This window comes from Aegilops tauschii, chromosome 7 (genome assembly GCF_002575655.3).
Source record: "Aegilops tauschii subsp. strangulata cultivar AL8/78 chromosome 7, Aet v6.0, whole genome shotgun sequence".
NCBI classification, from domain to species: domain Eukaryota; kingdom Viridiplantae; phylum Streptophyta; class Magnoliopsida; order Poales; family Poaceae; genus Aegilops; species Aegilops tauschii.
The window spans coordinates 620,475,280-620,547,368 of NC_053041.3; the positions used below are offsets into that span (position 1 = coordinate 620,475,280).

The 72,089-nt window shown below is 43.9% G+C and overlaps 1 protein-coding gene and 3 pseudogenes across 1 annotated transcript; 3 read left to right on the forward strand and 1 right to left on the reverse strand.

Annotated features, from left to right (window-relative positions):
* The first annotated feature begins 11,428 nt into the window (after positions 1–11,428).
* Positions 11,429–18,726, forward strand: LOC109736892 (P-loop NTPase domain-containing protein LPA1-like; annotated as a pseudogene).
* A 6,062-nt stretch (positions 18,727–24,788) lies between these two features.
* On the forward strand, positions 24,789–28,014 carry LOC109736891 (AAA-ATPase At3g28580-like; annotated as a pseudogene).
* A 4,690-nt stretch (positions 28,015–32,704) lies between these two features.
* On the reverse strand, positions 32,705–47,702 carry LOC109736890 (uncharacterized; annotated as a pseudogene).
* Positions 47,703–65,744: 18,042 nt separating this feature from the next.
* LOC109736889 (uncharacterized) lies at positions 65,745–66,923 on the forward strand. The gene is made up of 3 exons (XM_020296105.1): positions 65,745–65,828; positions 65,933–66,070; positions 66,627–66,923. Exons 1-3 carry the CDS (start codon positions 65,745–65,747, stop codon positions 66,921–66,923), a joined length of 519 nt encoding a protein of 172 aa, XP_020151694.1.
* The last annotated feature ends 5,166 nt before the right edge of the window (positions 66,924–72,089 follow it).

Genomic DNA, 72,089 nt, shown 5'->3' on the forward strand with positions numbered 1-72,089 from the left:
CCTTTCTAGAGAAGGAGTTTCTCTTGAAAGAAGTGAGTGGGAGGAAAGTAGAACTTGATGAGGTAACTGTACCTGCTCCCTTATTGGAAAGTAGTTCATCACAGAAATCTGTTCCTGTGACTCCTACACCAATTAGTGAGGAAGTTAATGATGATGATCATGTAACTTCAGATCAAGTTACTACCAAACCTCGTAGGTAAACCAGAGTAAGATCCGCACCAGAGTGGTACGGTAATCCTGTTCTGGATGTTATGTTACTAGACCATGACGAACCTACGAACTATGAAGAAGCGATGGTGAGCCCAGATTCCGCAAAATGGCTTGAAGCCATGAAATCTGAGATGAGATCCATGTATGAAGAACAAAGTATGGAATTTGGTTGACTTGCCCGATGATCGGCGAGCCATTGAGATTAAATGGATCTTCAAGAGGAAGACGGACGCTGATAGTAGTGTTACTATCTACAAAGCTAGAATTGTCGCAAAAGGTTTTTGACAAGTTTAAGGTGTTGACTACGATGAGAGTTTCTCACTCGTATCTATGCTTAAATCTGTCTGAATCATGTTAGAAATTGCCGCATTTTATGAAATCTGGCAAATGGATAAACAAAACTGCATTCCTTAATGGATTCATTAAAGAAGAGTTGTATATGATGCAACCAGAAGGTATTGTCAATCCTAAAGGTGCTAACAAAATATGCAAACTCCAGCGATCCATCTATGGACTGGTGCAAGCATCTCGGAGTTGGAATATACGCTTTGATAAGTTGATCAAAGCATATAGTTTTATACAGACTTGCGGTGAAGCCTGTATTTACAAGAAAGTGAGTGGGAGCACTACAACATTTCTGATAAGTATATGTGAATGACATATTGTTGATCGGAAATAATGTAGAATTATTCTGCAAAGCATAAAGGAGTGTTTGAAAGGAGTTTTTCAAAGAAAGACCTCGATGAAGCTGCTTACATATTGAGCATCAAGATCTATAGAGATAGATCAAGACGCTTGATAAGTTTTTTCAATGAGTACATACCTTAACAAGATTTTGAAGTGGTTCAAAATGGAACAGTCAAAGAAAGAGTTTCTTGCCTATGTTACAAGGTGTGAAATTGAGTAAGACTCAAAGCCCGACCACGGCAGAAGATAGAAAAAGAATGAAAGTCATTCCCTATGCCTCGGCCATAGGATTCTATAAAGTATGCCATGCTGTGTACCAGATCTATTGTATACCCTACACTGATTTTGGCAAGGGAGTACAATAGTGATCTAGGAGTAGATCACTGGACAGCGGTCAAAATTATCCTTACTGGAATAAGGATGTTTCTCGATTATGGAAGTGACAAAAGGTTCGTCGTAAAAGGTTACGTCGATACAAGTTTTTGACACTAATCTAGATGACTCTAACTCTCGGTCTAGATACATATTGAAAGTGGGAGCAATTAGCTAGAGTAGCTCCGTGCAGAGCATTGTAGACATAGAAATTTGCAAAAATACTTACGGATCTGAATGTGACAGACCCGTTGACTAAAATTATCTCACAATCAAAACATGATCACACCTTAGTACTCTTTGGGTGTTAATCACATAGCGATGTGAACTAGATTATTGACTCTAGTAAACCCTTTGAGTGTTGGTCACATAGAGATGTGAACTATGGGTCTTAATCACATGGTGATGTGAATTATTGATGTTAAATCACATGGCGATGTGAACTAGATTATTGACTCTAGTGCAAGTGGGAGACTGAAGGAAATATGCCCTAGAGGCAATAATAAAAGTATTATATATTTCCTTATATCATGATAAATGTTTATTATTCATGCTAGAATTGTATTAACCGGAAACATAATACATGTGTGAATACATAGACAAACAGAGTGTCACTAGTATGCCTCTACTTGACTAGCTCGTTAATCAAAGATAGTTATGTTTCCTAGCCATAGACATGAGTTGTCATTTGATTAATGGGATCACCTCATTAGGAGAATGACGTGATTGACTTGACCCATTCCGTTAGCTTAGCACCCGATCGTTTAGTATGTTGCTATTGCTTTCTTCATGACTTATACATGTTCCTATGACTATGAGATTATGCAACTCCCGTTTACCGGAGGAACACTTTGTGTGCTACCAAACGTCACAACGTAAATGGGTGATTATAAAGGTGCTCTACAGGTGTCTCCAAAGGTACTTGTTGGGTTGGCGTATTCCGAGATTAGGATTTGTTACTCCGATTGTCGGAGAGGTATCTCTGGGCCCACTCGGTAATGCACAACACTATAAGCCTTGCAAGCATTGTGACTAATGAGTTAGTTGCGGGATGATGTATTACGGAACGAGTAAAGAGACTTGCCGGTAACGAGATTGAACTAGGTATCGAGATACCGACGATCAAATCTCGGGCAAGTAACATACCGGTGACAAAGGGAACAACGTATGTTGTTATGCGGTCTGACCGATAAAGATCTTCGTAGAATATGTGGGAGCCAATATGGGCATCCAGGTCCCGCTATTGGTTATTGACCGGAGACGTGTCTCGGTCATGTCTACATAGTTCTCGAACCCATAGGGTCCGCACGCTTAACGTTACGATGACAGTTTTATTGAGTTTTGATGTACCGAAGGAGTTCGGAGTCCCGGATGAGATCGGGGATATGACGAGGAGTCTCGAAATGGTCGAGACGTAAAGATCGATATATTGGACGACTATATTCGGACTTCGGAAAGGTTCCGAGTGATTCGGGTATTTTTCGGAGTACCGGAGAGTTACGGGAATTCGTATTGGGCCTTAATGGGCCACACGGGAAAGGAGAGAAAGGCCTCAAAAGGTGGCCGCACCCCTCCCCATGGTCTGGTCCGAATTGGACTAGGGAAGGGGGGCGCACCCTTCCTTCTTTCTCCTTCCCCCTTCCCTTCTCCAACTCCCACAAGGAAAGGAGGAGTCCTACTCCCGGTGGGAGTAGGACTCCCCCCTTTGGCGCGCCTATACCCTTGGCCGGCTGCCTCCCCCTTGCTCCTTTATATACGGGGGCAGGGGGCACCCCAGAGACACAACAATTGATCCTTGAGATCTCTTAGCCGTGTGCGGTGCCCTGCGTCGGTGGAACATCATCATCGTCACCACGCCGTCGTGCTGACGAAACTCTCCCTCAACACTCGGCTGGATCGGAGTTCGAGGGACGTCATCGAGCTGAACGTGTGTAGAACTCGGAGGTGCCGTGCGTTCGGTACTTGATCGGTCGGATCGTGAAGACGTTCGACTACATCAACCGTGTTGTGATAACGCTTCCGCTGTCGGTCTACGAGGGTACGTGGACAACACTCTCCCCTCTCGTTTCTATGCATCACCATGATCTTGCGTGTGCGTAGGAAATTTTTGGAATTACTACGTTCCCCAACAGGCCCCACTTCGGAACCTTCTAGAACCTTCCCGGTACAATACCGAAAAATCCCGAACATTTTCCGGTGGCCAAAATAGGACTTCCCATATATAAATCTTTACCTCCGGACCATTCCGGAACTCCTCGTGACGTCCGGGATCTCATCCGGGACTCCGAACAACTTTCGGTTAACCGCATACTAATATCTCTACAACCCTAGCGTCACCAAACCTTAAGTGTGTAGACCCTACGGGTTCGGGAGACATGCAGACATGACCGAGACGACTCTCCGGTCAATAACCAACAGCGGGATCTGGATACCCATGTTGGCTCCCACATGTTCCACGATGATCTCATCGGATGAACCACGATGTCGAGGATTCAATCAATCCTGTATACAATTCCCTTTGTCAATCGGTACGTTACTTGCCCGAGATTCGATCGTCGGTATCCCAATACCTTGTTCAATCTCGTTACCGGCAAGTCACTTTACTCGTACCGTAATGCATGATCCCGTGACCAAACACTTGGTCACATTGAGCTCATTATGATGATGCATTACCGAGTGGGCCCAGAGATACCTCTCCGTCATACGGAGTGACAAATCCCAGTCTCGATTCGTGCCAACCCAACAGACACTTTCGGAGATACCCGTAGTGCACCTTTATAGCCACCCAGTTACGTTGTGACGTTTGGCACACCCAAAGCACTCCTATGGCATCCGGGAGTTGCACAGTCTCATGGTCTAAGGAAATGATACTTGACATTTGGAAAAGCTCTAGCAAACGAACTACACGATCTTGTGCTATGCTTAGGATTGGGTCTTGTCCATCACATCATTCTCCTAATGATGTGATCCCGTTATCAATGACATCCAATGTCCATAGTCAGGAAACCATGACTATCTGTTGATCAACGAGCTAGTCAACTAGAGGCTCACTAGGGACATGTTGTGGTCTATGTATTCACACATGTATTACGATTTCCGGATAACACAATTATAGCATGAACAATAGACAATTATCATGAACAAGGAAATATAATAATAACCATTTTATTATTGCCTCTAGGGCATATTTCCAACAAATTATTCCTACCAACAAAATTCACATCCATGGATTCATTATTATTCTCAATCAAGGTAGACAAAGGCATATCATTGGGATCAGAAGAAACACTCTTATTAGCAAACAATTTCATAAGTTCATCCATCTTTCCACTCAAAACATTAATCTCTTCAATTGCATGCACCTTTTTACTAGTAGATCTTTCAGTGTGCCATTGAGAATAATTGACCATAATATTATCTAAGAGTTTAGTAGCTTCTCCTAAAGTGATTTCCATAAAAGTGCCTCCCGCGGCAGAATCTAAAAGATTTCTAGAAGCAAAATTTAATCTGGCATAATTTTTTTTATAATCATCCACAAATTCAAACCATGAGTAGGGCAATTACGTATCATTAATTTCATCCTCTCCCAAGCTTGCGCAACATGTTCATGATCAAGTTGCTTAAAATTCATGATATCGTTTCTAAGAGAGATGATCTTAGCGGGAGGAAAATACTTAGAGATAAAAGTATCTTTGCACTTATTCCATGAATCAATACTATTTTTAGGCAAAGGCGAAAACCAAGCTTTAGCACGATCTCTAAGCGAAAAAGGAAATAGCTTCAATTTAACAATATCATTGTCCACATCTTTCTTCTTTTGCATATCACACAAATCAGTGAAGCTATTTAGATGGGTAGCAGCATCTTCACTAGGAAGGCCAGCGAATTGATCTTTCATGACAAGATTCAACAAAGTAGCATTAATTTCACAAGATTCAGCATCGGTAAGAGGAGCAGTCGGAGTGCTAAGAAATCATTGTTGTTGGTATTGGTAAAGTCACACAATTTAGCATTGTCTTGAGCCATCGTGACAAGCAAGCAATCCAACACACGAGCAAACAAGAAGCAGCGAAAAAGAGGCGAACGGAAAAAGAGAGGGCGAATAAAACGGCAATGTTGAAGTGGGGGAGAGGAAAACGAGAGGCCAATGGCAAATAATGTAGTGCGAGGGATAAGAGTTTGTGACGGATACTTGGTATGTCTTGACTTGTGCGTAGGCTCCCTTGCAACGGTGCCAGAAATCCTTCTTGTTACCTCTTGAGCACTGCGTTGGTTTTCCCTTGAAGAGGAAAGGGTGATGCAGTAAAGTAGCGTAAGTATTTCCCTCAGTTTTTGAGAACCAAGGTATCAATCCAGTAGGAGACCACGCTCGAGTCCCACGCACCTACACAAACAAATAAGAACCTCGCAACCAATGCGATAAAGGGATTGTCAATCCCTTCACGGTCAATTACGAGAGTGAGATCTAATAGATATGATAAGATAATATTTTTGGTATTTTTATGATAAAGAGTAAATAAAGATGTAAAGTAAAATAAACGGCGCCAGAAATAGCTTGTTGTCGGGAGATTAATATGATAGAAAATAGACCCGGGGGCCATAGGTTTCACTAGTGGCTTCTCCCAAGATAGCATAAGTATTACGGTGGGTAAACGAATTACTGTCGAGCAATTGATAGAACTGAGCATAATTATGAGAATATCTAGGTATGATCATGTATATAGGCATCACATCCGTGACAAGTAGACCGAAATGATTCTGCATCTACTACTATTATTCCACACATCGACCGCTATCCAGCATGCATCTAGAGTATTAAGTTCATAAGAACAGAGTAATGATTTAAGTAAGATGACATCATGTAGAGGGATAAACTCATGCAATATGATATAACCCCCATCTTTTTATCCTCGATGGCAACAATACAATACGTGCTTTGCTGCCCCTGCTGTCAGTGGGAAAGGACACCGCAAGATTGAACCCAAAGCTAAGCACTTCTCCCATTGCAAGAAAGATCAATCTAGTAGGTCAAACCAAAGTGATAATTCGAAGAGACTTGCAAAGATAACCAATCATACATAAAAAAATTCAGAGGAGATTCAAATATTGTTCATAGATAATCTTGATCATAAACCCACAATTCATCGGATCTCGACAAACACACCGCAAAAGAAAACTTACATCATAATCTCCAATGGCAATGATCATATTTTGTTGCATCACTGAGGTACACTATCACTGTAAATCCTGTGAAATCATGAACAAATTTTTCAACTCCTGAACATATTTGAAATCATGAGCATTTTTGCAATTCATGAACACTTCTACAATTTTTCGAATTCTAAATTCAAAAATACTTTTTGAATTCATGAACATTTTATAATATTTGCAAACATTTTTTAAATATTGAACATTTTTTAACAATTTTCTTGAATTGGAGAACATTTCTAGAATGGACGAACCTTGTTTTGAAAATTGATGGAACAATTCTTTGAAATTCACGAACATTTATTTTTATTTAACGAATATTTGTCGAAATGCATGATCATTTTTCGAATCTGCGAACATTTATGAATGAAACTATTTTGTAAGTCAAACAATGTTTGAATTTTAAGATATTTTTCCATTCATGAACATTTTTTGAATTGGTATTTTTTTAATTTCATTAACATTTTTTAATACATGAAATTTTTATAAAATAATGAACATTTTTTAATTTCACGAACATTTGTTTCTAAAATTTTGAACATTTTTTGAATAAGCAACCATTTTTATAGAACTACGAACATTTTATGAATCCAACAACTTTTTATTTTTTATTAAATATTTTATTTTAGAATCCTATTTTTAAAAATTCGGCATTTTTTTGAAGTCTCAAATTATTTAAAAGAAAAAAAGTAAATAAAATCAAAATCAAAGTTTAAAAAACAGGCCGCCCGGGCATGGGCCTGCCCTAACAGGCACGCTGAGTCTTCTCCCAACGTGCAAAGCACATTATAGGAGATCGCTACTACATGGGCCGGCTCAGATGGGGGAGTCCCTGTGTGAATTTTTTTTTATCTTTTGTAGGTAGCATTGGTGGGTAATATTTTTGCAACTTTAGGGTACTTCCCGTGACGCACCACCAGAAACTTATGTCCTATATGGCTATATGAACACCAATGAAAAAAACAAATCTAACCCATAAAAAGGGAGCCCGGTGGCTCGAACATGTGGCCTTGTCGTCACCCTTAACTAAGCTAACCACCAGGTAATGCTAAAAAAGGCAACCGCCAGGCCACGTCAACATAACATATCATGAAGGGATAAGCATTTTTTATCTTGCTATTTCGTCTTGTTCTATATAATAAAACAATATGTATTCTGGTTTTGATAACATTTAAAAAAAATCATGCGTAACAAAAACGAGATAAAAATGTTGAAACATTTTAAAAGAAAATTTGTGTTGGGAAAAAACATAAGTTGCATTTTTAAAATGTGCACATACAAAACTGTTCATGGAAAAAACATACGTTGCATTTTTAAAATGTTCATGCAAAAAAATGTCCATGACATATTTAAAAATGTTTATGCAATTTACCAAAATGTTCATGTAGTTTAAAAATGTTCCGTCACATCTTAAAAAATTAACACGTATTTAAATAGATGTCAAAAACTTGTATTTTAAAAAATGTTAATCATATGTTTAAAAATTATTAAGCTTGTATAATTTTTTTACATGTATACCTAAAACGGATTATGTGTATGAAAAAATAGACATCAAAAATTCATATTTTTAAAAAATTTAATCATGTATTTAGAAAATCTTAAACGTAATGCTAAACATGTAATATTTTTTCAAAGAATATTAATCATGCTAAAAATGCTTCTGATGTGGAAAAAATATTAATCATGTATTTCAAAAATTATAATAATATAATATTACATGTGAAGCTACATCTTGAGGGAAGTTTCACTATCTCAAAGAAAAACCCATAGAAAATAAATCCATTAATATTGTGTTGGGTAGACATGAAGAATTGACAAGATAAAATGTTGTTTATCATTTAATATCATCATTTATCTTTCTGATCAAGATGGTTAAACCACGTGGACAGGGGAGCGACCATGAGGTCGAACCGTGCCCTATGTTTTTTCATTAAACTTTCCACCTTAATTTTTATGGTCCGCCCTAATTAATATGATATAAATATTAGTTGTGCATATCAAACGTCAACTAGCATTTGATCTCGTGGCTATCCTTATGTTGCACCTAGAAGCAGGTCGTGGGTTCCAACCTTGCCACCATTCATTTTTCATTTTATTTGAGCGGCTTGTTACACAAATAAATAGAATGGAAAGGTGTTTGTGACAAAAATCCTAGCATTTTTTATTTGGCGTCTATGCAAATAAAAAAATGCAACAGACGTTTCTGCAAAAAAAATCAAAAGCGCGCGCAGCACACAACCCCTACTAGCCATTGATAGTGGCCCCCACCATGTTGGCATGCCACGTGTGCATAGCCATTGATAGTGGCCCCCGCCATGTTCACATGTCACGTGTGCATTGGATAAGGTGGATACAATAGAATGTGACCGTATTTGCACACCCATGTAAATTTGATGACTAGAAACACGTATTTTACAAGTTTGTGCATCAAACTAACCATCGTGTGCAAGTTTTATGACTCCCAGTGTATTTACTTCTTTATTATGAGACTAGCAAAAGGGAATGTGCATTGTAACGGGAGAAAAAAAATCATAATCTCAAATGATCATGACCACATTTTGCTGCATCACCGAGATACACTATCACTCTCAATTTCATGAAATCATGAACATTTTTTTAACTTGTGAACATATTTAAAATCGAGAACATTTTTCCAATTGGCAAACACTCGTGGCTAGAGGACTACGTTGCATGGCATCTCATAATAAGCAAGGTTTTCTCGGTACGTTCGGCCTACTATAAATAATGGGAGGATACATACAAGGATAATACTAGCCTGAGTCGCCATGGTGGCTCCCGGCCACATCCGATATGGAAAAAGATTTGAAGTCTAAAATTGTCGGGAAAAATAAAGATATTCCTATGGAGATGTCTACATAATGCTATTCTCTGTTTTTGTGTGCTTGCAAACCGTCATATTGGCAATATTTCTCAATGCCCAATTTGCAAAAGTGGGAGCAGAAGATATCAAGCATGCTTTGTTTAACTGCACCAAAGCAAATGCGGTCTGGGTTGCGCTTGGGGTTGAGAAAATTATACATGATGCATTGCTTGTTATCGCTCGGGGTCTGGTGTGCTAGAATTTCTCCTATGTGACGCTTCTACGAAGCACAATTATCCGGACTCGATTGAGCTTCGAGAGCTGATAGCTACGGCGAGCTGGTTCGTTTGGTGGCAGCGTAGACAGTATGTTCGAGGGGTAGAGACGCCGCTGCATTCGGCGCTAGCCATCCATACATTGCCTCTAAACTTCACACAAACGGCGGGGAAAACAAACTACTGAACTTAGACGGAACACATGGCCTATCATTTTGGCAGCGCAACAAGTTCTAAACGTTGATGCTTCTTTCTTTGAGGATCTGAATTCAGGGTCGTGTGGGGCGATAGTTTGAGACCATAGAGTTAATTTTATTGCTGCGTCAACTTCTCAACTTGAGCAAGTGGCAGATGTTGTCTCTGCGGAAGCAACATCATTACTTAAAGGTTTAAATTTACTTCGAAGCATGGGGTGTCACAATGTCTTGGTGAGGATGGACAACTCTACTGTGATTGATGCTATACATCTAAATGAGACTTGGTGAGGATGGACAATTCTACTGTGGTTGATGCTATACATCTAAATGAGAGACATTCTATGGTGACGGCTCTAGTTTTGGATGATTACCGTGAGAGTTCGGAAAGGTTACTATTAAGCATTGTAATAGAAAATCAAATGTAGTTGCTTATGAGCTAGCTGAACGGGGGCATGCAAATTTTTAGCCGTGGATGTAAGCATTATTTGAGTTTAATAAAGCTAGCTGTTAAGGCCTTTCCATCAAAGAAAACCAAACATAAAGAGAAAAAAGAATTCCGTTAAAAAATAAATAAAGAGAAAACAAAACAAAACAACACGACGACCCGGGTGTGGTGGGCGGTGGTGGGGACATGTGGAGGGCATGGCCGGCCGCTGCGTGTCCGCCGAGACATCGGCCGCCGCACCGCCCTCCTCGTCGCATCCCCACGCGGCGACAATGCCCGCCCGGGTTCGAAATCCCTCCCCCTCCTCACGAGGTCCTCCTCGATCCGCGGCTATCTTGATGTTTCTTCTCTCGCTCGCTGCTTGGTCGTGGAGAAGTCCGGGCGGGGGACATGGCCGCCGCCTCCAGATCCAAGCTGCCCCTCTACATTGCCGTCGTCGACAACCACGGTACCTTCCGCTACGCGCGCCCCGTCATAGATAGATAGATAAATAGATAGATAGATAGGTTGGACTCCACATCATATGATTCAGTTTCAGGAATGGAATATCCAGTATATGTGCCCACGCCACGCTTTACAATTTTTATATGCCAATGACTGGATATGCCCTTTTTGCCTTCCAACCGCAGATGATGAAAGCCTAGCTGCATACAACATTTATTTCTTTAAATCTGCATCAAGTTGGTTAATTTGTGTGATCCTTGATATAATAATATCTGCCTTGTCTGTGGATTCCAATCTTAGCACACACTCTGTTTTCTTACATAATACAGTCACTTTTAAGCTTCTAGACTAGATGCTGTATGCTGACAACTCAACTGGGTTTCTAGTCTACATCACAATCATATATAAGTATCTCTGTCCTTGTCACCATGATTCTTAGTTGAGGAATATCCAGTATGCCCAAGCTGCACTTTACATTTTTTTTAGTGCATCTACTTGTATTCGTTGAGGGTGCATACAACATTGATTCTTCATAATCTGCATCAATTTGGTTAAGTTGTGTTCCCTGATATAATGCAATATGCCTTGCCTAATGACTCCAATTTTCTTACACTCTTTCGTTTCATATTATCATACATACAATCACTGTCACCATTCTAGATGCAGTATGCTGAAAACTCAGCTAGGTTCTCGAGACAACGAAAACTGAGTTAAAGACAATGACATCTCATTCACCGCCTGTTTGTTCCTGTCGCCAGATTAGCAAGAGAGTGTTCGACGTGGCCAGGAGCGACTTCGTTGGCCCGTCGAAGCTGGGTGGATCCACACAGGTGAATGGCATGAAAACTGCCGAGCTCCTCGACGCAGACAACATGACCAACATACCGTTTGAGCTGTACAAGACCCAGACAACTGTTGCAGTTTCCAGGGAGGAGTTCCTGGATGTCGTGTGTGATGCACTCACCCTGTACAAGTATGTCGGGCCCAATCAGAGGGCCGGCTTGCTTCTTGCCTGCAGGTAATTGTGTGGCATCATTTCTCCAATCTTATCTGTTCTTGAGTTCATATAATCATAGCTATGCAACTACATTCTGTAATCGATCTTGAAGAATCTGAATGGTTTTAAAGTGAAAGTGCTATGGCAAACAAAACAAATGTATTGCCTACCATAATAGCCATCTGTGAAGTATATAAACTCTATTTAAGACCCTGGGTGAAGAATAAATAATTCCTCACCCCGGTCGAACGACCCAGCCAGCCGGCAGGCGACTCGGCTCTGTCGCACCCGCTCGCACCGCTCCCCGGCTGAGGTAATTTATTCCCTTTGAACTGTGTTTTTACGATGGGAGCAGACCCCACTCCCCGCAATTTCTGAAGCTATTGGGAACGGAAGCAGCGAGCGGTTTGGAGGTGAGCGACTAGGTTTCCGCGGCGAGCCGACGGCGGATTCCGGTCTGCGCGGCGCTGGGAGTGTCCGTGTTGGCTGGTGCAGCGTCGAGGCGAGCAGAGGCTTCTCGACGGGTGGCAGCCTCGTCGGCCGGCGGCCGTGCCTCGACTCGCCTCCACCTTCCGCTCCCTTCGCCGCACTGGCGATGGCCCGGCCTGCCTTGCTATTCCCCGCCCCCGAGCCCTGCCATATCCTGTCGTCATCCCATCGGCGCCGGAATCCATCCCACTTCCTTTTTGTTGCGCATAATAACAGGGAGTCTCTGTATGTAGCGACGGTCGCGGCCCCCTTCCTACGACCTTTGAAAGCAGATCCCGCGTAAGATGCCCCTACTTCTTCAACCAGCTAGATGAGGATCCATGGCCTTCTTGTCCTAGCCGCTACCCTCTGGATAGGTTTCTCTCTTTTCCTCTTACCTTCTCTCCCTCTGTATGTGTGTGCATGAGTCTGTCTGTATTCTTCTGATTAGTCACTACTGATGTTTACATTAATTGGCATGTTATGCAGGACGAGTATTGTGCAGGAAGCCCCCATTAGTAGGTTTATATTATGGTTTGGCTTTGGCCTTTGTATATGTTTATTCCCAATTAGGAATCAGCTACTGTACCATAGTAGCATGTCTCTCATTCTGAATTTCAAACGTATTTTAGAAATCTCAGATTAATCATTTAATTTATGACATAATTGGAGAATCCTCAAACAAAATTTGTTGATTTGATGGTTGCAAACCTTGATGTTTCCATTTTTCAAATGCCATGTAATGTTTCTCATAGGCTAGACATATATATGTTGGCTTAAATTTAGATTTGTGCTTGGCTCTCTATCTAAATTCAATTTCTTCCTTTATTTTTGTTGGTTTGATGATGCATTTCTCTCAGAGCTTAGTTGTACTGTTGTTAGCTGAATTTAATCTTGGACTGATCTGATTTCCATGCCATGAGCATGTATTGATTTATTCTCCCATGGGAAGTATCTGCTCCATGCTCTAGTTTGGTCACATTTAGTAAGAAATTCAGTTATCTGAATTTAAATAGATTGCCCATATGCAGAGGTTAAGCATTGTATTTTTTATTTTCATTTCAGCCCCATATTTACTTGTTTAGGGCATAGTTGTCCTACAAGCTAAATACTCGTTTCGAGCCAAGATTATGTGTGGCCGGCTTCCCCTCTCCATACACGATCGCCAGTGACACATGCATCAACGAATGCTTGGTTCTCTCCTGTAAGTATTCCTTGATCCTCCTCCTATTTCTCTTCCTTTTCCTCGTCCGAAAATCTAGGTTTTTCAGATCTCCATCTCTCCCAGGCTCCCCTTTTCCTGATTCTCTTGTTTTGTTATGTTAGATGATTGTAAAATTAACAAGAGTTTCTTGAAAAAAATATTGTTGTTTAGGCACCATGCCACTGCATGCTAAGATTATTGTCGTGTAGTAACTTCAATATTTCCCCCTCCTTTTTCTACAAAATGTGTAAATGTAGTTAGATTTAGGGGAAACATTAGATTTTGTTTGAAAAACCTTCAGATATCTTTGTCGTTTGGATATCAAAGTTCAGTATTATTGCTGCTCTGAAATAGTCTTAATCATATAAGAAGTGTCAACTACTTGTACACTCTAGTATTTTTATGAAGAATCGAGGAAAAAGGCCATCAAATCGCCTTGAGGTTGGGAGCAGCGGCAACATCGATAAAGTCATAACCAGATAGGTATCATATATATCTAGTCTTGCATGAAGTGATTTTTGTTTTCCATACAAGGTCAATTGCACTGCTTCGCCTTTAGTTCCCCAAACTAAGCTTCGATCTCCTTAAATACTGCTCCCTCCGTTCCAAAATAGATGACTCAACTTTATACTAACTTTAGTACAAAGTTGGGTCATCTATTTTGGAACGGAGGGAGTAGCTACTAGACAATAACATTTGTTTACCCTCCTTGTTTTAAGTCAACAGAGTAATTTTTCATAATAAAATTAGCTGTGCATGTAGCAACTTACCATGCCTTCAAGTGAAATTAATTTAGTCAACTTACTAAATTTGAACCGGTATCGCAAATTGTGCCTACAAGCTCAATTATTGGGGCTTATACTTTCCTTCATGATATTATGTCTAGTAGCCTCCACTGCAAACCATATTTAGGAGTTACTTGTTCAATTCATTCTATATCAAATATATAAAGCATGGTCCAGGAAATATCCTTGCAAATCAGTTCAAGTGCCATACTCTTGTTTTGTGTCCCAATCGCACGTATACATAGTCCATTATACGATAGTAGAAGAATGACTTTGTTCTAGTGAGAGTTTGACACTTAAACTGATTTGCAGGAATTTTTTTAGATATCTTCCCACTGATTTGTACAAATGAGTCCTTTTCTCGTGTTTATCTGCCGCCATGTTAAGGACAGCTAGCAAGGATCTACCTACTTGTGTGCTTTTTCTCGCATGCTTTTGCTGGACTATGTATTATCCTTCTGGTCACACCACCAAAATGGTTGGGTATTGCTTGGTTTGCATGATAAGAGATATGTCTGTACATGGTTTTCTTTGTAAAATGCTCTCTCTGGTTGCCATGTCTCTCGATTTGGAAAATGCTTTGTGCTAGAAGCCGAAACAGTAGTGTGAAAAGAAACAGTAGTGTCTTTTTATAGTGATGATGATATCTTCTGTTCTTTCATCAGCGAGAAGACAAGTGTGCAAAAATCTTCCTACGAAATCTTGGTGTGGTTAAGCTGGCAATTTCCTTCACAATCTAGGCAAAAGACATTCTGGCAGCCATTCTACTTGCTGCACTGCATTTTTTATGTCTTTTCATTCCACATGAGCACGATCATGTGTTTTCACAAATGTTGAAGCTATGGCTATTCATATCTTATTCTGCTGAAATGGTGAATGTAAATACTGTTTACTATAATTTTGTGCCAAAATTATTTGAATTTTCTGGTTGTCACCAAACCTGTGTGAACAATCGCTGTTGATGTTCCCTTTTCTCCTCCCTGCTCTATGTACACTGTTTACATCACCATGGCTATATCTATATAGGAATTCAGCTACATATGTTAGATACTAGAGTTGAGAAAGAACATAAATATATGCATCTTGCGTTGGGAACTGATGACGGCACTAACGTGGAGATGTACATAGCTGGATGATGCGACAATGAGTTATTGCTGGCCATTGCAACAATTGGGGAGTCGACAGGCGTCAAGAAATATGTTTGAGGAGGAAGACCGCACAAAGATATTTGGAAAAGCTTCATTGTCCAAAGATTGGAAAATACATGACCACAACTACATGATGCCAATCCCCTCCTTGGTCACATAAAAAAAGTTACATAAAATTATACTCCATAAAATGGCCAGGCATACAAATAAAATTGGAACACATCATCAGCTACTCACTTCGTAAAATTACGGAGAGATAATTTGATTTCTTTACCGCCACTTTTATGCGCTATATAGGTTGCACACATGCACGATTTAAATTACTAGCATGCAGTAGGTAATATTACGGTGCTCTCCTTTGCTTCACGGAAGAGAGCAGTTCCTTTTCCAGGCTGTAACTTTACCACACATGCTTTTGTTTCTTACGTTTAGAGTTCTGTCCGTGAGAGATAGGCTGGGGTGAGGAATAAGAATTCCTCACCCAGGGTGACGAATAGCGCGACCCCTGTGAAGTATTTTGATATAGGAATTTGTTTCGTCAATGACCTTTCCTTTTGTGCGCTCCCCGTGCTTTACATCAGGATAAAGGAGAGGAAAGAATCAGTAACAGTACTGTTGTGTGGCACAAGTGGATGCGGCAAGTCCGCTCTATCATCTTTGTTGGTAAGTGCTTATCTGTAGTTAGGGAAACCCTTCAATGGTGGATACAAGTTGATGAACCCCTTCTGCTCACATTAGCATACAGTTATATTCTATATATGCATACCAAAACCGAATTGCTTGCTAGAAGTGAATTACATTGATACTTCTGTAGTTCCTTACTCCTGCCTTTTTTTTTACCCAGGGTAACAGGTTGGGTATCACCACCATAGTTTCTACTGACTCTATACGGCACATGATGAGGAGTTTCGTTGAAGAAAAAGAAAACCCTCTGCTCTACGCATCAACCTACCACGCAGGAGATTATCTAGACCCTGTTCCGGTTGCGCAAGCAAAGGCAAGACACAAGGCAAAGAAACTCTGTTATTTCTCATTCAGATGCTGACAGAGGCAAAGATGGCGGTACTTCAGATCAGAAGTGTAACGGTATATCCGAAGTTCCCAGTAAAAAGCAGATGGCCATAGAAGGGTACAAAGCGTAGAGTGAGATGATCATTGGCAGCCTCGACAGATTTATTAGGACCTGGGAGGAGCGGAAAGAATCTTTGATTGTAGAAGGGGTTCATTTAAGCCTGAATTTTGTCGTACGTATGGTCAAAAAAGAACCATGCCGTTTGTTTTTCTCTCACACACAAAAACAAAAGAGCCATGCTTTTTTTTTTGCGGGGAAACAAAAGAGCCATGCTGTTTGCTTGTATTGTTTACGTTTCCTTAGTAATTACATATTTACATTACTGTCTTTTGCCAAGAGTCTGCTGTTTGTGAAATTATTTCTTATTTCTGTTGTCTAATAATAATAGATGGGGCTGATGAAGAAACATCCCTCAGTGATACCATTTATGGTATACATCATGAACAAGGAGAAGCACATGGAACGGTTTGCGGTCCACGCAAAGTACATGACGCTTGACCCGGCGAAGAACAGATACGTTAAATACATCCAGAACATCAGAGTGATCCAGGAGTACCTGTGCAACCGGGCCGACAAGCATCAAGTGCCAAAAATCAACAAAACCGATGTAGACTGGAACATGGCGGCCATACACGCCAGGTTTTCATCTGCCTTCGCCGGCGTGAGGCCGGGGAGCAGTTTTATGACTCGCATACAAACACTGCAGTTATGGTGGATGAGGAGTATAGGAGCCAGTGCGCCGCAAACTCGTTGAGTTCCAAGGGCATGTTTCAGTTGATTCAGAGGCAAGGGTCCTCTAGAAATCTGATGGCTCTGCTTAACACTGATGGTTCAGTTGCTAAGGCATGGCCCATGCATGCCGGCGACAGCAGTGGAAACATGAATGATGGCACAGGCAGTGAGAAATCTGTTGGAAATCCTATGTATGGCCCTTTGCAAATAGGGAAGGCAGAGCCTGTCAATCTTCAGTTTGGCCCGTTTGGGATTGGTGCGTGGCCAAGTGATACCGGATGCGCCAGTCATGCTGGGAGTGTCGATGACTCCAAGGCTGATGGCACAGATACAGGGAGCGGGTATTTATCCTCGTGTTGCAGCTCACCGAAGATGTCAGATGACAATTCCAATGAGGTTTGCCTCTTCTAATCCTTTCTGTGACTACTATATTTCACAGATGCATGTTAATGTTTGTCATGGCTCGAAAGTCACGACAGTTATGTGTATATATAGATATGAAAGCTTTATATTTGATATGAAAAACTTTATATTGCTCATATACGACATGTATCTGTGGCCTAGTATGTAGTTGAAGTAAAATGCTAATGATGTGCTTGGGCTTACACGGCTTTATCTCATACAGATACAGCCTGTGGACGAGTATTCAGTGCTTGTGATTATGATATTTCACAGATGCATCTTAATGTTTGTCGCAATTCACAAGTCATGACAGTCATGTGTATATATAGATATGAAAGCTTCAGATTTCTCACATACGTCATTCATATGTAGCCTAGTGTGTAGTTAAAGTAAAATGATGATGCTGTGCTTGGGCTGACACGGCTTCATTTCATACAGCTTGTGGATGAGTATTCAGTGTTTGACAGTGAAGAAGAAGAGTGTGATGGTGATGCTGATGCAGAGACTAATGAGGATCTAACTGACGAAGAAAAGGACATCCAAGAGGTAGTGTAAAAAGAGCATCTATTATCCTTCATCATATCCTCCTTTTCCCTACACAGTGATGTCATGCCAAAAATTCTGACATGCTGAAAATAATATGACTTGCTTCTTGGAAATTCTTACAAATGCTGCTGCTACAATAATAAAAATTTAAAATGAGATGTATCCACCCGTAAAGAAATATAAGAGCGTTTAGATCACTACAGTAGTGATCTAAGCACTCTTATAATTTTTTACAGAGGGAGTAGTTTGCAGCTGTCTTTCCATGTGCCTCAGCGCTATTTGTGCAAAAAAAGTAGTGTGCAGATCAGTAGTGTGCCTGTGGAGTGTGTCCTGTCCAGTAGGTGCTGGATCTCAGCATCCTCACCTGAGTTACAGAGTTAGCTAGATAGCTGTGTCGTCGTCGTTGTTGTTGTTGTAAGATGATTTTAGTTTCTGAAGTATATCAGGGGGGGTTCTGTTTGTTTGTTACGTAGTTAACTTGTGTGTACTGTACTGAACGTCTGAATATGGATGGATGGATATATGCAGCAGTAGTAGCAATGAGTATGAATAATCCCTGAGTATATGCTGATGGTATGAAGAAGGCTGACCACAGCCTGGACCTGTTGCAGGAGCTGGGAAACGAAGGCGACGTGGAGATGCCGTGCACCTATCATCTGGCGATGAACAGCAGGAACCATGGCGGCGATGCCAAGGCAAGGAGACAGGTGTAAACATGTAGTGTGGATGTGGAGTTGAGTTGAAGTTTCATCCAGTAGGTGTTTCTAGATCCCATCTTGATTTGGGCCTGTTGTTGTTGTTGTTGTTGTTGTTGTTGTTGTTGTTGTTGTTGTTGTTGTTGTTGTTGTTGTAAGATGATAGCATCCCATCATATCCTCCTACTGTCTGTCTGTCCGTCCGCCCGTCTGGTTGCTCCCCACTGTCGCACGCACACACGCTATCTCTGCTTTCATTACGGCGGCTGCTACGGATCACCCCCCGAGAAATGGTCCTGGGCCGTGAGATCCGTCGCGTCGCACGCCATCCCTTCGATTCGGTCAACGTCATCGCGCGGGTCGTCCCCTCTCAACACGCCGCAACGGGAGCAAACCCAAGCACCTCCTCGCGAGGGTCGCCGTGGGCCCCCCGGCTCATAGCAGGAGCCACACCTCCTCGCCGACAACACAACGATGCTCCACCACCGGCCGCTGGCGATGCTTCGCTGCAGTGCACACGCCGGCGCGGCGGTGCTCCATCGCAGCCCCCAACGGACGCCGGTGATGCTTCACTGCACTAACTGCCGCCGCCGGCGCGGCCAGGGCCGGTCCTGAGATTTTGGGGGCCCGGGACGAGACTAGAATTCAGGGCCCTTAATATTGATTTCATAACAATAAAAATGAATATACATGTATAGAAAATATTATCAATAACACTTAAATGCATGCCAAAAAAATGCATATCAAATAATTTATACGTATTACCTTAAATTTTTCTTCTAACATTTCATGATGCAAAGTCAATTATGATGGGGTCAATGTCAATATCATACACTACTTTCTTCTCGACGAGTGTTACCAAATTATTTAACCTCTATGATTCGTTGTTTATCTCAGATAGTTCTTCAGTCATTTCAACTTTGAAAACCCTGGCGCGGTAAATAAAATGCGATAAGCAATGGAGATATTAGGATAAAAATCAACTCATTGACATGCTCGAAGATCTCCATAGCAGATGGTTACACCATCTCACAAAGTGAATATTATAATCTTTAATTAAAAAATGAGATCATATACCTCTACATCTTATGAACCATCACGAGAAAAAGTTTCTGCAGATTTTGTGCAATAGTCTTGAGGTTCAATTCATTTAATAACTTCAGGGTGCCCAAGCCCAATAATAATCCGAACATATCTTTATACAGCATGCGTTTTTTAAATCTACCTTTCAAAGAAGTGAGCGTCATATCAACCAAAGCAAAATAAATACTCCAAGGGTGCCTTCTTAGCTTCTAGGATTTCTTCTTGACAAGCACTTTTGCCATGCCCCCGTAAAAAAAAGCACTTTTGCCATTGTTATGACCGGCATATTAGGGGCTTAGCCCAGTGGGCTGTGGCCCAAGTTATCTTATTATTATGGGCTTAGCCCAATTATCTTATCGTTATTAGGGTCGTTTGCTTAGGAGTTAAGTAAACCTCTCTGTATAAGGAGAGGAGATGTATCAATCTAATCAAGCAAGAAGCAACCAGTATTTGCTCGGCTTCCCTTAGGGAGCTGGGAGACCTAACCCTAGCCGCCTCTTACGCCGCCGCCGCCTCTTCTCCACCACGCAAGGACGGCGCCCAGCCGCCGGCCGCCGCGCCCTCGACCTCGTCTTCCTACATCTTTTCCCTACAATCTCCGCCCTAGAATCGGCAGAACCCTAGCTCCTAACAGCCATGAATATTTCCGTGTTGTAATTATGCCAAGTCATCCACACCTTTCTTCTTTTTCGTTTTATCGCTACCAGATGTATACTTTCTTCTAGACAACATGATCAGACACAATGCTGAAAAATAAAGGAAAAGTTTACATCAATTGACAATTGTTGAAAAGTGCCGATGTGTCGGCTGCTCATCTAGTAGCCTAGGAACAACAATATGAATACAAGATAAGTATTACCTTAGAGGGTCGGATCGTTGATGGACGGAGAGCAAAGCGAGGTTGCGCCGGCCACCGGGGAAATGAAATCGGCGGATGCACCTGACTGAATTAGGAAGGAAAAATCGATTTTCAGGAGAAAAGGGAAAAAGGGGCGCCAAGCGCACAGTCGTGATTCGCCAAGAAACAAAGCGTCGGCGCCCGGTGGGAAATTGGGAATCGCTGCATGAATGCGTGCGTGATGGAATAGGAAGGAATCAATCGGTTTTTTTTACATGCACATATTAACCTAGGAACCAATCGGGAAAGGAAGGAATCAATCAATTCCTTTTTTAGGTCGTGCACGTACTAAATGGAACGAATCGAAAGGGATCAATCTATTCCTTTTTTCTACGTCTATCTACGTACCAAATGGAATGAATCGATCGCTGGCTCATCCTCCCTGACTCGCTGCTGCTGCCTACGTGTGTGTACACCGGGGAGGGGCCCCTCGATTTTGGGGGCCTGGGGCGGCCGCCCCCCTGCCCCTCCCCAGGGCCGGCCCTGAGCCTACCTCAGCGATGCCTGCGTTCGCGCCACGGACAAGCTCAAGGCCGAGCTCGGCAAAGACAGAAGAACCTCCGGGTCTTTGTTGATGACCATGTTGACGACCACGAGGAGGTCATTGACGACTTCTCTGGGACTCCTACTTTCCTTTCGCCCTCGGCAAGGGCCGCTCTGTTACCGTCAAGAACCGCCAACGCCGCCTCTTCACCAACAATGCCAATGAAAGTTGGAACCCCTACTAGGGGAGTGAATAGCAAAAACCATCGACAAAGAATGCTTGGTTTGCAGGAAACACATGTTTACATTTTTGTGCCAAAATTCAAATTCTGCACCTTTTTTTCTAGAAAAAATTGGTTGGTGGCTTAGACCATTTTGAGCGTGACTATGACAGTTGGGACCTGCAAATGGTGACGTAGCATAACTATTCACGCGCAGGCTCCGTTATAAGGTGACAGACTGAAACGTTTTCGTCAAAACCGAACGAATCGTTATAGGGTCAAACCCCTACTCACCCCCCCCCCCCCCCCCTTCTTCTCACTCGAGCCCTCTCCTCTCGTGAACTCTCTTTCTGTTCTTCGCACAGTCGTTGCCCGACCGCCGGCCGATGCCATGCCGCGTCATATTGTCTTTGAATGAGTTGAAAAGAAAAAAAAAACAACGAGGGTTCCATCTAGCATGTTTCCTCCTCCCACGACGACATCCTCAAGGTTAGTTTGCTACGGCTATGGTTTTCTGATTCCGGGGATTTTCACTTAGGAGCTCGATCTCAACTGTTCCTTCCTACCTTTGCATGTTGTTTGCTCGCATAGATCCCTACTACCATGCATGATGTGGATTTCACCGGCAGGGACCCATATCCGAGTGTCTTGTGTGACCAAGGCAAGCCCTCGGAGAGATGCATTGCATTTGAAGGGATTCTCACATTTGCTGAGAAGGTGTGCTAATTCAAGCTCATTTAGATTTGTTAAGTGTGCTTAGAAATTTCGTAAGTGTGGTCTTAGTTTAATTAGTTGGTATTTGTACAGTACTGTTCATTTGTTGCATGTTTGCAATCATGTGGTTATTAATTAATTGAGATTTATACTTTGCTAATTTTTTACATGCTTAGTGTTTGACTTTTAGTGTTTTGTTGTTTAGATAGTTCATTAGTTTAATAAGGTGTCTGACTGCGAAGTGGTCGTTGTTAATTGTTCATTGCTCATTGAGATTGTATTGCGTTAATTCTTTAGTGTTGATTGTATATTGATCATTGCTTTTTGCTGAATTTCAATGCTCATTGTTTGGCAGTGCTTAATTAACCATGTTTCAAATAATTGCCCTGGTCAATAGTTATCATTTAGTTTGTCAGTGAATATGGAAACTGTCAGATGGTGCTCAAGTAGTCATATTTTTATACCAAGTTTCAAAACAACTGCCCTTGTCATTTTTTTATAACTTATCTGTTCTCCTCTAGTTTACTATAACATATCTAAGTCATTTAGCTTATTGCCATGTTTTTTTCATAATTTTGCATGAAGGAATAATTATGGAGTAATTTAGTGGATTGGTTTAGAGTGGCCATACTCAATGGAGAAGGCATTGGCCCCTTTAAGAGAGCAAGACATATAGGATAAGGGACGATCTGGGAGTTCATTTCAAGTTCACAATCTGAATCGAGAGAAAAGCAAACTAGAGGAGAACTATCAGAAGTTAGTTGTCGATGTCAACTGCCTCTTGGATGCCCAGGAACAGATGGCCATGGAGTTCAACTGCCAGCAGTACAAGAGGTCCAATGAATAGGAGAAGATGGCTTGCTGGACAATTCAGTGGGCAACTTGAAGGGAGAGCTGGCAAAGAAAGAGGAGGAGACACCAAGCTGCGAGAAAAGGCTGGCATATGGAAGCATCATCAATGTGCACAAGCTAATGTGATTAGGAACCTGAAGTTCAACCATTTGAAAGAGAAGAAAAGGCTTACATAAGAGAGGGGAAGTTGGCGTTTCAGTGGGTTGCTTTGCCGACGGTTGGTCGTTCGATGATCCAAAGACCTTGATGTAATATTTATTATGTTTAAGATACTTTCTACTTCCTACGGATTTGTATTGGGAAGCATTCGTATACGGCCGACCGGCCCAACTTTGCGCCAGCCGCTCGTGTCGCTCAATCCGAACTAATCATGCATCTCACAACTACTACCTTATCTCCTCAGCCGATCCATGTCATCTCTCTCACCCGCATCTCTATCTTCCCTGCGCCGACGACCGCCCACCTCCTTCTCCCCCGCGTCGACGGCTGCCCACCTCCAGCTCCCCGTGTCGATGGCCCCATCTCTGCTCTCCAGCGTCGCACCCACGGAGCCGCCACCGCGCGCCGGATTTGCTGCGACCAGCCCCGCGCTTGCCGCGTATTCCCCGGCCTTGTCACAAGCACAACAAACACCGACGAGGCTTTTCCTTTAGCTGGAACTGACCAGTTTATTTGTTGTGGCTGGCGACGGCGAGGCAATTTTGCTGGAATTGGCTTCTTTTTTGCTGAGACTGACGAAATTTTTCGCTTCAACCCGCGAAAAAAATTGGGCTGGCCGGCCGGTGCCTAGCATCAGCCATATTTATAATAGATCTTGGCATTTTGAAAAATCAAAAGCGAAGGCTTAGGAAAAAAAAGACTGACGCCAATTCATACTTCTGGCCCCTCTCATGCACGACTTAACAGCAAATTAAGAAGTATGTTATGACTGCTTTTTGCCTCGACAGAACCTGGACCAGCAAGCTGGTGTATATGCTTTGCGTCATCGGCGATACGTGTGTCAGTACCAGGTTATTTAGACCGCGAAGTACGCCCCAATGCGAGCGGTGTGGTACTAATTTTTGTTTAGGCACGGTGCGGTACTAAAAAGCACACGGCGACCCGAGCGGTTTGCTCGTCCCCGGCCCAGCGGCAGCTAAACGCTCGCTGGGCCACCTCCTCTTCCGCCCTCAACTCCTCCATCGCTCCCCTCAAAAGAAAAAAGAAAAAAAAATCCTCCATCGCGTCGCCTGACCAAACCACTCAGAGCAAATCCTACGCGCCGCAAACCTGAACCTCCTCCGTCGTCGCCGCCGTCGTGCCATGCATCAAGTCATCTCTGCCTCTGCATCGTCTTCTATCTGGACAATAAACATACACGAAGAAAAGTATTGCATGCTTGATGCTTCATCTCGCCGACGACTGAGCACCGTGCATGTCACCTGCCGACCTCATGCATCGATCCCTGATCACTTTCAAAGCTACTATTGTAAGGAGTATTATACACATGCAAATTAATTACACTACCCTGTTGTGACAAGATGCAATCAATCGTCTAAATAAGGTGACAAGATGCAGTTAACGATCGGAATCCTGACGCATCTGGTTGCCTACAAACTGAGCTAGCCAACTCTGCATTTGCCATTGCATCCATGCCCGCCGGTTCTCCTGCTCACCTGCTCCGGCGCCAACAACGACGACTACACGTGCTTAGCTAAGCTTCAATCGAAGCAAATCACCACACGAATGACAGTCACTGGCACGCAACACGTACACACATGTCCAGTCCAGTCCAGGTCACTACGGCTTTCCATCAACACACGATATCAAGAGGAGCTCCAGGAACGGCCATGGCCGTGGCGGTGGTGGAGAGGTGGGCTGGCCTCGGATCGGTGCTGCTGACCGTAATCTTCCTCTGGTGTACGTCCCTCGACCTTCTGCCTCCACATCTCCACCTAGGTCGCCAAGCTCGCCGCCTGATTCAACCCCTACCTCTGTATCACCATCTCCGAGTATGGCGCGTAGCGCTTTCAGCGTAGCGACTTCTTCCTCGCCGTCGAGGCCTACCTCAGTGACGCATGCGGCTGCCGCGCGCGCAAGCTCAAGGCCGAGCTCAGCAAGAAAGCAAGAACTTCCATGTCTCCATCGACGACCATGAGGAGGTCACCGACGAGTTCTCAGGGACTACCGTCTGGTGGTATGCCTCCAACAGGCCAACGTCATTAGCTTCTACCACGGCGAGGTTGTCTTCCATCGATGGCACCGCGACCTCATCGTCCACTCATACCTGCCCTTCGTCATTCGCAAGGGTCACGCAAAACCACCAACGCCGTCTCTTCACCAACAATGCCAACCTCTTTACCAACAATGTCAACGGCAGCTAGAGCCCCTACCATGGGAGTGAATTGCAAAAACCATCGGCAATGAAGGCTAGGTTTGCAGGAAACACGGGTTTACATATTCGTGCCAAAAACCAAATTATGCACCTACTTTTCTTTTGCAGAAAACACTGGTTGGTTGCTTACACCGTTTTGATCGTGATTATTATAGATTAGACCTGCAAATGGTGACGTGGCATAACTGTTCACTTCCATTAGACGGCGAACCCCTCCGATTCGTTCGGTTTTGACCCTGCTGGAATTGGCTTCTTTTTTTCTCAAACCGATGATATTTTTTTTGCTTCAAGCCGGCAATGCCGGCGGGATTTTTTGCTTTAACCCGGCGATGGCGAGGCAATTTTTTTTCTGGAATTGGCTTTTTTGCTGCAACCGGCTACTATTTTTGTTACTACCTCGACCAGAAGGCGTGACGAAGTCAAACCGGTGACCGTGGCGAGCTGCGTTAGGTCGCCGCGGCGAGCTAGAACCGTGGCAGCGAGGTGCTGCAACCGTGAATTGGCTTTGCTGGAACCGTTGCCGCGACAAGCTACAATGTCACCACGGCGAGCCCGCAAGCTTCGAGGCCTGCGGTGAGACGTTGCAACCACATACGCCATTGCTCCCAGTGCAAGTGTAGGCTGCGAGTGTCGGTGCGGCGGGATCCATGGATGCTGCAATCGAGGGTGGTGGCCCCGGCGAGGCGCGGTGCTTTGGACCGGCATGGCGTTGTACCGTGGCCGAGGACAACGGTATTTGCGATATTGGCCGAGATGCGGGATGAGGAAGGGGCGCTGGGGAGCTGAGCGAAAACCATTTCAGCAAATCGAACGGCCCACGCAAGTCGCATCTGATGGCTACGGCACGACCGGGCCGGTACGCCAATCCATACTTCTGACCCCTCTCATGCACGACTTAACAGCAACTTAAGGTGACAGGCCCACGGCCTGGCCCGGCCAGAAGTATGTGATGACTGCTTTTTGCCTCGACAGACCCTGGACCAGCAAGCTGGTGTATATGCTTTGCGTCATCGGCAAAACGTGGGTCACTACCAGACTATTTAGACCGCAAAGTACGCTCCAAAGCGCGCGGTGTGGTACTAATTTTTGTTTAGGCACGGTGTGGTACAAGTCGGCGAACCGAGCGGTGTGCTCGTTCCCGGCCCAGCAGCAGCTAAACGCTCGCTGGATCACCTCCTCTTCAGCCCTATCCCGCTGACCCTAGAAAAAAAACAGCTAACCTGCTCAACCGGTTCTCCTCGAAGCTCCTCCTCGCCAGCTCCGACGCCAACGACGATGGCGCTTGGCTAGTTAGCTTCAACCTAGGCAAATCACGTACACACATATCCAGTCCAATCCAGGTCACTACGGCTTTCTATCAAGACACGATATGAAGAGGAGCTCCAGGTCTGGCAATGACGGCGATGGTGGAGAGGTAGGCAGGGCTCGGATCGGTGGTGGCGACCGTCATCTTCCTCGGTTGACTTCTACCCCGCTGTCAAAGCCTACCTCAGCGATGCCTGCGTCCGCCGCGTGCCCAAGCTCAAGGCCGAGCTCGGCAAGGACAACAAGAACCTCCGGGTCTGCGTTGACGACCACGAGAAGGTCGTTGACGACTTCTCTCGGACCTCCATGAGGAGGTCTTTGACGACTTCTCCGGGACTCCTACCTTCCTTTCATCCTCGGCGAGGGCCGCGCTGTCGCCGCCAAAAACCGCCAACGCTGCCTCTTCACCAACAATGCCGGCAGTAGGGGTTCCTACCGGGGCAAAAGCATCTGGAGCCATGGCCCCTTCGAGCACCCCACCACCTTTGGCACACTCGCTCACCCTAATGAGGAGGCCGTCGTCGACGACCTCATGGCATTCCAGGAGAGCAAGGAATACTACGCCAAGGTCGGCAAGGCGTGGAAGCGTGGGTACCTCCATTACGGACCGCCGCCATGGCCAACTTCGTCGACTACAAAGTCTACGACCTCGAGCAGTCTACGACCTCGAGCTCACGACGGTCAAGAACAACACCGAGTTGCGGAAGCTCTTCATCGAGACCACAGGCAAGTCCATCATCGTCATAGAGAACATTGACTGCTTTGTCAACCTCAGCGGAAAGCACCGCAAGGACAAGAAGACCGCAAGCGACAAGGACTCCAACAATGATGACAAGCCCAAGCTACTGGTAGAGCCGGAGAACGATGACGTTACCAAGGAGATGCTCTCAGGCCTGCTTAACTTCATCGACGGGCTGTGGTCTGCTTGCGGAGGTGAGCGGATCATCATCTTCACCACCAACCACAAGGAGAAGCTAGACTCAGTGTTGATCCGGCAGGGCAGAGTGGACAAGCACATCGAGATGTCCTACTACCGCTTCGAGGGCTTCAAGGTGTTCACCATAAACTACCTAGATGTCCTCGAGCACGAGCTCTTTGGGGAAATTTAGTGGCTGCTCGAGGAGACAGTTAAGTCGCCCGCCGACGTTGCAGGTAACCTAATGCCCATGTCGAAGAAGAAAAAGAGGGAGCCTGACGAGTGCTTGACAGGCCTCACTAAGGTGCTCAAGCAGGCCAAAGAGGACATGGTGGCAGCCAAGGTGAAGGAGGCAGAGGAGGCCGAGGAGAAAGAGGAGGCAGAGGTGAAGAAAGCCAAGGAGGAAAACAAAGGGAAGGACAAAGCACCGCAGGAAGTCAATGGAGATATTAGCAAGTGAAGTGATCTCAAGCCAGGAAGCCAAGGAAAAAGAGTGCGCTTGTTCACTAGTGCTCCCTTGCAAAAGAAAAATGCAGTGATCTCACTTGTAATGCTGCTACAAATAAAGCGTGCAACAATACAAAATACTAACAAGACCCACTGAAGGACAATGAAAGCAAGGTGATGTTCTCATGCCTGCTTAACTTCATCGACGGGCTATGGCAGCATCCGGCCGTGAGCGAATAATTATCTTCACGACGAACCACAAGGAGAAAATGGACCCGGCGCTGATCCGACATGGCAGGATGGACAAGGCACAAACACAAACAGATTTTTTTTCGATAAAGGGCGATTTTATTATCTCAGAATGTAGCATCAAGGGGATACAAAACATTATGAGTAACACCCGGCCTCTGCATAACTGAGATGCACACAGCCAAATCCAAAAGTCTGACAAAAAACATGAAATATAAACCGATATATCGGCAACAGTAAAGTCCTATAGACCGACACTATGCCTATGTCCAAGGTGGTGGTGGATCGATCCGGAGGTTATGCTGCCACCCATGTTGGGAAAAAACCTCCGTAGCCACCTGCTTCAACCGCGTACACACCGCCTTGAACAGCGATTGGTGCTCCGATCGTTGTAGCATAGACCACGTATGAAGCGATTGCGTACAACGGAAAATAACCTGCAGAGGAGAAGCATTTTTTCCATTAAAAACCAAATCGTTTCTACATAGCCAGAGCAACCAAATTAAGGCGTACGCTCCCACCCTTATAAGCGCTTTAAACATATTTGGAATACCGTCCAACCAGTCCCAAATATATTGGCAACACTTGTGGGCGGATATAAATTTGACGCTATTTGGATGATTGACCACGTAGAACGTGCAAACTTGCATTGGAAAAAGAGGTGTTTGATTGTCTCGTCATGAGTACAAAAACAACACTTCTTACTCCCTGGCCAGTTGCGTCGTGCGAGGTTGTCTTTGGTCAACACAACTCCCTTACGAAGATACCACATGAAAATTTTCACTTTTAGTGGAATCTTGGACTTCCAAATTTTCTTGTTATTACTCACTGGTACCTCAGAATGTGTGAGCGCACGGTACATAGAGTCTACTGTAAAAGACCCTGATGTAGTAAGGTTCCAGCGAAACACATCCCGACCTTATGTCAGGTTAATCGAATCCAACCGGGACAAAAGATTATGCCATGACAGAAGTCTGGGGCCAATCAAATCCCGCCTAAACGAAATGTTCGGCGGGGATGAACTGAGCACGTGCGCAATAGTGTTGTTCTTATCGCGAGCAATGTTATATAAGGCTGGATATTGTTCTCTGAGACTGGCATTGCCTAGCCAGATGTCTTCCCAGAATCGAATCTCCGACCCGTCTTTTATCGCGAAAGACCCAAAGCGAAAGAGATGTTTCTTTGCCACCATTAGGCCAGCCCAGAAGTGCGAGTCACCAGGTTTCCAATATGCCTGGGACACCGCCTTTTGGCCTAGATACTTGTTGCGCAACATGGTTTGCCAAACACCATCCTCAGTAAGAAGTTTGAACAACAATTTACTGAGCAAGGCCTCATTCTTGACCTGTAGGTCATGAATTCCAAGGCCGCCTTGGTCTTTTGGCCTACAAACCATGCTCCATTTGGCCAACCGATATTTTTTTCTTTTCTCTATCTCCTTGCCAAAAAAATCTGGATCTAAAATAATCCAATCTTTGCAGGACCCCTTTTGGGAGTTGGAAGAAAGAAAGCATATAGAGAACCATATTTGTGAGAACGGAGTTAATCAAAACCAGCCGTCCTCCAACTGAGAGCAGCTTGCCTTTCCAACTGCTCAATCATTTCTCTAGACGCTCCTCTACATGCTTCCACTCTGTAATGGTGAGACGCCGATAGTGGATCGGTATTCCCAAATATTTAAACGGGAATTGGCCATGTGCGCAACCAAAGAGGTCAGTATAATCGGCAGCCGCCTCAACGGCTTCTCCAAAGCAGAAAAGTTCACTTTTATGGAAGTTAATTTTGAGACCTGACATTTGCTCAAACGTTGAGAGCAAGAGTTTTAGGTTTCGAGCCTTGTCTAGGTCATGTTCCATAAAAAGAATTGTGTCATCGGCGTATTGCAGAATAGAGAGGCCACCATCCACAAGATGTGGCACTACTCCTTCTATCTGGCCGTCCTGCTTACCACGCTCAATCAGAATAGCCAACATGTCAGCAACAATGTTAAATAACATTGGAGACATGGAGTCACCCTGTCGTAGTCCTTTTTTGTCTGAAAGTAATGGCCTACATCATCATTGACTTTGATGGCCACACTACCTCCAGTTACAAAATTTTGGATCCACTGACGCCATTTATCAGAGAAACCTTTCATTCTTAGGGCTTGTTGGAGGAAAGACCATTTGACCTTGTCATAGGCTTTTTCAAAGTCAATTTTGAATACTACTCCACTCATGTTTTTCCGGTGCATCTCGTGAACGGTCTCATGCAAAATTACTACGCCATCGAGTATATTCCTTCCTTGCATGAACGCCGTTTGAGATGGCCGAACAACATGATCAGCTACCGAGTTTAACCTGTTTGTGGCCACTTTGGTGAAAATCTTGAAGCTAACATTAAGGAGGCATATGGGTCTGAACTGTTGGATCCGTTCGGCCTCCTTAATCTTGGGCAACAAGACAATCTCGCCAAAATTAAGTCTAAATAGGTCTAGTCGGTCGGCATGAAGACAATTGAACAAATCCAAAAGGTCGGTCTTGATGATATCCCAAAAATTCTGATAGAATTCTGCGGGGAAACCATCTGGCCCTGGAGCTTTGTTATGTTCCATTTGGAACACCGCCGCTCTCACCTCCTCTTCCGAGAATGGTGCCGTTAGGCTATCATTTTCTTCTGCCGTGACTTGTGGGATATCATCCGTTCGGGTCTCGTCAAGGGTGAAGTTCCCTTCAACTGATGCTCCAAACAGAGATTTGTAGTATTTGGTGATATACTTCTTGAGCTCCTCCTGTCCTTCGATCCGCCCCTTATCTTGTTGGACACTGTAAATACATTTTTTCCTATGCCGCCCATTGGCGATCAATTGGAAGTATTTTGTATTACTATCGCCCATCAAGATGAAGTCAGCTTTGGATCTCTGGTAGTATTTGATCTCCTCTTCTCGCAAAAGACGTGCAACCTTCTCGTTAGATTGATTTTTCAGCTCAATCTCTTGTTGAGATAAGGTGCGCGTCTCTGCAATTTTGTCGAGGTCATCAATAATGGTAGAGAGTCTTTCTTTTTCTTTTTTATATATCCCGTTGATGTGTTTCGCCCATCCAGTGAGGTGTTTCCTCATGGCCCTTATTTTAAAGTTCCATCTCTGAATAGGCGTACGACCAACAGCGGGCTTCTCCCAAACATTCTTGATTATGTCTACAAATCCATCCCGATGCAGCCATCCCAATTCAAATTTGAAAGGGCGACGGACGTTTGGCTTCGTAGAGTTAGAATCCAGAATTATGGGTGCATGATCCGATAACGCCTCGGTACGCTCTAGGGCTCGCACGGTTACCAGAGGAAATTTTAGTTCCCATTCGGTGTCCATGAGTACCCTATCGAGTTTCTCGTATGTCGGCACAGATCGGTTATTAGCCCAGGTGAACTGCCGCCCCGACATACTGACCTCCCGAAGATTCAACCTGTCTATCACAGCATTGAATATGAAAGGCCAATGAGTGTCGAAGCGGTCATTATTTTTCTCTTGCTGGTACCTAAGGATATTAAAGTCCCCTCCAATAAGCATTGGATATGGGTTATCCTTAGCTAGGTTCACCAATTCACGAAGGAAGGCCGATTTATGCTCATCTTGGGCAGCCCCATAGACTGCGACCAGGCTCCATGTAAAATTATCAGCTCTGTTTCGTAAGTGAAATTTCATATGAAATTCACCAGTCGAAAAAGCCAACAAGTCCATGGTGGTGGTCTGTATCCCAAGAAGGATTCCTCCAGACCTCCCACGAGCTGGTAGACTATGCCACGTGTAGTCGAAACCACCTGATAGGTGATCAAGGACATGCGGGCGGAAGTCACATTTACCAGCCTCCGAAATTGCCACAAAATCCAACCCATGTTCGCGCACACAATCACCGACGTGTTTATGTTTAGCCAAGTCTGAGAGACCTCTGCTATTCCAAAACATGCCTCTCATGTGAAAACTCGGGTCGGTGTTGAACATTTCGCCTTTTTGGGCTGTTTTTGTTTCTTTTTAGAGGAATGCGATTTAGATTTTCGCGAAGACGCTGTGAAGTCACAAAACATGGACCCAGGTCTTGCGTCATCCAAGCCAACCTCGGTAACCTCACCAACCAAGTGGGAGACAAGCGGACCATCATATTTGGCATCCGCTTCATCCTCATCCTCGGTTTCGGGGTTAGGTAGGGCACTATTACACTTTGGAGAAACCTTTAAACGGTCAATCTCCATATGTTTAAGTGCTCCAACCGAAAGATTAATTTCATTACCATTCTTTCCCATGGATATACCAACATTTTTAAGGCTACAGGAAATACGAGTATCCGAAAATGAAAGAAAAGATTTAGCAGGTGAGGTACCTGGCGTGGAGTCCAAATTCGGCTTGTCGTCGCATTGCCTTAGCTAGTGAATGTTCATCTGTCAAAGAGGAACCATCCGCGGAGACGGCGTGACGGTTACTACGCCGAAGCGGCGAAGCCAGCCCTCCAGACATAGTACCCATCGGAGTCTTCGGTCGAGCCGTTGGTGTTGGTTGCTGCAAAATCGGCGAGCTCGGATCTGTCCCTAAGGTCGGTGAAGAGGGACGTGCCGCAGGTCCCACCGGCACGATCGCCACGGGTGCCGGGGCCGAGCCACTCGGACAATCCGCTAATGGACCGAGAGGAACCACGGCAATCGGAGCAGGAGCTGAAGAAGCATCCACGGGTGACATCTTGGAACCTTGCGCGCGGACCGGAGCAGGATCGTCAACATGCCCTGCTGGCGGTGCGCCCGTACCCACGACCGGCTGCACGAGCGCAGAAGATGCAGCACCGTCTGGCTGCACTACTGACGGTGCGCCCTCAACCATGGCCGGCAGCACTGCATGCAGGCCACTGTGCGCATGCACACATGCAGCCACACCTGGGTGTGCAGCCGCATCAAGCGGCAAGAGTGCTTCATTTCCTGTAATGGATGTAGTATCTCCCTGTTGGTCAACTCCAGTACCAGCCGCCACGGTGGTGTCCACATCGAGGTCAGCTCCTGCATCAGTCTGCGAAGGAGCGTCCGATGCGTTCACAAAGCGATTATCAGTCTCCAAAACACAAACAGATGCAGTGTTTGTCTAAATAAAATATGTATCACTCATCTTCTCGATTATTAATTCAGACAGGAAGTAGCCATTATAATGTTGCTACATACTAGTACATTAGTGCTATAATACCAAATGCTAACATGATACTGAGTGTCGTTTGCATATATATACGTTTACTCTCTACAAAAGACAGCAGTCTGGCGTATATAACTCACCTATAAAACTTCTTTGTTCTGATGAACAATACAAATGCTACGGCAGACCCGAAAACACAGAGACATGCCATAATCAGAAAGGGGAGTGTGAAGCAGTGCTTACCGGCGCAGGCAAACTCACCTTGTGGCGACTCCTTGTCATAGAAGCGCCTTTGGAAACCAGAGCCGACGTAGAGCTACGCGTGGAAACCGAAGGGGATGATGGCGTGGCCTACACCCATGATCAGAAGCGGCGCTGCTATGAAAAAGGTCTGCCTACTCCTCGCGGTTGGAGGAAGTGATTGGAGACATAGCCTGCACCGAACCTCCCCGAGAAGTTCCAGATGCTGCAGAGCGACACCTGGGTGCTGGTCTCCCAGGTCGTGTAGTCAAAGAGAGCCCCTGATCTCGCTGACATTGTTCACCGGCTAGACCCGATCCCATCCCGCAGGCCATAGCAAGGAAGAGCAGCCAGAAGTCGGCTTTACACATGGCCTGCACCACATTCAGGTTCCTTTGTGCGACGACATGTCCTGACCAGATCCCAAAAGCGCAGTGCTAGAGCTGGCTCTTCTCGCTGTTTCGATTCCGTCTCATGAGCTCTTACAACAATAACTTCTGGAGACATGATCAACAACACTACAGCAGGAGTATCACGAAGAAAACAGTCCGTCCAGCTGAACTTGTCACGAATACTTGGTCGCAGATTATGACAACCATCAGGTACCTAGCAACAATAACGGCCATGAGAGAGAAGGCATCAAGGAACTTCTTGTTGTACCGCCGATGAGCGTTGTGGACGTCGACAAAGTACATGAGCAGCAATGCGATGGCTATGGGTAATATCGTTAACATAAGTATGAAGCTGCCAGGATCAATATGGAGGGTGTGCTGCACCTGGACCAGTATTGCTCCACTCAAGCGTAGAAAACCCTGTTCGAAAAAATGCATAGACAGTTTAATACCATATAAAGGAGTAGGACATATTTGTACTATTGTAACAAGAAAAAACATGATACACTGCCTAATAAATGCGCCTTATGATTGCTAGTTTGCTACGTCGTCGAGAAACAGAGTGCAGGTTAGGATTATTGAGCAAAGTGTGTGCAATGTTGGATCCACACACGTTTGCATCGTCAGAGTTAGGAATATACGAGTAGTAGTTAGCTGAAAACTCAAGACAATAACACTGAAAGTTCGTGCAATTAACGCAAATGATAGCTCCACCCATGCAGTGTGGTACTCCCTCCGTTCCTAAATATAAGTCTTTTTAGACATTTCAAATGGACAACAACATACGGATGTATATGGACATATTTTAGAATGTAGGTTCACTCATTTTGCTCCGTAAGTAGTCATTTGTTGGAATCTCTAGAAAGACTTATATTTGAAAACGGAGGGAGTAGATACAGGATTTCAGGAAACAAACATGGTGCTGAAAGGATGAGGCCAGCAAAAGAAGGCTGCATTATTGCCTCTCTGGTGTCTTTGGACAGAGCAAATTATAAATGAAACAGTGACTGCGCCTTCACAATTGTACTCTTCTTCTAGAACGAGGGATGCTGCCTCCCAGGGAGCAAGAATTCCTACCATGGTTATACTGTATGTATGAATTACTATAATGCGTCTAACAAATCACATTATTGTACTTTTCCAGAACTGTTTGTATGTATTTTTCTGCTTCTTTGAGCATATACATCATCTGCATATTGTGATATGCCACCAGAACAGATTCCTCAGTCACAGCACATAAGGGCATGGCCAATGGTATGCTTCAAACCTGATGCCCCATTGTCCAACTAGGCTCGGATGCCAGGTGGAGCTGGTATGGTAGCCTCGCAGTGTGTCAGAGTGGCTTGCAGAGGAGGCGGCCGCTTCATGGGAGAAGGAAGAAAAATAGAGGAGAGAGAGGGGAAAAGGAGGTGAGAGATGGAACTGGGTGCTCACATGGGAGGTAGAAGATGACGCCAGTGTGGGGGCATGGTAATGGTTGGCTCAGTTTAGCGCGTTGGGGGCAAAATTTCGTATTTTGACCCTTTTTGCTAACAAATTCAGGATCTGACCCCGTTTGAAAACATTTCGGGATCTGACCCTTTTGCCTAGCGCCGGGGGGCTGGCGGTAGGTTTGCACGTCCTACCGCCATCATCCCTGGCGGTAGGCCCTTTGACGGCGACTGACGGCCGTCGGCGCGTGCTGACGTGGAAAAGGGCCTACCGCCATGGGCCCTGGCAGTAGGGTGCTGAAGCCTACCGCCAGCTCCTCTGGCAGTAGGGTCCTGTGTGGTGGATAAGGTGGGGAGGGGCTGGATATTTCCTGCCCCCTCCTCAACCACTCATTCAGGCCACTTCACCTCTCCACCGAGCTCAAGTCTCCCCCCTCTCTCTTTGAAGCACAAGAGCCTCCCAAATCTCTCTCATTTGTTTGAGATTTCTCCGGTGGATTCTTACCATTTTCATCACTCAAGGTAGCTCTCTCATTTTCCCTCATTTTGATTGGTTGATATCTTTGTTTACTTTGCATTTGCTCATTTGTTTGCAAACCCTAGCTCATCATTTTGGTGTGGTCAAATCAATTAGTATGATCCATTTAGGTTTATGTTTGTGATTTCCTTATGTATGATGTGCTTAGAATTGCTTGTAGAATAGTTTGTGTACCTAGATCTAGTGCTAGTCTTAGTGTACATAATTGGGGTTGGGTTAGGCTTAAGAAAGCTATTAAACCTAAGTTACTTTAATAGCAACTTCTCGAAATGTAGGATGGCACCGTTCGTTTTCTTTGAAGTTTCTGCTGAGGCGGCGGCGAACCGTGAACGCGAATTGATTGAGGAAAAGATGAACTTGTGGATGGAAGTCATTGATGCGTTGAATGCGGAGTGTAGGGCCTTTTCACATTATTATTTCACTAAAGACCATTCCGAAAATTTTATCAAAAAAAAGCAGAGGCAAATCACCAAGCTCAAGACGGCGGAAAAAAATTGTAGGCGTGATCTTGCAATGCAAATTGCATTGTGTGCGACAAGGGGAGAATATGCTGAGATAGAGATGGGAAATCATGGCCAGGTCATTGATTGGTTAGTTCGCCAACCATTCTCGTCGGACGAGAAGCGGGCTCGTGCCTAAGCAAGATCATTCTTTCCCCCCTTTGTTCTTCTCCAAAGCCTTGAGGAGTTTATCATATCGGCTTTTGAATGTGTCGGTGTTGAATGCAACGCAAACAAGGGTAAGGTCTTTGCAAAACTCCTTGCTCTTGCATGCCCGGTAAAAGTTTGCAAGAAAGTGTCTCATGCACCAACGGTGTTGAAGCTTTGGAAGACCGGGAATATCAACGTCTATTGCTTTGAGAATCCCATGATGGCGATCTGATATAATGCATACCTCTCGCTTGCCTATCACCTTGGTTCTCACATGCCCCATGAACCACTCCCAATTATCATCGTGCTCCGAAGGCACCAAGGAAAATGCCACCGGCAACACGTTATCATTTGAAGAGTGCGCCATCGCCACCATCAATGTGCCCTTGTATTTGCCGGTCAAGAATGTACCATCTATAGACAAGACCGGGTGACAATACGTGAATGCCTCAATGCATTGTCAGAAGCTCCGGAAGGCACGACGAAACACTCCGTCAATTGACTCCACCCGATGGCGCATTCCCGGGTTTCGATGAGCAATGGCTGCCAACATCTTGGGCAGAATGTTATATGCGCCTCATAATCACCATGCAACATCCTAATAGCGTTTGCCTTCGCCATCCATGCCTTCCCATACTTGACCGGGTATCCGAAAAGTTCCTCAATCGAAGTCATGAGAAACTTGACCATCACGGTTGGATCATGTGCTATTTGATTCAACAATTTGTATCCTAGATACTCAGACATGAGTTGACGGTGTCCTTTGCTTCGGTCGGCCTTGTCCGGGGCTACGCACGTGTGAGTGCCAACATGACTCTTCAACACCCATTGCCCGGTTTCTTTGATTTTTCTACCGCGGACCTTCCATTTGCAACCTTCTTGGTCACATTTGACCGTGTACCGAACTTTTTGATTTGAATGACCAACAACAAACGGCCTATGGTTCCTAATGGCATAGTCACACAACCATATCTTGAACTCTACCAAAGAACCAAACTTGATGCCTTTCTTCAAATGAGCATTCTCATCCTCATTTTCTGGTCGAGGATCACTGAATTTGGGGCACGGCGTTGGCTCAGACAACCCGAATCTCAGACCACCGTCAACAACGGCATTGTCCGCAAGACTCACATCCCTAAACAACGGCGGCCCTCTCTCCTTGCCGGTCACTGATAACCCACAAGTATAGGGGATCGCAACAGTTTCCGATAAGTAAGAGTGCCAAACCCAACGAGGAGCTAAAGGTAGAACAAATATTCCCTCAAGTTCTATCGACCACCGATACAACTCTACGCACGCTTGACGTTCGCTTTACCGGAAACAAGTATGAAACTAGAAGTACTTTGTAGGTGTTTTTGGATAGGGTTGCAAGAAAATAAAGAGCACGTAAATAAAAGCTAGGGGCTGTTTAGATGAAGACACAACTAAGTTAGTTTTAGTAGAGAGCTTTTTGTCATGAGAAAGTTATTTGTCCCTAGGCAATCGATAACTAGACCGGTAATCATTATTGCAATTTTATTTGAGGGAGAGGCATAAGCTAACATACTTTCTCTACTTGGATCATATGCACTTATCATTGGAACTCTAGTAAGCATCCGCAACTACTAAAGATCATTAAGGTAAAACCCAACCATAGCATTAAAGCATCAAGTCCCCTTTATCTCATACGCAAACAACCTACTTACTCGGGTCTGTGCTTCTGTCACTCACGCCACCCACCATAAGCAAATCATGAACATATTGCAAACCCTACAACGGGAATCCCTCACGCTTGCGCGACACGGAGAGCACCATAGGACAGCACCAATAATAAAACATGCAACTCAAACCAATCTTGATCATCAAATAACCCATAGGACAAAATGGATCTACTCAAACATCATAGGATAGCCATACATCATTGGGAAATAATATATAGCGTTGAGCACCATGTTTAAGTAGAGATTACAGCGGGTAAGAGAGAGGTTACACCGCTGCATAGAGGGGGGAAGAGTTGGTGATGATGGCGGTGAAGTTGTTGGTGAAGATTGCGGTGATGATGATGGCCACGGCAGCGTTCCAGCGCCACCGGAAGAGAAGGGGAGAGAGGGCCCCTTCGTCTTCTTCTTCCTTGACCTCCTCCCTAGATGGGAGAAGGGTTTCCCCTCTGGTCCTTGGCCTCCATGGCGTGGGAGGGGCGAGAGCCCCTCCGAGATTGGATCTGTCTCTCTGTCTCTCTCTGTTTCTGCGTTCTCCTCTGCTGCCCTTTCACCGTTTTTTTATATCTGGAGATCCGTAAGTCCGATTGGATTGAAACCTTCGCCCAGATCTTTTTCCAAAAATTAGCTTTCTTGCGGCCAAAGTAGAGCATCAAGCGCCTTACGGGTGGCCCATGAGGGTCAGGGGCGCGCCTGCCTGGAGTGGGCGTGGGCCCCACCCTCATGGCCACCTCGGGCACCGTCTCCCGTTGATTTTACTTCCCAAAAATCACAAACATTCCAAAATAATTCTTCGTCCGTTTTTATCCCGTTTGGATTCCGTTTGATATGGGGTTTCTGTGAAACATAAAACATGCAACAGACAGGAACTGGCGCTGGGCACTGGATCAAGATGTTAGTCCCAAAAATAATATAAAAAGTTGCCAAAAGTATATGAAAGTTGTAGAATATTGGCATGGAACAATAAAAAATTATAGATACGACGGAGACGTATCAGCATCCCCAAGCTTAATTCCTGCTCGTCCTCGAGTAGGTAAATGATAAAAAAGATAATTTTTGATGTGGAATGCTACCTAGCATAATCTTGATCATGTATATAATCATGGCATGAATATTAAGATACGAGTGGTTCAAAGCAATGGTCTATCATTTGACATAAAAACAATAATACTTCAAGCCTACTAATAAAGCAATCATGTCTTTTCAAAATAACATGGCCAAAGAAAGTTATCCCTACAAAATCATATAGTCTGGCTATGCTCCATCTTCACCACACAAAATATTCACATCATGCACAACCCCGATGACAAGCCAAGCAATTGTTTCATACTTTTGACGTTCTCAAACCTTTTCAACTTTCACGCAATACATGAGCGTGAGCCATGGACATAGCACTATAGGTGGAATAGAATATGATGGTGGAGGTTGTGTGGAGAAGACAAAAAGGAGAAGATAGTCTCACATCAACTAGGCGTATCAACGGGCTATGGAGATGCCCATCAATAGATATCAATGTGAGGAGTAGGGATTGCCATGCAACGGATGCACTAAGAGCTATAAGTGTATGAAAGCTCAAACTGGAAACTAAGTGGGTGTGCATCCAACTTGCTTGCTCATGAAGACCTCGGGCATTTGAGGAAGCCCATCATTGGAATATACAAGCCAAGTTCTATAATGAAAATTCCCACTAGTATATGAAAGTGATAACTCAAGAGACTCTCTATATGAAGAACATGGTGCTACTTTGAAGCACAAGTGTGGTAAAAGGATAGTAACATTGCCCTTTCTCTCTTTTTCTCTCATTTTTTTGTTTTTTTCTTTGTTTCTCTTTTTTTGGGCCTTTTTTTTGGCCTTTCTCTTTTTTTATATTTATTTTTTATTTTTTTCGTCCGGAGTCTCATCCCGACTTGTGGGGGAATCATAGTCTCCATCATCCTTTCCTCACTGGGGCAATGCTCTAATAATGATGATCATCACACTTTTATTTACTTACAACTCAATATTACAACTCGATACTAGAACTAAGATATGACTCTATATGAATGCCTCCGGCGGTGTACCGGGATGTGCAACGTTCTAGCATAGCAATGACATCAAAAAACGGACAAGCCATGAAAACATCATGCTAGCTATCTTACGATCATGCAAAGCAATATGACAATAAATGCTCAAGTCATGTATATGATGATGATGGAAGTTGCATGGCAATATATCTCGGAATGGCTATGGAAATGCCATGATAGGTAGGTATGGTGGCTGTTTTGAGGAAGATATAATGAGGCTTATGTGTGATAGAGCGTATCGTATCACGGGGTTTGGATGCACCGGCGAAGTTTGCACCAACTCTCAAGGTGAGAAAGGGCAATGCACGGTACCGAAGAGGCTAGCAATGATGGAAGGGTGAGAGTGCGTATAATCCATGGACTCAACATTAGTCATAAAGAACTCATATACTTATTGCAAAAATCTATTAGTCATCAAAACAAAGTACTACGCGCATGCTCCTAGGGGGATAGATTGGTAGGAAAAGACCATCGCTCGTCCCCGACCGCCACTCATAAGGAAGACAATCAATAAATACCTCATGCTCCAACTTCGTTACATAACGGTTCACCATACGTGCATGCTACGGGAATCACAAACTTCAACACAAGTATTTCTACTAATCCACAACTACCCACTAGCATGACTCTAATATCACCATCTTTATATCGCAAAACTATTGCAAGGAATCAAACATATCATATTCAGTGATCTACAAATTTTATGTAGGATTTTATGACTAACCATGTGAATGACCAGTTCCTGTCATCTCTCTAAATAGATATAAGTGAAGCAAGAGAGTTTAATTCTTTCTACAAAAGATATGCCCACACTCAAACAAATATAAGTGAAGCAAAAGAGCATTCTACAAATGGCGGTTGTCTAAGTGAAGAGAAACAGGCAATCCAAAGTTCAAAAGATATAAGTGAAGCACATGAAGCATTCTATAGAGCCATACTCAAAAGATATAAGTGAAGTGCAAAGAGCATTCTATAAATAAACCAAGGACTATCTCATACCAGCATGGTGCATAAAATAAAAATGAAAACTAAATGCAAAAGACGCTCCAAGATTTGCACATATCGCATGAACGAAACGAATCCGAAAACATACCGATACTTGTTGAAGAAAGAGGGGATGCCTTCCGGGGCATCCCCAAGCTTAGACGCTTGAGTCTCCTTGAATATTTACTTGGGGTGCCTTGGGCATCCCCAAGCTTGAGCTCTTGCCTCTCTTCCTTCTTCTCACATCAAGACCTTCTCGATCATCAAACACTTCATCCACACAAAACTTCAACAGAAAACTCGGTAAGATCTTTTAGTATAATAAAGCAAATCACTACTCTAGGTACTGTTGCAAACCAATTAATATTTTGTTTTTGCATTGTGTCTACTGTAATATAGCTTTTTCATGGCTTAATCCACTGATATAAATCAATAGTTTCATCAAAACAAGCAAACTATGCATCAAAAAACAGAATCTGTCAAAAACAGAACAGTCTGTAATAATCTGAACATTCACATTACTTCTGATACTTGAAAAATTCTGCCAAAATTAGGAAAAATAAACAATTTGTATAGAAAGACAGTGCAAAACGAATCAGAACCATTTGAAGTTCCAGTAAAAAATGTAAAATCGCGCACTACAGCCAAAGTTTCTGTCCTGCACCGTACAAACCAACAAGCATTGTAAACATCCTAAAGGCAAACTTTGGCACATTATTTTTATAATACAATGGAATTGTAAAAGGGGATAATTATTTTATTGAAAAGTTTCTGTAATCAAGATTCACAAAGTTTCCGTGAGCATGAACAAAGTTCAAGGCTAGCTCCCACTTCAACAATGCTCGTATTTCTCACTTTCGCTTTCCTTTTTGAAAAGTTTCGGGTTCCCCTCTTTATTTTTTTTAACTTTATAAAAGCACTCAACAGAAATAAATGACTCTCTAAAACTTTCGGGTTGTCTCCGTGGCAGCGCTTTCTTTAAAGCCATTAAGCTAGGCATATAGTGCTCAAGTAGTGAATCCACCCGGATCCCAATGTATATCAAAGCCAATTTTACTTAACAATGATTTAGCATTTAGTAGTGAGCACAAGGTAACATATATCAAGAAATGTCGAAGTCTAACTCTCTTCCTATGCATCGGCATGTCATAAAAGAACAATTCATGCACACCTAGTAAAGGCCAATGCATAGTATAAACAGTTTCTTGCAATTTTATCGTGTGGGAAACATAGAGAGGTGGAGGTATAGTTCCTCTCTCATAATAATTGCAAGTAGGAGCAGCAAGCACATGCATATTATATTCATCAAATCATCATGTGCAACGGTAAAAGGCAACCCATCAATATAATCCTTAATAAGAGCAAACTTCTCCGACATAGTGTAGTTTGGAGAATTCAAAAAGATAATAGGACTATCATGTGTGGGTGCAATAGCAACAATTTCATTCATAACATAAGGAACTATAGAAAGTTCATCTCCATAAGCATAATTCATATTGGCATCTTGGCCACAAGCATAACAAGCATCATCAAAAAGGGATATTTCAAAAGAATCAACGGGATCATAGTAGTCATCATAGCAATCATCCTTCGATAAGCACGAAGGGACATTAAACAATGTATGAGTTGAAGAGTTACTCTCATTAGAAGGTGGGCACGGGTAGCTAATCCGATCTTCCTCCTTTTGTTCTTCACTCTCCTCATCATCTTTTTCATCCAATGAGCTCACAGTTTCATCAACTTCTTCTTCCATAGATTCCTGCAAAATATTAGTCTCTTCTTGGACAGCGGAGACTTTCTCAATAAGTGCACTAATATCGGAATTGTATTCATAATTCTCATAACAATATTTGAGGATAGCTAAATTTTCAGGTCTATAAACAGCATCATCTAAATCTTCAAACTCTTTAAACATATATTCAATTTCATAAGCACCCATAAAAGCAACAAATTCTTCTATTTGTTCCACATCATAGTAATCATATATACCATTAGCATAAGAAGCTAAGGTTTTATTATCATTAAATTTGCATGAAAAGGGAAGGTGTGGAGCCTTCATCCTAGACCAACAAGTATAATCATAACTCAAGCATACTTGCCGAGCATACCACTTCAATATATGAATTTGATCCCATAATAGTTTCCCTTTTTGTGTCAAGCGATAATCCCTAAAGTATTCACGTTGATCCAACGTTACTCCCATTACATAATTGAATGGGGTTTTCGCTGGATTATCAAAGTAGTACATAATATCTATCACACAACGAGCATCGAGGGTTTTAGGAGGTTCCTCATCTCCATGAGTAGCAAGTACACCTAATTTTTTTGGTATTTCATGTTCCATATCCATAACTAAAGATAGAGAACAACTAAGAACAGCAAATAAAAATTACTAAGTGATAAAGCAAACAAGCACACACGAGAATATTCACCCCACGCTATTACTCCCCGACAACTACGCCAGAAAAAGGTCTTGATAACCCACAAGTATAGGGGATCGCAATAGTTTTCGATAAGTAAGAGTGTCGAACCCAATGAGGAGCTAAAGGTAGAACAAATATTCCCTCAAGTTCTATCGACCACCGATACAACTCTACGCACGCTTGACGTTCGCTTTACAGGAAACATGTATGAAACTAGAAGTACTTTGTAGGTGTTTTTGGATAAGGTTGCAAGAAAATAAAGAGCACGTAAATAAAATCTAGGGGTTGTTTAGATGAAGACACAACTAAGTTAGTTTTAGTAGAGAGCTTTTTGTCACTAGAAAGTTATTTGTCCCTAGGCAATCGATAACTAGACCGGTAATCATTATTGCAATTTTATTTGAGGGAGAGGCATAAGCTAACATACTTTCTCTACTTGGATCATATGCACTTATCATTGGAACTCTAGCAAGCATCCGCAACTACTAAAGATCATTAAGGTAAAACCCAACCATAGCATTAAAGTATCAAGTCCCCTTTATCCCATACGCAAACAACCTACTTACTCGGGTCTGTGCTTCTGTCACTCACGCCACCCACCATAAGCAAATCATGAACATATTGCAAACCCTATAGCGGGAATCCCTCACGCTTGCGCGACACGGAGAGCACCATAGGACAGCACCAATAATAAAACATGCAACTCAAACCAATCTTGATCATCAAATAACCCATAGGACAAAACGTATCTACTCAAACATCATAGGATAGCCATACATCATTGGAAAATAATATATAGCGTTGAGCACCATGTTTAAGTAGAGATTACAGCGGGTAAGAGAGAGGTTACACCGCTGCATAGAGGGGGGAAGAGTTGGTGATGATGGCGGTGACGTTGTTAGTGAAGATTGCGGTGATGATGATGGCCACGGCAGCGTTCCGGCGCCACCGGAAGAGAAGGGGAGAGGGGTCCCCTTCGTCTTCTTCTTCCTTGACCTCCTCCCTAGATGGGAGAAGGGTTTCCCCTCTGGTCCTTGGCCTCCATGGCATGGGAGGGGCGAGAGCCCCTCCGAGATTGGATATGTCTCTCTGTCTCTCTCTGTTTCTGCGTTCTCCTCTGCTGCCTTTTCACCGTTTCTTTTATATCTGGAGATCCATGACTCCGATTGGATTGAAACCTTCGCCCAGATCTTTTTCCAAAAAATAGCTTTCTTGTGGCCAAAGTAGAGCATCAACCGCCTTACGGGTGGCCCACGAGGGTCAGGGGCGCGCCTGCCTGGAGTGGGCGTGGGCCCCACCCTCGTGGCCACCTCGGGCACCGTCTCGCGTTGATTTTACTTCCCAAAAATCACAAATATTCCAAAATAATTCTCCGTCCGTTTTTATCCCGTTTGGATTCCGTTTGATATGGGGTTTCTGCGAAATATAAAACATGCAACAGACAGGAACTGGCACTGGGCACTGGATCAATATGTTAGTCCCAAAAATAATATAAAAAGTTTCCAAAAGTATATGAAAGTTGTAGAATATTGGCATGGAACAATCAAAAATTATAGATACGACAGAGACGTATCAGTCACCTTCTTGTAGATTTCATTTTCTTGCGCAGTCAACCCATCCTCATCCAATTCTTCCTCCGGACCCTCGTCATCCGAGTTATACCCACACATACGGTTATAAGGGAGGGTACGGTCCATGTCCTGTTGCCACACAATGACATCGAAGTTACTAATTGGATTGTAATGGATCTCTTCATTCTCCGAGTATGCATCCTCTTGAGCAACAATAGCATCATCATCAACGTGACCACTAGCATCTTCTTCAACATGAGGAAAATAGCATCATGACGGAGTACTATGGTGCTAGCATTGACATGATCTTCATTGGGTTGGCTACTTGGTGGTTGGCTAGAACAATTGGGGACATACACCTCGGCACTATCATCATGTATTGGGGAGGATGCATTGCAGTTGAGATCAATTTGCAAAGGAGGAGGAGGATCAACCTTTGTGGCAAAGATCTCAAGAGACTTGTCTTGTGATGCGTCTACTTTTTCCTTGTACACATTCCAATGCAATTGGGAGGTGATGGGCATACTCTTTAATCGGGACTTTACTCCCAATCCAACGTCATACCTCCCAATAAGCTTAACCTCAGCATTTGGGTCATTCCAATGTAAGACGCTTCTCACTTTAACTACAAGATCATCAAAGCTTGGACTTGTGTCAAAAACCATAGCCTCTTCCCCTTCATCGTCATTTCCAAGCATAAATGTCGACTTGTCCAAATAATGAACATTTACGAGCTTATTCATCTAAGAAATTGGAAACAATATAATCAATCCATATATGTCATCCAACCAACTCAAATGGACAAATAAACTAAATTTTGCACAAATTGGACAAGTAACTACTATTCATACTCAAGTTAACCTAACCATTAACCCTAACCCCCAACATAACCACCCTAACCCTAACACTAACCCCAAGCATAACCATAATCCTAGCCATAAATGCATCATAAATGCATCATAAATGCACACAACAAGATCAACACCTAGGGTTTGCAATAAATTTACCAAATCAAGACAAAACAAAGATCTCAACCAATCAAAAGGAGGGGGAATGGGGGAGGTACCTTGGGTGATGAAAATGCTCCGGATCCACAGGTGAAATCTCAAGCAAATGGAGGGGGTCTAGGGGGGTTTGTGAGGGGGAGAGAGGGGGAGAGGAGCTGAGCACGGGGAAGAAGGTGAGTGTGGAAGAAGAGTGGTGGTGGGGCCCACAGACCAGCCCCTCCCTACCTTATCCACCACACAGTACCGTACCGCCAGAGGTGCTGGCGGTAGGCTTCGGTACCCTACCGCCAGGGCCCATGGCGGTAGGCCCTTTTCCACGTCAGCACGCGCCGACGGCCGTCAGTCGCCGTCAAAGGGCCTACCGCCAGAGCCGATGGAGGTAGGACGTGCAAACCTACCGCCAGCACCCTTGGCGGTAGGCAAAAGGGTCAGATCCCGAAATATTTTCAAACGGGGGTCAGATCCTGAATTTGTTAGCAAAAATGGTCAAAACACGAAATTTTGCCCGCGTTGGGTGATAAGTACCAAGCCGATGCCTCGCTTTCTTTTCTACCTAGCTGGATGGGCTGGGGCATCACCAGGTGATGCTTCCTTTGTTCATGCCCTAAGAAAGAACCTGAATGCCAACAAAACACATGGTTCTTTTGATCTTTGGTTCCTACCCCCTTCGTCCGGAAAAACTTGTCCCAAGCTTGTCCCTTAAATGAATGTATCTAGCACTAACTTGGTGCTAGATACATCCATTCGAGGGACAAGATTTTCCGGACGGAGGGAATACTTTGGAGCAGATCATGTTGTTTTGATTTCACATGGTTGTATTGTGTAGCATGAATCGCTGTAGGTCTAGTTATTCACATCATTTACTGATGCAGAGCAGAGACTGAATGCTCCTTATAGGAGAGTAAGAAAGAATCGGGACGGCGATACCTCGATGATGCCGATGACAGTGCCGCATCGGGAACGGCGGTGACGAATCGGGAAGGTCTGCGCCTGCGCGGCGAGCAGCATGTGGAGGCAGACGAGCGGGAGCGGGGCCGGCGCGACCCCGACGACGGCGAGCTACATGGGGAGGTACCGGGGGCGCAGAGCGCAGCAACGGCGAGGAGGACGATCCAGGGGCGTCAGCGGCCCCCGGCCGCCTACGCGGAGAGGAAACCGGAGAGGATCCCGGCGTTGGCTCCCGTCCTTGAAGAAGGCGACAGCGTGGAGCACGGACTGGTTAGTAGCTGCCCCCCGTGAAGCACTGGTTTGGATTAGCACGCTCACCGCGAGCGCCGACCACCGCGTCCGTGCGCGTGCCCACGCAGCCATCGCCGCCGGAACAGGGGAGGAAAAAACAAAGCTTATCTTTTACAGTTTTGCTAGAACTCATCTAGATGAGATTTAATTTGGTCTCATTCACCTTTTATAGCCATTAAATGTGATGCTATAAGATGCGTGTGTGCTGACGTGGGTTGTATCCGTTTTTGTTTTCCAAGTGAATGAGACCAAATTACGTCTCATCTAGATGAGTCCTAGGTAATCCCTTTTCTTTTTTGCTCTTGATGTAAGCTCCAATGATGTGGGGCCTCTTTGCTGACACGTAAGCTACGGAACACGCACTAAGCCGCCCGCGTCGCGGACAGCCTGAGGAACCACTACATTTGTGAAAATAGAATTTGAGCATTTTTTTTATAAAACTTTCAATCTGTTTTTTTTAGAGGTCTGATCTATTCATCATACAAAGAACACAGAAAAAAGAATACATCCATGTTCATAGATCATTGCAACGACTACAAGCATTAAAGCAAACCGAAGGCGTGCCGTCATCCTCGCCCCTCCCTCACCAAAGCCGAACCAAACTTGTTGTACTAGACAATCGAAAGTCGTCGTGCTAAGGCCTCACAGGACAGAACAGTAACCGTGCCTATGGGAAACTAGATCATGAATGGCGTGCGTTGCCGCGCCCGTCTGTTTTGACAACAAAATGATAGGAATTTACCCAGATAGTTGTATATGTTTTCTTAAGTAGTGAGAGATGAATACCCGTTACTAATACCCAAGCCCCTATATCACGGGATGTTTACGCCACCTCGTTTACCCACTTGGTTGATTGTGGCCTGAGAGTGTGACGCCCGGATATTTAAGCTACAATAATTCTCTCCTAATGGTGCCATGTCACTTTAATTACTGTTGCTAATCTCGCGTTAGTTCGAAACCGATTCAAATTCAAATTCAAAATCAAGCAAACAACAATTTTTTTCAAATATTAAAACTAAAATTTTCGGAGTGAACCAAATATTGCATAAGTAATTATGATGGAGAAACCACACTTTTATAGAATGCTTTAATACTCTAAGATGAATAAAACAGTAGATAAAACTATTATTTAAATACTTTTAAATAATAATTAATTATGAAGCTATTTTACTTTGGGTAGCAAAATTAATGTTGCAGTGGCATATTTGGCAACATCAAATTAGGTGCCATTTTGGTATTTTGCTAAATCAAAAATAAAAGGAAACTAAGTTAAAACAGAAAAGAAATAAAATAAATAAAAGTAAAGAAAAACAATATCAAAATGAGGAAAAGGAAAAAACATGGGCCAACCGACCCAACAGGCCGGCCCAGTCGGCCACCAGGCCAGCCCACCCCGTCCCCTTAACACCGCACTCCCCCGTGACCTAGAGCCACGCATGCCCCACTTCCCCCCACTCCTTTCCCCACGTCGCCACCCCCTCCCCCGATTCGATCTGGATCGGGGCCCGGCTCCGACGTCGTCGCCCTGAACATCGCCGCCTCGTCCTCGACCGCCCATCGCCGGACCGGACCGCCCCGCCTCGCCCCAAACGTGGTACATCGAGCCGCCGCCCGAAGCCTTCGTCGCCGACGACCACCTTGAAGGAAATGTGCCCTAGAGGCAATAATAAAGTTGTTATTTATATTTCCTTATATCATGATAAATGTTTATTATTCATGCTAGAATTGTATTAACAGGAAACTTAGTACATGTGTGAATACATAGGTTTTTTCTAAGCAGCTCGTTAGTGGGGCCCACCTCTTTCTTTGCCGTCCGCCAGCTGACGGCAAAGATTCTTTGCCGTCCGCTAGTAGACGGTAAAGAATTGGCTGATGGCAAAGACCTTCTTTACCATCAGCCAGTTTTTTGCCGTTCGTTTTTTGTAAGCGGACGGCAAAGATCTTTTTTGCCGTCAGCCAGCAGACAGCAAAAAATTGGTAAACGGCAAAAAATTGGTTAACTCTTGGGCGCTGCTGCGTCTACCGGCTGCCTATAAATGGGCTAATCGTCGCATCGGCACTCCTCCCTCTCCCCATCCCTGTTGCCGCACCGCATCGTCCGTCCGCACACCACCTGGACAGCTGAGCGCCACAGCCATCGGCATCGACATCCCGGCACCCCGCCGTCATGGCCGTCTATGCCTGTTCGCCATGGCCTCTTGCAGGGTCGGATGACCTCTCCTTGGCGACAACGTCGACAGCTAGGCTGTGCGTTGCCGCACCTCCCTTGCCTGCACACGGCCACCTACGCGCTGCTGCCTAGCTCCCAACGTGTCAGTTCACTTGAAGGTTAGATCCCGTCCTCTTCCATGTGCCATCTCTGCGGCTTCTCGCCGCCCAGACGTCGTGCCTGGCCTCCGACCTCCTGCAGCATCTTTCCACCTTCCAAGTGGTCCCTTGCAACGTGGATGGTTGCCCTGCAAGGCCACCACGACCATGCAGACGAGCACTGTCATGGTGAGCTTCTCAATGTTTCTTGCTGAACTTTTTGTTTTCACTTTCTACATGGTTGGCTGGATGGTCCCCTGTCGCGCTAAGGTCCTAATTTTCTGAGTTTAGATGAGGATCTATTTCACTTCACTGTGTTTACAGGGTTTGCGCAGCGCGGAGGCTAGGAAAGTGTACCCGTCGCCGCCGCCGTTACGGCCTCCTTCGCCCCCTCTCCCCCTCCTGCTCGGGCGTCGGCTGCTGCCAGGGTCCTCGCTCCGACGTCGGTGAGCAAACTCTGATGCTTTTCCGGTGTGGGTGCTGGGTTCGTCCTTTTCTAGCAATCGATTGATTGGTCCTCTCCCGTCCCGGCCTTGCCGCATCTCTTTTTCTGTACGTACGTAGATCAGTACAACAACGTCCTCTCACCGCTCGAGCTTTGTGCACGACCAGCGGAGGAAGACGACCGGCCATCGGCAACGGAAGACGAGGTGGGTGGCCGCTCCAAGCACGATATCATGTTCCAAGCGAGGTGAGTCTCAGTGGCCTCTTGCGGATCACCTATAAGGCCTTTGCAGCGGAATTTCAAGTGACATTGATTACTTGATTCGGCCAGCGGATGTCCACGGAGGCGCGCGCGACGGAGAGGGCGTTCGCGTCTGGAGGTGGTGGCTGCAGGAGGCCCCCGGACAGTGAGACTGGTGCCAGCACTGGTCTGCGCTGCTGAGGGACGTCTCCTTGTCCCACGCCGGCCGGGGGGCATGGGCGTCCTTCCGTTCGGCCGTCACTGCAGAACGCGGCGAGGTCTCATCTTCCCGTTTCGATTCATCCAATACTGAACACCTCCATCCTTACCTAGGGCCTTAGTGAAATTCCTTTTGTCAAAACTGAATTATAATAATTAAGAAAAATATCAAATGTATGGTTATATTTAGTTTTCTCTTGATTCTGCAAAAATAAGATAAGGGAAACGTATTAAAATATATCCTAAAATCTCACCAAATAATGGGTTTGATCACACATTTATACACAAGGATAATAAAATGGTGCCTGCTTATGAATTTTTTGTGAAAGCTTTCTGGTAATTATTGGTGGTTTCTTAGGAGTTTTTATGCTGTGCAAAATTGGTTAATGGATGCATGGCGCATGCATGTATTTGTTGGGGGCCTGTGAGCATACGTTTTGTGGATGTGTGTTGCGATTTGGTCTGTGATTTCGTTAGGGTGTCAATGTTAGGATTAGTCACGTACGTGTTGTTGGGCGGTGGACTCTGAGTGGTGGTCATGTGCATGCATACAATGTTGGAGGAGATTTTCGTCTGTGATGTGACCACGTGCATGGCCATGTAGCGTCGCTTTTCCCGTTGATTCTGAACGCTGTTTTACTCGGCGTTAATCGGCTAACGTGTTGTGTTTGCGTGTGTGGTTACTGTACTGCAGTTACAATCGCTGTGGTATGGTCCCGAGCGACGACCCTGCTGGAATTTTATCTATTTATGGGCCTAGCCCAATAATAATTTCAGAAATTCCTAATAAATTTTAGAGGCCCATTTAGCCCATTCGTGCAAGGCAAGGGACACTACTAAAGTTTAGTCTCACATTGCTAGTTTAGAGGGAGTTGGACCTCTTTATAAGGGAGATTCTTTCTCCACATGTATGAGCATGAGAACAAGAGAGACATCCACGCGCGCTCCTCCTCAGCCGCCCGCCTCGCCACGCCACGCCTCGTCACGACGCGCCGCGCCGCGGGTTGCGGGAATGAGCCGAGCCGATGTCTAAATTTTTGCCACGCACAACGGGTATACGAAAGGTCACGCAGGAGCTGAAACGTTTTCTGTAGTGGATACTGAATTCGAACGGCGCGCCTCTTCGGCCGCTGCCTGTTCGTTTCGTCTCCCTCCGTTGCTTCACCTCCCGCCGCAGCCTGTTCGCGTCCTTCTCCTGTGCCTATATAAGAGAGGTCGCTCCTCTCCAGAGAGACACACCAGAAGCTCCTCTTCCTCTCGCCACAAAGTTCCGAGCACTGCGCTGCTGCTACGTTCTTCCCCATCCCGGCTTGCTGCGTGCACCGCAGGTCGGGACAGTAGGCCTCCGAAACCGCACCTCTTTGAGTCCTGTACGGGAGAAGGGTGATAAGGTTTTTGGGGAGCGCTCCGTGCGACTACTGACTTCTTCATCACGGACTCCGATGACTACTTCCCCGACGTCGACAACCTCATCAATGACATGGCTGTAGAGAATGTCGACCCCAAGTCCAGTGTTTCTGCTGCTGTTGTCCCGTACGTGTTCTTCCTCTTTCTATTAGAGGTTCTGCTACAGTTTCTTGTTCTAGTGTTTGCCCTAGATATGCTAGACTCTGCTTCATATATGGAACTTGTCCTACTGTCTGCTATAGATAAACTTGGTTACAGTTCCTATATGCAGATGTTATTTACCTTCTCTCTGTTAGATCGCTTGACTAGTTTTGTCTCTGCTATATTAGTCATGCTTTATCTAGTATTTCTATTAATAAAATCATTTGGTAAATTGCTCATATTTCCAACAATCCAAAAACCTTATTATAGGCAATTTACACCAAGTGGTTTTGCTGCTTCCATGAGACCTCCTATGTTTGAGGGTATCCACTATAAGAGGTGGCGCGTGAGAGCAGTCTTATGGTTTCAAACCATGAGTTGCTATGACGCCACTCTTGGCAAACCTGAAGGAGAGCTTGATGCTCAACAAGCATAAGCTTTTCAGAAAATGGATACTCTGTTTAAGGCTGCTCTCTTGAGTGTTCTTGGTGAGAACATAGTTGATGCTTATGCGTCAATTGATAATGGAAAAGATATGTGGGATGCACTCAAGGCCAAGTTTGGGGTCTCGGATGCTGGCACCGAGCTGTACATCATGGAGCAATTCTATGATTACAGGATGACTGAAGAGCGCTCCGTGGTTGAGCAAGCTCATGAGATACAGTCATTTGCTAGAGAACTTGAGCACTTCAGTTGTATGCTACCGGACAAGTTTGTTGCCGGAGGTATCATCAATAAGCTTCCTCCTTCATGGAGGAACTTTGCTACCTTACTGAAGCATAAGAGGCAGGAGTTTTCCATTCCGGATCTCATTGGCACTCTTGATGTGGAAGAAAAGGCGAGAGCAAAGGACACACGTGCTCGAGGTATTGAGGGAGGATCTAGTGCCAATCTGGTACAGAAGAAGAACTTCCAGCCCCACAAGTCCAAGAACAAGGGCAAGTTTGATGGTAAAGCAAAGTTTGATGGGAAGAACAAGGCTGTGCAACACACGAACTTCAAGAAGAAGAATGACAAGAAGAAAGGTGCTTGTCATGTGTGTGGGGATCCTGATCATTGGGCTCCTAGTTGCCCTAATCGCTATGACAAGCGTCATCCTGGGAAAGGCGGCAAGACCGCTAATGTTGTCATTGGAGACACTGACATAAAGGATGCTGGGTATGGTATATTTCCCACTATTCTTTCAGTATGTCATTCTCCTGATTGGTTGATTGACACGGGTGCTAATGTGCATGTATGCGGTGATATTTCCATGTTTTCGTCTTATCAGACCGCAGGGACTTCAACCGTGCTGATGGGCAACAGTTCAAGTGCTTCTGTTCGTGGTGTTGGCACGGTCGATCTGAAGTTTACTTCAGGGAAGATCGTGCGGCTGAAGAACGTGCATTATGTCCCCTCCATCAATAAAAATCTTGTTAGCGGATCTCTTCTATGTAGAGATGGCTACAAGCTTGTCTTTGATTCGAATAAATTTGTAATATCCAAGTATGGAACCTTTGTTGGTAAAGGTTATGAGTCAGGAGGCCTATTTCGTTTATCCTTATCAGACGTTTGCAATAAAGTTGTTAATCATATTTGCAACAATAGTGAATCAAATGTGTGGCATTCACGTCTTTGTCATGTTAACTTTGGTTGCATGTCGCGACTAGCGAAGTTGAACTTAATCCCTAGTTTCACCACTGTCAAGGGATCTAAGTGTCAAGTATGTGTGCAAGCTAAGCAACCTCGTAAGTCTCACACGACTGCGGAAACGAGAAATCTTGCACCACTAGAGCTCATACATTCAGATCTATGTGAAATGAATGGTGTTTTGACAAAAGGTGGAAAGAAATATTTCATGACGTTAATTGATGACTCCACTAGATACTGCCGTGTGTATCTTCTGAAATCTAAGGATGAGGCTTTGAACTTTTTCAAGATCTATAAAGCTGAAGTGGAAAACCAACTTGATCGAAAAATCAAGAGGCTTAGGTCCGACCGTGGTGGAGAGTATTTTTCCAATGAATTTGATGCTTTTTGTGCGAAACATGGTATAATCCATGAGAGGACGCCTCCCTACTCACCTCAGTCAAATGGGGTGGCCGAAAGAAAGAACCGTACTCTAACGGATTTGGTTAACGCCATGTTAGACACATCGGGTCTCTCTAAGGCATGGTGGGGGAGGCGATATTGATAGCATGTCATGTCCTAAACCGAGTCCCCACAAAGAACAAAGAGATAACTCCATTCGAGGAATGGGAGAAGAAAAGGTTAAAACTCTCTTATCTGCGAACATGGGGTTGTTTGGCGAAAGTCAATGTTCCAATTCCAAAGAAGCGGAAGCTTGGACCAAAGACTGTGGATTGTGTTCTCCTGGGATATGCTTTTCATAGCATTGGCTATAGATTCTTGGTTGTAAAATCGGAGGTACCTGACATGCATGTCGGTACGATCATGGAGTCGAATGATGCGACTTTATTTGAAGATATCTTTCCCATGAAGGATATGGCTACCTCATCTAATCAGGAGATGCCTAGTTCATCGAATCAGGAACCAGTTACAATTACCAAACCTGCCATTTCGATGGAACACTTTGAAAGTCCTGTGGAGGAAAACAATGAAGTTCCTACTAGGAGCAAGAGACAGAGGACTGCAAAGTCCTTTGGTGATGATTTTCTTGTGTATCTCATAGATGACACTCCCAGTTCTATTTCAGAGGCCTATGCATCTGAAGATGCTGACTACTGGAAGGAAGCGGTTCGTAGCGAGATGGATTCCATCTTGGCAAATGAAACTTGGGAGATAACTGATCGTCCTTATGGGTGCAAACCTATAGGATGCAAATGGGTATTCAAGAAGAAGCTTAGGCCTGATGGTACTATTGAAAAGTACAAGGCTCGGCTCGTGGCTAAGGGTTATACCCAAAAGGAAGGTGAAGACTTCTTTGATACTTACTCACCTGTGGCTCGACTGACCACTATTCGAGTTCTACTTTCACTAGCTGCCTCACATGGTCTTCTCGTTCATCAAATGGATGTTAAGACTGCTTTCCTAAATGGAGAGTTGGACGAGGAAATTTATATGGAACAACCAGATGGGTTTGTACTAGATGGTCAGGAAGGGAAAGTGTGCAAGTTGCTGTAGTCTTTGTACGGACTTAAGCAAGCACCCAAACAGTGGCATGAGAAGTTTGAAAGAACTTTAACCGCTGCAGGCTTCGTTGTAAACGAAGCTGATAAATGTGTGTACTATCGCCATGGTGGGGGCGAAGGAGTTATTCTTTGCTTGTATGTTGATGACATGCTGATTTTCGGAACAAATCTGAATGTTATTAAGGAGGTCAAGGATTTCCTATCTCGTTGTTTTGAGATGAAGGATTTAGGAGTGGCTGATGTCATTTTGACATCAAGTTGTTGAGAGACGATGATGATGGGATTACATTGCTTCAATCACACTATGTGGAAAAGATCTTGAGTCGCTTTGGCTATAGTGACTGCAAGCCCTCTCCAACACCATATGATGCGAGTGTGTTACTTCGAAAGAATCGAAGAATTGCTAGAGATCAATTGAAATATTCTCAGATTATTGGCTCGCTTATGTACTTAGCCAGTGCTACAAGACCTGACATCTCTTTTGCTGTTAGCAAACTGAGTCGGTTTATCTCAAAACCAAGAGATGTGCATTGGAAAGCTCTAGAAAGAGTTTTGCGTTATTTGAAAGGCACTGCGAATTATGGAATTCACTACACTGGACACCCAAAGGTGCTTGAAGGGTATAGTGACTCAAACTGGATCTCAGATGCTGATGAGATAAAGGCCATGAGCGGTTATGTATTCACTCATGGAGGTGGCGCTGTTTCTTGGAAGTCTTGCAAGCAGACCATCTTAACGAGGTCAACAATGGAAGCAGAACTCACAGCACTAGATACAGCTACGGTCGAAGCAGATTGGCTTCACCGGCTCTTGAATGACTTGCCGGTTGTTGAGAAACCTGTACCAGGTATCCTTATGAACTGCGACAATCAAACTGTGATCACGAAAGTGAGCATCTCAAAGGATAACATGAAGTCATCAAGACACGTTCAGAGAAGGTTGAAGTCTGTCAGGAAAATGAGAAACTCCTGAGTTATTGCATTGGATTATATCCAAACATCTAAAAATCCGGCAGATCCTTTTACTAAGGGTCTATCACGTAATGTGATAGATAATGCATCGAGGGAGATGGGTATGAGACCCACAATATGAGTTGTTCACAGTGGTAACCTATTCTTTGTGATCGGAGATCCCGTGAATTAGATGTGGAAAACAAGTTGTTGATCAACTGAGAGGAGAGTATCCTTACTATTAACAATACCACTCCATGAAGATGCAATACTCTCCTAAAACTGTATGGCAGGTTGATGTATATCTTAATGTGTTCTAAGTGGCTCATTTAAGCAGAGATGTTGTCCTGCAGAACATCTTTTGAAGAACACACCTATATGAGTCTGATTGTTAAACGTCGCAATCTATGAGAGTAGGGTTCTCTCTAGTAAACTCGTGAAAGGTCTCGGAGTATGACGCATAAGCTCCACCCGCAAGGAAGACCCACGGTAGCCACGTATCGGTAAAGGCTTTATGTGAAGCTAGATTCGCAGAAAACTTGCAGTTCAAGGCCCAGTCCACTGTTCAAGTTGCTTACTAGTGTAGCATAGAGTTCTAGGTGGAAGTTCAACTTAACAGTCTCCACTGCAGTACCGGTATATAAAACAGTGTTTTGGAACTAAAGGCAAATTCTATGTGCCTCTAGGATCTGGTGGGGGATTGCTGGAATTTTATCTATTTATGGGCCTAGCCCAATAACAATTTCAGAAATTCCTAATAAATCCTAGAGGCCCACTTAGCCCATTCGTGCAAGGCAAGGGACACTACTAAAGTTTAGTCCCACATTGCTAGTTTAGAGGGAGTTGGACCTCTTTATAAGGGAGGTTCTTTCCCCACATGTATGAGCATGAGAACAAGAAGGGCATCCACGCGCGCTCCTCCTCAGCCGCCCGCCTCGCCACGCCACGCCTCGTCACGACGCGCCGCGCCGCGGGTTGCGGGAATGAGCCGAGCCGATGTCTAAATTTTTGCCATGCACGACGGGTATACGAAAGGTCACGCGGGAGCTGAAACGTTTTCTGTAGTGGATACTGAATTCGAACGGCGCGCCTCTTCGGCCGCTGCCTGTTCGTTTCGTCTCCCTCCGTTGCTTCACCTCCCGCCGCAGCCTGTTCGCGTCCTTCTCCTGTGCCTATATAAGAGAGGTCGCTCCTCTCCAGAGAGACACACCAGAAGCTCCTCTTCCTCTCGCCACAAAGTTTCGAGCACTGCGCTGCTGCTACGTTCTTCCCCATCCCGGCTTGCGGCGTGCACCGCAGGTCGGGACAGTAGGCCTCCGAAACCGCACCTCTTTGAGTCATATACGGGAGAAGGGTGATAAGGTTTTTGGGGAGCGCTCCGCGCGACTAGTGACTTCTTCATCACGGACTCCGACGACTACTTCCCCGACGACGACTTCTTCCCCGACGTCGACAACCTCATCAACGACATGGCTGTAGAGGATGTCGACCCCAAGTCCAGTGTTTCTGCTGCTGCTGTCCCGTACGTGTTCTTCCTCTTTCTATTAGAGGTTCTGCTACAGTTTCTTGTTCTAGTGTTTGCCCTAGATATGCTAGACTCTGCTTCATATATGGAACTTGTCCTACTGTCTGCTATAGATAAACTTGGTTACAGTTCCTATATGCAGATGTTATTTACCTTCTCTCTGTTAGATCGCTTGACTAGTTTTGTCTCTGCTATATTAGTCATGCTTTATCTAGTATTTCTATTAATAAAATCATTTGGTAAATTGCTCATATTTCCAACAGACCCCACGTGTCATCGGCAGAAGTACGACCCCGGGTACGTGCCGCTCAAATCACAATGAGAAACGTGCTATCATGCACTTGAAGTCACCGAGTGGCTTCATCACGTTTCCAACAACAACTAACTATAGCATATAACATATATACAACAGAACGAACTGATGGTCACCATAACTATCATGTACTCCCTCCGTTCGGAATTACTTGTCACAAAAATGAATATATCTATAATTAAAATACATCTAGACACATTCATTTCTTGGACGAGTAATTCCGAACGGAGGGAGTACTTCAAGTTTAGAAAGAAAAAAATGAACAAGGGAGAGGCGCACATGGCGCCAAATCCATTTCAAGTCAGAATGGGAAGCCTGCTTCAACGCAAGAGAAAACATGAACCAAGCAATGACAATTCAACATGGCCCGTTAGTAGATAACCATCAGTAAAATCAGTTTACAAGGCAAATTAGAATCCTAGCTAAAATATGCGATAATTTCTTCAACATGATACCGCTATTAATGTACTCTCAACGTCCATACACTAAAGATCCAATCATTACGTGCACCGGCGCCAAGCCACCTGCAGACTGCATGCAACAATTTGTAAATGCCCTCTATCATTTCATCACAAGCACCAAGCATGCAGGGCGCTCCACCGAAATGATCTAAGTTACTCCCTCCGTTCTTAAATACTTGTCTTTCTAGGCATTTCAACAAGTGACTACATACGGAGTAAAATGAGTGAATCTACACTCTAAAATATGTCTACATACATCCGTATGTGATAGTCATTTGAAATGCCTAGAAAGACAAGTATTTAGGAACGGAGGGAGTAGAAGTGAATGTTTCGTGTTTGTTTGATCTTACTAGAAAAGTATACCAGCATGTACTCCCTGTTTTCTAAGATGGAACATGTACTGTGACAATAAATATGTCATTTTCCATATTATATTTTTATGATTGCAATCTCAATCTCATCTATATATCTTGCAATTTCAAGCTCCAATGCCACTTATGCTCGCGTTTGGACTGTTGTGGTATCTTGTGTGTTTTCCTACCGCGCGGTTTCCTGTTGTATCAGTTTCTTTTCAGTTCATCGTGTCCACTGACAATAAGAGGATCTTCTCCGGAATGTAGTACTGTCTCTTTTTCATCTTAGCTATATGCCATGTGTAAGATAGTTATGAATGCAAGCTATTTCTCTTTAATCACAATTTGATGAAAATAGTCTGCATGCAAAATATTTCAATACATACAATGCCTCCGTCTCAACGGGCGCGGCGTGCCGCCGCGCGGGCTTAGCTAGTAGCATCTAGTTGAGAAAGCTCAAAGTCTACAGTGTGATGTCAAATATTCAAGTTCCTTGATGTGCTGGACACTTAATATTGCTTTATCAAGGTGACAAACCTTATGGATGATGTCATATACTTTGTCACTCTGACTATAGGCCGCAAGCCCAAAATTGTACTACTAAAACAATAACCGGGGTTGTGGAATTCTTTTGTCTGTATTTATTGATATATAGAATTACATATCTTAAAGCAGTGTAGCATAGAAGACACATTCAGCAATCGATGACCTTTTGAGCAAAGAAATCAGAAAACATATAACATGGTCAATATAATTAATGGCTCATGATTGATATATTCATACTACAGCTTTCCTCGAGAGCATACAACAGTTTCATTGAACATTGGTCACTTCTCGGGAATCCTTGAACCCTGCAATACAACATTAGAGGAAAGATAGGTGATTTAATACAACGATATGCATATCCTTGGCCAGAACTGAGACGGCAATGTTTTGGACATCTAGTCACCCAGAACAAGAGCATGCTGGTAGAGAAAATAAAGATGTGTATTGCGGCGTGCATCCATCTTGATGAAAATATGGTAGAAATATTAGAGGCAAAATGATATGACTGCATCTCAATAGTTTTATCCTTAGAAAAAGAAGCAGGAAAGAAATCCTGAAATCCAGAACCAAGAAAGCAAGTTCTCAACATGGTATGCAACCAATTTACATATAACGCAGTGCGTGTTAAGCAGTACTCGCTAATTAATATATTCATACTACAGCTTCGACTTCGATACGCGAATTTCAACACGTGCAGAGCCGCCAAAAAGAAGTCAGCCAACATCTTAATTGTCATATATAAAACTTGCATAAAGTACTCGAACTAAGTCTAATCAATAGCAAGCTATCCAAAATAATACACACAATTAGTTAATGGTGTCTGCTGATCCAAAAAAGCAGAAGGAACTTCTCCATGGAGCAAACACTATCGGCTTTCAGCTAGCCAAAATGGCATGGATATTGGAATGGAAGTATTAATGCACACAAGGGTGCCTTAACATTAACTACAAAAATGTAGACCACTTCAAGCATTAAACTTGCATGAATCCAAGGAAATGTAACAACTGTTTATTCTAAAATATAATGTAAGTAAAAGAACATTCTAGAAATGAAATGCCCAGAAAATATTGAACATACTCATCTAAAGATTTTAAGGGTCAAGGGGACCTTCATTATGAATAATAGTGCATGCTTTGTTTTCTTGCCATTCAACTTATCATTGTTTCCTACAAATAGGGAATAAGGGAAATAAGCATAAAGTAAATAGAAATGCATCACAACACACATTTATGAAAGTAAAACTACAATGTCGTTGGAATGGTCAAATTGATTAAAAAAACACCATATTGGTATTTCAGAGATAATTAGATTGCAGAATGGAAGGATTCCTGTAAGGAGACAATTTTCATTGACAATAAAGTCAAGAATAAAATTTTGACAACCAAGGGAAGCTCTCTTAGTTGTGACATGTTCTTGTCTACATGATGCAAATATCAATTTTCCCCTATGATTTTTCATGATACTTCCACAAAGAATCAAAGTCTTACGTTTTTTTTTCAAAGGATACCATGTCATAATTAAGGAGAGGGTTCCGTAGAGAATAAAATAGGGAGCGGACACCAATAAGACGAACTTTGTACCCGGTGAAGCCATATCTTTAGGAGATAACTAGCAGGGTCACCCGCGCATTTGCGCGGCTAGGTTTTATTATTATTCGTTTTTATTTAAATATGAAACTATACTTTGTTGGAGATATTTATTTTAATGCATATTTCATCATGTGTGAAGTAATTTGATTCATTGCATAAATATATGCAACATTCAAAATATATTTTTATGGGCTGAAAGGCGATATAGGTAAAGTATGAGTTTGAGAGGTGTATATAGACTGTCTCGGATGGAGGCATGATCATCTTAATCTGATTGGCATGGGTGCTTGCACATCTAAGACAATATACTTATCAACTTCTATTTGTTTGAATTTCTGTAAAACTTTACCTCCCATTCAATCTTGTTGTAGCTTGTCCTTTCTTATCATGCTCATGTTATTTTGTATCAACTTAATAATTGTATATAGTAGCTGAATTTCCTTTTTGCATACATAACCCTACCCAATCATGCGAAAAAAATGTTTTTGCTACCTTAACTCCCATCATATGTTAGCTTGCACATGAGTAGCACATTGACTGAAACATCTCGATCCTTATTAAAAATGGAATTTAATAAGATGTTATCCTATATGCTAGCGGTACATCTTGAATGAAGTGAATACTTTTTGTACATGTGCATTTTCTTTGCGAGTGCATGTCCATGTCCTCGTCCTTCTTCTAAACGGTTTAATACCCCTTCGTATGCCCATGTATGCTTTTCTTGTCCTTCCTTTACACGGTCATGGATGTTTCCAAAAAAATTCTTCAAATGAACTTCAAGTATATATTTCTAATCAATCATAGAAGATTATTTTTTGTTGCCTGAAGAAGAATTTTAAGGTCGATATCGCTACCACAAAGTTAGTGGTTTGTAAAGTTTACTTAGTCCTATTCATATTCTTGTAGTGGTTATATCATCGATTAGTTTCTTTTTACAAATCCTTCCTGTGAAAACTTCCATGATATTTAATACGATTTTGACTCTTCCTATATTAATTAGGTATAAGAATTAAAAAAAGTGAAGACACATGTATCTACGGAGCTCCAAACTTTCTCTGATTTTATTTGTGAGGATCGCTCAAACTGAAACATGTAACACAAAGTAGATGAAGGGAACTCATTTTTGTGAATTGTCTTAGTCTTCTCCTTACTCATCAATATTTCTGTTCCAAAATCATAAATATAAACCCTATAATACCAAGTGGTCTTGTTCTTGTAATTATGGAGAAAAGTTTTAATTCCTTGAAGGTGAATCTAGGATTTCTCAGAAGAATTACATGGAAAATTAGGGGAAGCTTTTCTACTCCCAATTCTAAAGGGGTACAATTTTTTTTATTACCTTTCTATATGGGTTCTTCTTTCAGAAGTAAAAGATGTTAGTTAGTAGTAGTCTTGTCGTGGTTTGATATGTGTGCTTAATGACTTGTTTATTTTTACAGTAGGTCTTGTTTATTTGTGCTCAGTTAATTTTTATATTAACTGTTTAAAATAAATTTAAATGAAGATATTCGAGATTGGTGATAATATATCAATGGGTTTATATACACATGCATCATCTACGCATATATATAAATAAATTTTGTCTACTTAGGTATGCAACTACATAATTATCCCTTAGAGTGTAATGCTGAACTGATGTGCTAAAATAGCCAAACGATATTTCGCAGTTGACTTCGTAATTATAGCCGATCATGTCTATATGTATATTCGATCTCACAGTGATTTTTTTCACGAAAAGTAAAAAAATCTAAGTGTGATTTGAGAAGTCATCTAAGGATTTATTCTATAAATCATACTGCCTTACATAATTATATTATAGAAATATTAAAAGATTCTGACACACTAAAACGAAAGGCGGTCGCTTTGAGGTTGTGGATATGGATAACTAAAACCTAATGTATGGCTTAACTAATAACGCATGCAAGGTGTTGTGAAGTATGCAAAAAAATGTCATGTGAAGCAAAAAGTAATTTGCTAATTCAGTCTATAACATAAGCATCTGCAATCGCCAAGACTCTTTTCTTCAACGCATGCAGCCTGGACTGTGCTTTTTATTCAACATCTGCAACCTGGATTGCTAAGATGGCTGTAGGCCGTCCAAGGATTAATTTTAAAAAATAATAAAAAGGCTATACAAAGTGGAGCACTCGGTCTTTCTATGTAGCCGTATTGGGTTGTAATTCCTATTTTCTGCATGTATTAATTGTAATTTTTACCGGACACCAGTTCCAAGAATACATAGAATGCCCCTTCCGAATATATGGTTATGTCGTCTGATGAAACCTATGTATGCATGTGTTGAGCGTGTCAATGAAACATATTTATGCACCTAAATATTATTGTACGTAACTCTTGACATATTAATCTTGGCCCTTCTAATTTAGATCAACGCATCAAATATTTTGTTTTGCAAAAATGAAGTAGCTAAAACCCTCAATTTGATTAAGAAGGTAATTTATATGCTCCTTGCAAAAAAGAGGTAATTTATTGCGGACATTGAAAAATACAAATCACATCTCGAATGGAGCGGCGGTGGTGATGGATATAGGGTTCGCCCAATTCATTGTCCGAATTAATAAATTATGAACTTGCTGATGTCGATGATGAAATCTTTGCAAGCAATCTTCACACATCAAGATATAGAATTTACAGGAAAGCAATCGAGAACATGGCGTACTTTTGCCGTTCGATTTTGTGCAGCTTGCCGAGGTAGACCGACGTTGTTCTTGACATAGAAACAAAGGGATTAATTTTGGGATCTTTTTATATTTGTACGTGAGCCAATTTGTGTGCCGTTTGTGAATATGACAGGAGACAAACAAACAGGGTTAGAAGTAACATTGGTCTCCGTATATGAGACATACTCCTGCGTATTATTTTATTGTGTTTCTTATGAAGGCCTAAATCGCTAAATCTTAGGCGGATCAGGTTTGGACTATTATTTTTCTTTTTGACGTGTGGTCCAGACTATTCTTGGCCGGACTATTCTTGCCTAAACTCATTAATTACAGCTAGATGATTTTTTCCTTTCCGTCCATGTATCATATATGCATATCCATATACGTGACAGCGTGCTGGTCCACGTATCATATATGCATGTCCATATACGTGACAACGTTCTGGTCCAATAACTTGGTAAATACATGTTAACCTGTTACGTAAAACTTTTAAATCTCAGCCATTATTTTTCTAATCAAACGGACCAAATAATTTCAGCATATGTGGACGAACGTGATGACTCGTTTGACTTCTGTTCTATGTATATAATAGATAGATGGACAGATGAAGCATTGGTTGTATTAGAGAAAATAATCTGCATACCTCCAGTGTACTTGCACTTTGGTTCAATGCAAACAAAAATGATTTCTGTTGGGCTTGGATTCTTGTTGCACGTTTTGATGACATTAACAACCTCCTGCTGCTAGCTTTAATAGTGTAAGTAACAATAGATTGTATATTGTCTCCCTAATAGTCAGGGATGACTGTATAGAGAATTGGGTAAGAAAATCACAGAAAATATGTACAACTGACAAGATTCTCATTTGGCTTAATGAAATTCAGTTACTCAAGTTTGAAAACTTCCGGTTCAGATTTCCATAGATGTAGGTGAAAGTTGGTGTGTGCAGGTGAAAGAACCTGCCCGGCAAAAGTGACGCACACCCTCAGCACGTCTCAACAGAGATTCCCAACCAAAACTTCCCTGACGTCCACGTGCTCCTTCGGCCAGGTGCTCGATGCTGAATCCGGATCGAGCAATCCCCATCGCCTGCAATCATCACAGAAATCGTGCAGCCTAAAAACATGGATGGTAAAATGTGTAACGATAAGGTGTGGAGTAATTACATCTCCGTACGCCATTTTAGATTATGAACTGTCGACCAAAAATATTCCCAGTACCAAGCTCCAGGATATGCTCAAATCAGTCTGAGTTCAGGCAGCATGAACATCACCTGTACGTAGAATTTTTGGTATGAGAGGAAATCAGGATAACGTAACTGCCTGGAAGAACAATGAATCATACATGAACTGGAAAGAGGAAACCTACCAGAGCAACATGCTGGAAGATGTGGTACCGAGAGTGGAAAGGGTTAGCGAGAGTGAATTGCAAAAAACATCGACATTGAAGGCTAGGGTTGCAGAAATCACAAGTCTCTAGTTTTGTGCCCAAAAAACACTAATTCCCAGGCTAATTTTTTGCAGAAACCACAAGTCGCTCGGTTCGCTCGTTTTAAGTGGGATTATGACAGGTGGGACCCGCTTTTGTCGACGTGGCATAACTGTTCATCCGTTTGACTCGTTAGACGCCGTCAAACGCCGTCAGACCCCGTGCGCGGGCCGGCTCGAGCCGGAACCCTTTTGACCGGTCCCTCCCTCGATTCGTTACAGGCCAACCCACCCCAACCTTCATTCGCTCGCGCTCTCTGCTCCCACTCGCTCGCCGCCGCCGACCCGTCCACATCTCCGACCGCCGCCGCCGCCGCGTCGCCATGGTGTCCTGGAGTGAGGATGATGACAGCAGTGAGAATTATTACCAGTACGCCACCTCAGGTTCAGACGATGGCATCGTGAAGGTTAGTTGGTAGAACTAGGGTTAGGGTTTGGATTTGGGGATTTTCCTGTTGAGCTTGATCTGAAGTTTCCTTCCCAAATCTCTTGCTTTCCTTTGCACGTGCAGATCCCTGCTACCACGGATGACTCCGAATTCGAGGGCACTGAATTTGTTTTGTGCCATGAACACGGGAAGCGAGCAGAGAGACTTGTTGCTTTCGAGGGCATCCATACTGGCAGGAGGTTCCTTGCCTGTGCTGTGAAGGTATGTGTCAAATTTGCGCTAATTAGCTGTTGTGGACTAATTATTTGGTCATTGTTTCGTACTGATTTTGGTAGTTAGCAGATCTGGCTTGTTGGTTAGGTTGTTTAAATATGTGCTCAATGCTTACTGGCTCAGTGAAGTCATTGTTTATATGTGAGCATATGTGCATAGTGTTCTGGCATGTTCATTTGTTTATATGTGAGCATATGACAGTGTAGATTAGTGAGGTCATTTGTTTATATGTCAGCATGTGACAGTGTGGACAAGTGCGGTTTGTTTATATGTTAGCATGTGCATGGGGTTGGAAGCACTCATTAAAATTTGTTATTAAGTATTGCTGGCCTAGTTGATTTTAGTTAGTAAGCACTCATTATTTAGCTTGCCTAATTTGTTGTACTGGTTGGAGTGCCTACTTGTTATTAGTAAAGCATTGTCATTTGCTTATATGTGAGCATATGTGCATATTGTTGTGGCATGTTCATTTGTTTATATGTGAGCATATGAAAGTGTGGATAAGTGAGCTCATATCTTGCTGTTTAACACTGTAATTTAACAGGATGGTAAAAACTATGGACTAGTTGAATGGATTGATCCATCTTGGCCAGCTACAATGGAGAATGCACTGTCCAAGTTGTGGGATATGTATGAAGAGTCCAAGAGAAACAGGACTGAGGACAATCTGATGAACTCATTTGTTGTTCACAAACTGACACAAGAGAAGATCAAGCTGCAAGCCAGTTATGAGAGGTTGGTTGAAGATGTCCAAGCCCTTTTGGATGAGAATGAGAGGAGGGCCCAGATGAAAAGTAAGCCTGACAAGAGCAAGCTCCAGGAGAAGTATGACATGTTGTAAATATGCCCTAGAGGCAATAATAAATGGTTATTATTATATTTCTTTGTTCATGATAATTGTCTATTGTTCATGCTATAATTGTGTTACCCGGAAATCGTAATACATGTGTGAATACATAGACCACAAGGTGTCCCTAGTAAGCCTCTAGTTGACTAGCTCGTTGATCAACAGATAGTCACGGTTTCCTGACTATGGACATTGGATGTCATTGATAACGGGATCACATCATTAGGAGAATGATGTGATGGACAAGACCCAATCCTAAGCATAGCATAAAAGATCGTGTAGTTTCGTTTGCTAGAGCTTTTCCAATGTCAAGTATCTTTTCCTTAGACCATGAGATCGTGCAACTCCCGGATACCGTAGGAGTGCTTTGGGTGCACCAAACGTCACAACGTAACTGGGTGACTATAAAGGTACACTACGGGTATCTCTGAAAGTGTCTGTTGGGTTGGCACGGATCGAGACTGGGATTTGTCACTCCGTGTGACGGAGAGGTATCTCTGGGCCCACTCGGTAATGCATCATCATAATGAGCTCAATGTGACTAAGACGTTAGTCACGGGATCATGCATTGCGGTACGAGTAAAGAGACTTGCCGGTAACGAGATTGAATAAGGTATTGGGATACCGACGATCGAATCTCGGGCAAGTAAAATACCGATTGACAAAGGGAATTGTATACGGGATTGATTGAATCCTCGACATCGTGGTTCATTCGATGAGATCATCGTGGAACATGTGGGAGCCAACATGGGTATCCAGATCCCGCTGTTGGTTATTGACCGGAGAGGCGTCTCGGTCATGTCTGCATGTCTCCCGAACCCGTAGGGTCTACACACTTAAGGTTCGGTGACGCTAGGGTTGTAGAGATATGAGTATGCGGAAACCCGAAAGTTGTTCGGAGTCCCGGATGAGATCCCGGACGTCACGAGGAGTTCCGGAATGGTCCGGAGGTGAAGAATTATATATAGGAAGTCAAGTTTCGGCCACCGGGAAAGTTTCGGGGGTTATCGGTATTGTACCGGGACCACCGGAAGGGTCCCGGGGGTCCACCGGGTGGGGCCACCTATCTCGGAGGGCCCCATGGGCTGAAGTGGGAGGGCAACCAGCCCTTAGTGGGCTGGGGCGCCCCCCATGGGCCTCCCCCCTGCGCCTAGGGTTGGAAACCCTAGGGGTGGGGGGCGCCCCACTTGCCTTGGGGGGCAAGTTTCCCCCCTGGCCGCCGCCCCCCCTTGTAGATGGGATCCAGGGCCGGCGCCCCCCCCTCGCAGGGGCCTATATATAGTGGGGGGAGGGAGGGCAGCAGTACCACAGCCCCTAGCGCCTCCCTCTCCCCCTGCAACACCTCTCTCTCTTGCAGAAGCTCGGCGAAGCCCTGCCGACGTCCCGCTACATCCACCACCACGCCGTCGTGCTGCTGGATCTCCATCAACCTCTCCTTCCCCCTTGCTGGATCAAGAAGGAGGAGACGTCGCTGCACCGTACGTGTGTTGAACGCGGAGGTGCCGTCCGTTCGGCACTCGGTCATCGGTGATTTGAATCACGGCGAGTACGACTCCGTCATCCACGTTCATTGGAACGCTTCCGCTCGCGATCTACAAGGGTATGTAGATGCACTCCTTTCCCCTCGTTGCTAGTATACTCCATAGATGGATCTTGGTGGGCGTAGGAAAATTTTAAAATTCTGCTACGATCCCCAACAGTGGCATCATGAGCCAGGCCTATGCGTAGTTACTATGCACGAGTAGAACACAAAGCAGTTGTGGGCGTTGATGTTGCCAATTCTTCTTGCCGCTACTAGTCGTATCTTGTTTCGGCGGTATTGTAGGATGAAGCGGCCCGGACCGACCTTACACGTACGCTTACGTGAGACAGGTTCCACCGACTGACATGCACTAGTTGCATAAGGTGGCTAGCGGGTGTCTGTCTCTCCTACTTTAGTCGGAACGGATTCGATGAAAAGGGTCCTTATGAAGGGTAAATATAAATTGGCAAATCACGTTGTGGTCATACGTAGGTAAGAAACGTTCTTGCTAGAAACCTACAAGCCACGTAAAAACTTGCAACAACAATTAGAGGATGTCTAACTTGTTTTTGCAGCATGTGCTATGTGATGTGATATGGCCAGAAGATGTGATGAATGATATATGTGATGTATGATATTGATCATATTCTTGTAATAGGAATCACGACTTGCATGTCGATGAGTATGACAACCGGCAGGAGCCATAGGAGTTGTCTTTATTATTTTGTATGACCTGCGTGTCATTGAATGACGCCATGTTAATTACTTTACTTTGTTGCTAAACGAGTTAGCCATAGAAGTAGAAGTAATCGTTGGCGTGACGACTTCATGAAGACACAATGATGGAGATCATGATGATGGAGATCATGGTGTCATGCCGGTGACAAAGATGATCATGGTGCCCCGAAGATGGAGATCAAAGGAGCATAATGATATTGGCCATATCATGTCACTATTTGATTGCATGTGATGTTTATCATGTTTTTGCATCTTATTTGCTTAGAACGACGGTAGTAAGATGATCCCTTATGATAATTTCAAGAAAAGTGTTCCCCCTAACTGTGCACCGTTGCGAAGGTTCGTCGTTGCGAAGGTTCGTTGTTTCGAAGCACCACGTGATGATCGGGTGTGATAGATTCTAACGTTCGAATACAACGGGTGTTGACGAGCCTAGCATGTACAGACATGGCCTCGGAACACACGCAATACACTTAGGTTGACTTGACGAGCCTAGCATGTACAGACATGGCCTCGGAACACGGAGGACCGAAAGGTCGAGCATGAGTCGTATAGAAGATACGATCAACATGGAGATGTTCACCGATCTTGACTAGTCCGTCTCACGTGATGATCGGACACGGCCTAGTTAACTCAGATCATGTTTCACTTAGATGACTAGAGGGATGTCTATCTGAGTGGGAGTTCATTGAGTAATTTGATTAGATGAACTTAATTATCATGAACTTAGTCTAAAATCTTTACACTATGTCTTGTAGATCAAATGGCCCACGTTGTCCTCAATTTCAACGCGTTCCTAGAGAAAACCAAGCTGAAAGATGATGGCAGCAACTATACGGACTGGGTCCGGAACCTGAGGATCATCCTCATAGCAGCCAAGAAAGATTATGTCCTAGAAGCACCGCTAGGTGAAGCACCAATCCCAGAGAACCAAGACGTTATGAACGCTTGGCAGCAGCGTGCTGATGATTACTCCCTCGTTCAGTGCGGCATGCTTTACAGCTTAGAACCGGGTCTCCAAAAGCGTTTTGAGAAACATGGAGCATATGAGATGTTCGAGGAGCTGAAAATGGTTTTCCAAGCTCATGCCCGGGTCGAGAGATATGAAGTCTCCGACAAGTTCTTTAGCTGTAAAATGGAGGAGAATAGTTCTGTTAGTGAGCACATACTCAGAATGTCTGGGTTACACAACCGCTTATCCCAGCTGGGAGTTAATCTCCCGGATGACGCGGTCATTGACAGAATCCTCCAATCGCTTCCACCAAGCTACAAGAGCTTTGTGATGAACTTTAATATGCAAGGGATGGAAAAGACCATTCCTGAGGTATATTCAATGCTGAAATCAGCGGAGGTGGAGATCAGAAAAGAACATCAAGTATGATGGTGAATAAAACCACTAAGTTCAAGAAGGGCAAGGGTAAGAAGAACTTCAAGAAGGACGGCAAGGGAGTTGCCGCGCCCGGTAAGCCAGTTACTGGGAAGAAGTCGAAGAATGGACCCAAGCCTGAAACTGAGTGCTTTTATTGCAAGGGAAGTGGTCAGTGGAAGCGGAACTGCCCCAAATACTTAGCGGATAAGAAAGCCGGCAACGCCAAAGGTATATGTGATATACATGTAATTGATGTGTACCTTACCAGTACTCGTAGTAGCTCCTGGGTATTTGATACCGGTGCGGTTGCTCATATTTGTAACTCAAAACAGGAACTGCGGAATAAACGGAGACTGGCGAAGGACGAGGTGACGATGCGCGTCGGGAATGGTTCCAAGGTCGATGTGATCGCCGTCGGCACGCTACCTCTGCATCTACCTACGGGATTAGTTTTAAACCTCAATAATTGTTATTTAGTGCTAGCTTTGAGCATGAACATTGTATCAGGATCTTGTTTAATTCGAGATGGCTACTCATTTAAATCCGAGAATAATGGTTGTTCTATTTATTTGAGAGATATGTTTTATGGTCATGCCCCGCTGGTCAATGGTTTATTCTTGATGAATCTCGAACGTGATGTTACACATATTCATAGTGTGAATACCAAAAGATGTAAAGTTGATAACGATAGTCCCACATACTTGTGGCACTGCCGCCTTGGTCACATTGGTGTCAAGTGCATGAAGAAGCTCCATGCAGATGGACTTTTGGAGTCTCTTGATTACGAATCATTTGACACGTGCGAACCATGCCTCATGGGTAAGATGACCAAGACTCCGTTCTCCGGAACAATGGAGCGAGCAACCAACTTATTGGAAATCATACATACCGATGTGTGCGGTCCAATGAGTGTTGAGGCTCGCGGAGGATATCGTTATGTTCTCACTCTCACTGATGACTTAAGTAGATATGGGTATGTCTACCTAATGAAACACAAGTCTGAAACTTTTGAAAAGTTCAAGGAATTTCAGAGTGAGGTTGAGAATCAACGTGACAGGAGAATAAAATTCTTACGATCAGATCGTGGTGGAGAATATTTAAGTCACGAGTTTGGTACACACTTAAGGAAATGTGGAATAGTTTCACAACTCACGCCGCTTGGAACACCTCAGAGAAACGGTGTGTCCGAACGTCGTAATCGCACTCTATTGGATATGGTGCAATGATGTCTCTTACCGATTTACCGCTCTCATTTTGGGGCTATGCTTTAGAGACTGTCGCATTCACTTTAAATAGGGCTCCGTCGAAATCCGTTGAGACGACACCGTATGAATTATGGTTTGGGAAGAAACCTAAGCTGAAGTTTCTAAAAGTTTGGGGATGCGATGCTTATGTCAAGAAACTTCAACCTGAAAAGCTCGAACCCAAGTCGGAGAAATGCGTCTTCATAGGATACCCTAAGGAAACTATCGGGTATACCTTCTACCTCAGATCCGAAGGCAAGATCTTCGTTGCCAAGAACGGGTCCTTT

Bases quoted from the DNA above. Each gene is read 5' to 3' on its own strand.
- LOC109736889 (XM_020296105.1), top strand. From the start codon at position 65,745: ATGGTGTCCTGGAGTGAGGATGATGACAGCAGTGAGAATTATTACCAG. The intron at 65,829-65,932 runs GTTAGTTGGTAG...TTGCACGTGCAG, and splicing joins CAGACGATGGCATCGTGAAG to ATCCCTGCTACCACGGATGA. The intron at 66,071-66,626 runs GTATGTGTCAAA...GTAATTTAACAG, and splicing joins TCCTTGCCTGTGCTGTGAAG to GATGGTAAAAACTATGGACT.